This window comes from Erpetoichthys calabaricus, chromosome 1 (assembly GCF_900747795.2).
Source record: "Erpetoichthys calabaricus chromosome 1, fErpCal1.3, whole genome shotgun sequence".
NCBI classification, from domain to species: Eukaryota; Metazoa; Chordata; class Cladistia; order Polypteriformes; family Polypteridae; genus Erpetoichthys; species Erpetoichthys calabaricus.
This window is the reverse complement of record NC_041394.2, coordinates 61544552-61616640: the sequence shown is the minus strand read 5'-3', so window position 1 is coordinate 61616640 and position 72089 is coordinate 61544552. Positions and strand designations below refer to the sequence as shown.

Here is a 72089-nt window from a genome sequence, read left to right as displayed (position 1 = left end):
ATAAAGTATCTATCTATCTATCTATCTATCTATCTATCTATCTATCTATCTATCTATCTATCCATCCATCCATCCATCCATCCATCCATCCATCCATCCATCCATCTATCTATCTATCTAATAGTTGAAAAATTACTTAGAGATATCGTAATGTAAACTGTCCTGTCATTTTCTAATCTCCTTAATCCAGCCCCATGCAGTAACTAACCCTGGACAGCGTGCCAGTCCATTGCAGGGTGAAAACACACACACACACATTCACACACACACTCAACAGGGTGTGGAATACGGTTAGAAAATTTAAACTCTAACTGCTACAACTGCACCACTGTGCCGCCCTCAACATAAAATAAATGTTAGAAATCCAATAATGAAATGAACAACATGATGTGAGGCTCCAGTATCTAAAACACTGACGTAAACCCCATGAGATCTAAAATGTATTTACACAGTAAATATGTCTCTGCTTTGGTTTTCTGTTTTATGATACAAGGGAAGCTGTTCCACTGTTGTCATTGAAGATTGTTTAATTATTTAGGTTCCTTGTTTCTCTGTTTCAGTACAATAATCATTGGAGATAACATTCCTACCATTTTTTCACTTCAAGGAGATGTCATCAGTATGTGTCTTGTGTTAGAACTCAGTGGGCCGATCAAAGGTTGCTGTTTAAATTCTGCCTGAATAATTATGAAAAGACAAGCAATTCATAAAAAGTGGGAATAGGTATAAATGATGATATATTAACCCATCCTCAGAGGGCATTTTGCATCCTCTGCAGTGTCTGTCAATAAATTAGCTGCTTGGCAAAGAACTAAACTATTGAAACACAAATAAGGCAGCAGCCTTTTAGAGCATTGTGAAAAACACATAATTTAGAGCTCTGAAATGAGCTTAGAAAAATTGGAAACCACAGATCTTGGTAAGGAAAAGTGGAAGAAAAAACATTATTATATTATAAGGATATTATTTCATTTAACTACTAAGCTTCTGATGGCACATAAAACCTGAAATCATAGTAGTTATGAAAGCATTCGGAAAGATATACTACTATAGTAATAAAAATTAGTAAAAAAAAATAGTCATATTACTTATTGCTGAAAATCTGTCTAATTATCTTATTTCTGTAAACACCTATGACAGGACAATGACTTCTGTCCCTCAAACATTCAATAAAATAATGAAACATTCTTTAATTTCCATCCATCCAGTATCCAACCCGCTATATCCTAACTACAGGGTCACAGGGGTCTGATGGAGCCAATCCCAGCCAACACAGGGCGCAAGGCAGGAAACAAACCCCGGGCAGGGCGCCAGCGCACCGCAGGGGGCATGCGCACACACACTAGGGACAATTTAGAATTGCCAATGCATCTAACCTGCATGTCTTTAGACTGTGGGAGGAAACCAGAGTACCCAGAGGAAACCCACACAGACATGGGGAGAACATGCAAACTCCACGCAGGGAGGACCCGGGAAGCGAACCCAGGTCTCCTAACTGTGAGGCAGCAGTGCTACCCACTGCGCCACCATGCCACCCCATTCTTTAATTTACTTAATCCAAATCAGAGTAACAGTAGGCCACACTGGACGCAAGGCAGAAAAGTTTTAGTTCTGAGCTCTTCCCTTGTGATTACCAATATTGTAACCTTGACCTGTAAACACTTGTACCAAAATAGTCCCCCAGATTGATGTTTTCTTGATTATATTGACTGCTTTTGTAAGTCGTTTTAGATAAAAGCATCTGCTAAGCAAATAAATGTACAGTGCATCTGGAAAGTATTCACAGTGCATCACTTTTTCCACATTTTGTTATGTTACAGCCTTATTCCAAAATGGATTAAATTCATTTTTTTCCTCAGAATTCTACACACAACACCCCATAATGACAACATGAAAAAAGTTTACTTGAGGTTTTTGCAAATTTATTAAAAATAAAAAAAACTGAGAAATCACATGTACATAAGTATTCACAGCCTTTGCTCAATGCTTTGTCGATGCACCTTTGGCAGCAATTACAGCCTCAAGTCTTTTTGAATATGATGCCACAAGCTTGGCACACCTATCCTTGGCCAGTTTCGCCCATTCCTCTTTGCAGCACCTCTCAACCTCCATCAGGTTGGATGGGAAGCGTCGGTGTACAGCCATTTTAAGATCTCTTCAGTGATGTTCAATCAGATTCAAGTCTGGGCTGTGGCTGGGCCACTCAAGGACATTCACAGAGTTGTCCTGAAGCCACTCCTTTGATATCTTGGCTGTGTGCTTAGGGTCGTTGTCCTGCTGAAAGATGAACTGTCGCCCCAGTCTGAGGTCAAGAGCACTCTGGAGCAGGTTTTCATCCAGGATGTCTCTGTACATTGCTGCAGTCATCTTTCCCTTTATCCTGACTAGTCTCCCAGTCCCTGCCGCTGAAAAACATCCCCACAGCATGATGCTGCCACCACCATGCTTCACTGTAGGGATGGTTTTGGCCTGGTGATGAGCGGTGTCTGGTTTCCTCCAAACGTGATGCCTGGCATTCACACCAAAGAGTTCAATCTTTGTCTCATCAGACCAGAGAATTTTCTTTCTCATGGTCTGAGAGTCCTTCAGGTGCCTTTTGGCAAACTCCAGGTGGGCTGCCATGTGCCTTTTACTAAGGAGTGGCTTCCGTCTGGCCACTCTACCATATAGGCCTGATTGGTGGATCGCTGCAGAGATGGTTGTCGTTCTGGAAGGTTCGCCTCTCTCCACAGAGGACCTGTGGAGCTCTAACAGAGTGACCATCGGGTTCTTGGTCACCTCCCTGACTAAGGCCCTTCTCCCCCGATCGCTCAGTTTAGATGGCCGGCCAGCTCTAGGAAGAGTCCTGGTGGTTTCGAACTTCTTCCACTTACGGATGATGGAGGCCACTGTGCTCATTGGGACCTTCAAAGCAGCACAAATTTTTCTGTAACCTTCCCCAGATTTGTGCCTCGAGACAATCCTGTCTCGGAGGTCTACAGACAATTCCTTTGACTTCATGCTTGGTTTGTGATCTGACATGAACTGTCTACTGTGGGACCTTATATAGACAGGTGTGTGCCTTTCCAAATCATGTCCAATCAACTGAATTTACCACAGGTGGACTCCAATGAAGCTGCAGAAACATCTCAAGGATGATCAAGGGAAATAGGATGCACCTGAGCCTAATTTTGAGCTTCATGGCAAAGGCTGTGAATACTTATGTACATGTGCTTTCTCAATTTTTTTATTTTTAATAAATTTGCAAAAATCTCAAGTAAACTTTTTTCACGTTGTCATTATGGGGTGTTGTGTGTAGAATTCTGAGGAAAAAAATGAATGTAATCCATTTTGGAATAAGGCTGTAACATAACAAAATGTGGAAAAAGTGATGGCCTGTCAATACTTTCCGGATGCACTGTACCTGTAAGTGTAAAAATCCTGAACAGGGTACCAGTCCACCTCAGGGCTCACTCACACACAAACTCACACTCACACACGGTAGCCTAACCTGTATATCTTTGGGGATGTGTGAGGAAAACTCACCCAGACACAGGAAGAACAAATGGGTGCAGAATCCAGAATGCTGGATGCATAAAGCAGGAGCACTAGCAACTCCACAGTACCAAGCCATCCAAAAGAAATATAAGAACTTCAAAAAAGCTGCCAAATTTCTCAAGGAGCACAGTGACTAATGCTGCTGCCTCACATCTCCTTTAGCTTGGATTTGAATGCTGGCCACTCATTGTGTGGCGTATGTACTTCTGGTACTCCAGTTTTATTCCTTCATTTTAGGCAAATTACAAACCCTAAATTGGACCTTTATGATTGAGAGGGGGTGCTTATGTGCGTGAACATACTCTTAGTCCACTGGCAAAACAGAGACAATCTATACATGCAGGGGTTTCCTGCTGGCACCTAATGTACTGAAGAAATTTCTGCTCCAATATCCAACATTTCAATGGGTTTCTTCCCTTTCCATTTAGAATTGGCAATATTTGATTCTCTTTGCCATCTTACAGGAACGTTTGTATGTGAACCACTTTCTGAATTATGAGACATAATACTAATTACTCTAGTAGGATTGGACCAGCCACCCCCCATCATGATATCTTGGTATGGTAACTTTAAATATTAACTTGTTAAAGCAGTTTATTAAGAAAAAAAAACATAATAAATGGTTCATCTGATTTATGTGCATTTTTGCTTCATGCTCATACTGATGTTTTATTCTTATGTCACTGTGTTTTCAGACAGGACTATTCAGGAGTTTCGCCAGGCAGGGTCACATTTCTTCGACGCCTGCCGGCAGCTACTTCTCATCACATTCCCTCTTTGCTGGATGTTATTCCAACTGTGCAATTCCGCTTTACACGTCTTCAAAGTGCCTTATCACATCTTCCTCTTCTGCTGTCATCTGTTTTTAGCTTTAATTCACTACCAGGAAGCAAGGGATTTACAAAGAATCGGCGAGTACCATTCCTGTGAAGAGCATTTTCATGAAGCACAGCAACATCCATTTGAGGGAGTACGTCAGCTTTGCATTGCCGGATTTTACTTGCCCAGGGCTGTGTACCACCTTCTTGATGGGTTAGACTGGATGTGTGAAGCTTTTTCGCAGCTTCTGAAAGCATCCCTTTCAGCCTTCTTGACTATTCAGCACATTCTCAGAACTATAATCTGTGCTTTAAAAGATTTATTATGGCATTTCCAAAAGTTGATTTTATTACTGGACAAAGAGGCGGGAAGAAGCTGTGAAGACAACTGGCAAAAATCAACAAGACAGGCTAAACCGGAATGGAAAATGTTCACCAAAAAGTGACAATTTTGAAATTATTATGCATGCATATACAGTACAGTATTCTGTGGAATGTTTCTCATAAATGTACGTGGGAATCTGGAACTAATACAACGTCATATAGTTGAAGAGGAAACCTTGACGAATTCCAACAAGTATTTGGATGACATTTCAGATGTCATCTGTTTCAACATGACTGAAGGACTGAACGGTCTCCTTATATTTGTACAGGTTCTTATACTCTCGTAGATACATTTCAGAAACAATGCCAATAAATAAACGTATCATTGCCATTTTTTACATTTATAAGAATTGCTTATTTGCTGTACATTTTCAATGTTTTAGTGTTGATCTAAGAATGCAATTAAATGCATGTATGATTTCTGAATTTAAACAATACTAACATCTTAGCAAAGACTTTCGGAAGAGTACTGTATGTGGCGCTTTAGGTTTGGGTGTTAGCCCTCTGGTCAAGAGGGTTAGCAGAAATGGGGTCCTTTTTAGGACAGAACCAACTGCAGGGGTGGTTCTACTAATAGACCGTACACACATGTAAGATGTGACTACAGTCAGACACTTGTGTGGACAAGGTTAGTCTGCTAGTGGGCAACAGAGCCATACAGTATACTAAGAAGGGCAGAGAGACCCTGGTACTGGGTTGTCAATAGTTTACAATAAGAAGCATAATTTTAAAAGTTTCACTACAGTACTTTGTATTTTAATAGACAGACAGTGGGTATCTTTCTTTTAAATGGACAACGAAGAACCTAAACTCAGCAGAAGGCAGTGCCTTTTAGAGGACTGAGCAAGATTGGCGGGCTGGTTCCATATCCATATTACTAACCGAGAATAAACCGGATATGGACGCAGGTACACAGCGATGGGACCATGAGACGTACTGCGCAGGCGCGCGTCTCATAAACCGCAAGCGAAGTCTTATCCACCGCGAACGAAGGAGTCACGGCCCAAGAACGAAAGAGCTCAACTAGCGTGAATGAGAAATGAAGCAACAACACGCCCATAGCTAACGACTAACGACACAGCCACACACAAAAGAGGATTCTGCGCTGCACCCCAGAGTCAACTGGAGGCCCCACAGGTCCATAAAGATAGAACGGAAGGCGCAGGCGTCACCGCCATAATGTGAGTGGCACTACTGCGGAGTGAAGTTAAGAATAATGTGCTGCTTGGGATTGTACAAACTGCTGAACGCTTTACACCAAATACAAACACAATACAGCTCAACGATACAAACACGAGCCCGCCTGGATAAGATCAATGAACGCAGGTGCCTACAACGCGCGTCTGACACTGTGGAAGCAAAGCAGGCACGGGTTCAAAACGAATGACCTCAACTGACGTATATACAAACACGAGCCCGCCTGGATAAAATCAATGAACGCGAGCACCTACAACGCGCGTCTGAAATGCCGTGGACAAAGTGGGCACGGCTCCAAAACGAACGAGCTCAGTACGGAAGGCGCGGGAAAGTACGAAAGGCGCAGGCGTCCAAAACGTGCTTCTGAATAGGACATGAAGCAACAACGCGCCACGAACTCTCTGTATTAAACGTACGGCATCCTCACACATCCAAACCATATAGCATATGTGAATCACATTACAGTGATGCATTATTAACGGTACAACCACAGAAAACGCTCCTTATTAACAGTAAGTGCAATTATCCATATTACTAACGGTAGACAACAGATAACTAATGGAGTCACGGTCACGGCTCCAAAACGATTCAGCTCAACTAACTGAGTTACAAAAGCGAGCCCGCAGGGATAAAAACAATAGACGTAGGCGCCTACAACGCACGTCTGAAACCACGGAAGCAAAACTGTCTCGGCTCCAAAACCAAACAGCTCCACGTGAACAAATACAATGTACATAGACGCCTACAACGCGCGTCAGAAACTGCGGAAGCAAAGCAGGCATGGGTTCAAAACGAAAGACCACAACTGACGGAGATACAAACACGAGCCCGCCTGGATATAATCAATGAACGCAGGCGCCTTCAGCGCGCGTCTGAAATGTCACAAGCAATGCAGGCACATATCGCATACATTCATCAATGTATTTCGGGTTACGCCGACAATAATCTCTTTCAAATCTATTTCGGGTTACCCAAGACCAGGGGTTGGCGAGCGAAGCGAGCAGGGGGCAGAGCCCCCTAGTGCTTTTCCATTACAACAATAATTTTCCTCATGGGGAAATTTGGCTTTTTACAGAAGCTCATTAAATAAAGCAATAAATAAACAGATGAATAAATAAATACTTTTTGTTTCTGCTTGTGCTGTGTCCTGCCCTCAGGCGCAGCTTCACCCACTTCAGTTACAGGGAAATGCAAAAGAATCAAACCCTCAGAATGCCAAATACTCTTCTATACAGCATTCTAATGCAAAAGAAACACACCCTCAGAATGGCAGTTGTCGTTTCAGCAGCTGCTATGCCATGTAAAGTAGATGAGTGGCACTGGTGTTAAAGATTCGTAATAATGTGTCATGAGTGCTTTACGTGGTATAGCAGCTGCTGAAGTGACAACTGCCATTCTGAGGGTGTGTTTCTTTTGCATTAGAATTTTGTTTTAAAATGGGTAAAAGACCACCCCTCCTCTTTATAAATCTAGTACAGGACTGTAGGAATGTGTAATTCAGGAAGAAATTCTAAATTTATCTCCAGTCAATTGCAGAGCATATTCACACAAGGACATAGACAGCTGTGGGTTAGTAAGCCTGTCTGAACAGCATCACAGACAAGAAAAGAACTAACTCTAGTTAATTCTAAATCTAGTCCTATCCTTTGTATAGTACACTTGCAACCACATCTGCCTAAATAAGAACCATCCAATAAATTTGACCTCAGGGATCTCGCAGTTAGGAGACCTTGTGCCCTGTGTTGGCTGGGATTGGCTCCAGCAGACCCCCGCGACCCTGTAGTTAGGATATAGCAGGTTGGATAATGGATGGATGGATATGGGAGGAAACTGGAATACCTGAAGAAAACATGCAGTTATGTGCAGAGAACATGCAAATGCCACACAAACAGTGATCAGATATGAATAAAAAGTCAAGTCTACGTAGCTCTGGGGCAACAGCATTAATCACTGCATCACTGTGCTGCCCACTGTTTACAAGATATACATTTTTCTTTGTAAATTTCATATACCCATTTCATAACCTGCTAAACCATTTCGGCATTACAGGAAACTAGTGTCTATCCAGGCAGCACTAAGCAAAGGTGGGAGCAACCCAACGCAGCGCATCAGTCCACCCACCACCAGTCCCATTCACACACATACCTCCAAGGGCCAATTTTGGGTCACTGATTTTTCTAATATGCATGCCTTTGGGATATGAGAGAAAACTAGAGTGCTCAGGAATAAAAAAAAAAATTCTGACATTGTAAGGACGTGCAAACACAGCCCAAGGTCAAAATTCAAAGCATTGGAGCCATGAGGCAATAGTACTAACCACTGCACCACCATGCCACTTTGTGTGTAAATCATTGGCTACTTATTAACTTTGTTGTTTATCAGACAATACATGCTCACACTGTTTTAGTAAATCAATATAACCAAAAAGAATATACATTAGATCCATTCATCCATCTATTATCCAACCCGCTGAATCTGAACACAGGGGTCTGCTGGAGCCAATCCCAGCCAACACAGGGCACAAGGGGGGAACCAATCCCAGGAAGGGTGCCAACCCACCGCAGGACACACACAAACACACCCACACACCAAGCACACACTAGGGCCAATTTAGAAATATACATTAGATAACATTAGTAAAGACATATTAAATGTGGTTCAGGTATTTTGGTGTCTCTTCCAGTTTCAGTCATGCTCACATGTTATACAGAGAGAAATGCCACGTTCAGTTATTAATTAAGCAGAAGGCTTTGCATTTTACCTTTAGCTTCCTATCATATATCTTGTGAATTCAGAATTCAACAATCAGTTCTTCAAACACTCATATAACATCTTACATGTAAAATGGTAACAGTTAAAGAAATATTTCTAAAGCATAACACCATATACAATTTCTAGAATGAAAATTGTGATATACACTAGCAAGAAACAGTATTTGAACCCTTTGGAAATAAATCAATGAATGTATAAATGAAATATGGTCTGACCTTTATTTAAGTTGCAATATTGAATTAATATAAACATTGCATTGTTTTGTGTGTGTGTTGAATACATCTTTCAAACATTCACAAAAAAAAAACATTCATGGTGGAAAAAGAATGTGCATCATTAGGCTAAAGACTTCAACAAAACCAACTGAAGACAGGAGTTAGAAAACCTGGGTTCCAGTCAAGAAAATGAGACTGAAGTTGTGGTTTAGAGCTACTTTAACCTGTAAAAAAGACTCAAACATTTTGATATTCTCAAGAAGCATCTGATTTAAAGCATGCCTTGCAAAAAAAAGAGAACTCAGGAGATCTATGATTAAGAATTGTTGATTTGCATGGAAAAGGTTACAAAGTAATTTGTAAGAGTTTAGATATTCCTCAGTCCACAGTAGGACAAATTGCATATAAATGGAGACAATTTAGTACTGTGTCTTTTATACCTAGAAGTGGGCACCCAGCCAAGATGGCTTCAAAGGCACAATGCAGAATGCTGAATGAGGTAAAAAACAAACAAACAAAAAACTAGAGTAACAGATAAAGACTTGAAGGAATCATTGAAACAGATTAGCATCACTGCTCATGAGTCTATCATACCCAAAACAATGAACAGGCATGGTGTCCAAGGCAGGACATCACTGAAGAAAACACAGCAGCACATATGGAGTGAAAAGGGCATGAAAACATCATCCTAATGGTGCAGTAAGGTGTTCATCATAACTTGGGCTACTTTGATACCTTAGGACTTGGACAGCCTGCCATCAGTGAAGGAAAAATGAACCTCCAAGATGATCAAGGTATTCTGCAGCATAATGTTAGAATGGCTGTCTCCCAGCTGAAGATCAGTAAAACATAGGTAATGTAGAAGGACAATGACCATAACCATTGAAGTAAATCTACTACAAAATAGCTCCAACATAAGAAATCTACCTATTGGAGTGGCCCAGTCAGAGCTCAAACCTTAACCCAGAAGAGGAGGAGGAGGCTGGGAGCATGCGCTGATTGCCACACCAACCACATGACAAACCACTCAGATTGGGACCCGAGTGCAGCCACATAACAGGTAACACCTCAGCACCACACTGAAACAGTTTGAGGTTTTCTTTTTATAGTGGTTGGAGTGCCAGTCCTACCCAGAAGAGATGCTGGGAAATTAAATCAGGAGAGCAATTCATACCAGATATCCTAAGAATATGGCTGAGCTGAAGCAGTTCTGTAGGGAAGAATGTTCCAAAATTGTCCTGAACGTTGTGCAGGTCTGATCCAGAGCTTCCAGAAGAGCTTGATTGAGAATACTGCCACCGAAGGAGGTGCAACCAATTATTAAATCCAAGGGTTCAAAAACTTTTTCTACATTCATATCCACAGCGTAAATGTTGATGGGGAGGTTCAATAAAGACATGAAAGGTAGAACTTTACTTGTCTCCAGGGAGAAATCTGGCTTTTAACAGAAGCTGTTTAAATAAATACATGCATAAATACATAGATAAGTAAGTAAATAAATAAATAGGTTCAGAAAAAGAAAAATAGTGAGATTATAATTATTTTGTGTTATTAGCTTAAACATGCAGTGTTTGTCTATACTTGTGACTTAAATGAAGATCAGATCATATTTTACTGATCAATTAATACAAACAAACTACTAACTCCAAAGGGCTCAATACTGTACATCTTTAGCTCCTGTAAATACAATCACGAAACAAATGCCAGTTGCATTAAACAAAGTCTTCCACTAGAGGGGAGTATTTAACTGTGAGATGAAGTAATGTATAAGGTTTTTAATTTGAACAGAAATTGCTGGAGTCACAGCCTAGTTTTTAGAAGTAACACTGCATATAGCATACCATACAATTCTCAAATCTTAATCCCGCTAGGGATGATACTGTTAGCACTTGGCACAGGACACAAAGCAGCTATGGACATGATGCCTGCAGTTTTAGGAAGGAGGCATACAAAAAATGTACATGTAATGTGCAGGAGCCCCAGGTACCACACCTGCTAACCATTGTGACATACATGTAAAAATGCCTTGAGGTCCAAGGTGAAGTGCAATATACAAGGAAAATAATGGATCTCATCTAAACCTGCCAATGTTGCTATTCATTCCATTGCTTTAAGCAAATTCCATTAATAGTGACTCTTATCCATATTACTAACCGAGAATGGTAAACCGGATATGGATGCAGGGACCTGCCCGTGGACGCAGGAGACATAGTGCGCAGGCGCCATACAAAGCCCCCCTCCCCAGAGTGAAACGGGAGAGACTACGAACCATCTGACATGCTGCAAGCAGGATAAAGCAAGGTCAGAAATAAAAGACAGAGTAGGAAACAAAGTAACACGTCATAAAGAGGTTAAAGAACGGGGCCAAACACATGGAGAGCAGGTTACAGATGATGAAAACTGGAATGCAACAGCTTCAAAAAAACCTAGGCACGAAACACATGCACAGTGAGATACAGAATATAAAGGCGACAGTTAAATGTCCACACCACACAGCGGAGGCAGACCCGGAAGGTGCAGGAGTCTACATCACGCGTCGGAAGGCGCTGGAAATTACGAAAGGCAAAGGTGCCTACACAGCATGGTAAAACCCGACATAATACGGAAGGCGCAGGCGTTGCCGCCATATTGTGAGTGGCACTACTGCGTAGTGAAGGCGCAGGCATCACCGCCATATTGTGTGTGGCACTACTGCGGAGTGAAGTTAGGAATAATGTGCTGCTTGGGATCATAAAAAAACGCCGAATGCGACCCACCGTCTGAAACTGCGGAGGCAAAGCAGGCACGGGTTCAAACCGAACGAGCTCGACTGACGGATATACGCCTACAACGCGCATCTCAAACCGCAGAAGCAGGGCAAGCACGGGTTCAAAACAACGCAAGCTCCTACAACGCGCGTCTGAAACTACGGCTGCCCAGCGGGCACGGGTTCAAAACGCCGGGGGTAGACGAGCGAAGCGAGCAGGGGGCGAAGCCCCCTTGTAGAACTCATAAAAGCCCATGTACAATTGTGCTGCAGTTCATAAAAACGAGAGTTTAATATGTATGAATAAGTTAAAGGAAGTCTAAAATATTTTGTTGTCTGTAAAAAAGGGCTTTGAAGAATTTTGGATTCAATGTACACTTTTCTGGATTTAGAACCTCATGCTGATAAAGAAAACATGATAAATGTCCATCCATCCATCCATCCATTTTCCAACCCGCTGAATCCGAACACAGGATCACGGGGTCTGCTGGAGCCAATCTCAGCCAACACAGGGCACAAGGCAGGAAACAATCCCAGGCAGGGTGCCAACCCAGCACAAGACACACACACACACACACCAAGCACACACTAGGGCCAATTTAGAATCGCCAATCCACCTAACCTGCATGTCTTTGGACTGTGGGAGGAAACCGGAGCACCCAGAGGAAACCCATGCAGACACGGGGAGAACATGCAAATTCCACGCAGGGAGGACCCAGGAAGCAAACCCAGGTCTCCTAACTGCGAGGCAGCAGCACTACCCACTGCGCCACCCATGACAAATGTCTCCCTATTATAATAAAAAAAATATTGGGAAGAGAGACAAGACGTGACTTTCTCAGAGAGACACTTTCACATCCCGTAAGATGAGACTTTGTGCCAAGAGATTTAACCACGACCAGAGCTGAAAATAAAAGACAAAGAGTAGCTGACAAAGTAGAACGTCGTAAAGAATTCAAAAACGTTGGCGCAATACACATGCAGAGCAGGTTACAGATAATGGAAGTACGAAAATTCAAAAGTCTCAAAAAAATGATAGTAAAGATGGCATTAGCCGCAAACAAGCGGAAATTATTACTCGGTGAAATAACAGAACAGCGAAAAGGGATCAAAAATTTTGTTCGGATTTAAACTTTAAGTCGGAGACTTGTAGATCATCTAATTTGTGTTGCCATCAGGAAAAAGTAGTTTTTTTTCCCAATGAAGAGGTGTATCTGTGAGAATTAAGAGATTTGTTGTTTAGTGAAAATGAAGTCCCGCGAGAGAAAATTTCAAGCCCCGCGAGACAAGACTTTATTCAAAGAGATCTGGCCAACTCTAAAACATTTACAACCATGCACACAGTTCAATCATTTCTCATTTGTGTGAATGCTATTGTCAGACACAGTTCGTGTAGAGAGAAAGAAACGATATTCACTCACGGGCAGTTATGCGTTGCGTTGTCATGATGTAATTCCAAACACAGAATCAAAATTCAATGCGATATTGACGAAAAGGTAAAAGCGAAAAGAGATCAAATATATGGACATAGGTGATATGACAGAAGTATGTAGATATTGTTTGGCTTTAAACTTTAAGTCAGAGACTTGTAGATCATTTAATTCATGTTGCCATCAGGGAAAAGTAGTGTTTCTTCCCAATGATGAGGCCTATCCGTGAGAATGAAAAGTTTTGTTGTTTGGTGAAAGTGAAGTCCACATATGCAAGTGGCAGAGACGTGAAGTTGCTGGCGTGTAGTGCAGGCAGGGGGGTTGGTGAGCGAAGCGAACAGGGGGCAAAGCCCCCTAGTTTAATTAAAAACATAAACAGGAGAGTTTCACTAATATACTGAAAAGAATCAAGCCAATAAGCACCTGATAGGATTTTAAAAAAGATTAGAAATATAGTATAATTCTGTAGTGCCGACACCGGGTGCCAAATGGGTCTTCACTGTTGATAGAAAGTGTTGCTGCACAAGTTGGAATTCTATTTGGGTCTTTAGCAGGCTTGTAATCGTTATAGGTCCCCCCGTAGATGTCTCTGAAGCTGTTCATTTCTGTGATGCAATGCCTGCTCATTCTGGAGGTGAGTCATCCCCAGGCTGATGCAACTTGTTCAGCGTCATTGCAAAGCCCTCCCTTCGAATTCACAATTTCCAACTGCTTGCAATGGCACAAACTCTTTGAAACAGTAAGGTAGCCTTTATTTCTGAAGTGGTCATGCAGTTGTTGACAAAGACACATAAGTGGGGGTCTTGAGTACTTTGTTGTCAGATGGCACAGCAGGAATGTTGACTGCTGCACTGTAATGAGTGTTTAATCCTGAACCTTTGTGTAAGGATCTGTCCATTTTACATGAGTAGGCAAACCTCCTTTTCTGGACCTGCGGATGTATCTCTTGGCTGTCTTCCTTCACTGGGCTGATGTTGCAAACAGTGCTTCAATTAAAGAGCTTTGACAACAACAATGTATTCCTTGTATAACCTAAAATCATACAAGAAATGCCTCAATGGGCTTTAACATGCCCTGCTTTTGACAACCTCCACCTTTGACTCCCTTAGAGCAGTGGTCCCCAACCTTTTTGACAGCAAGGGCCACTTTATTAGATGCAAATTTTTCCACGGACCAGTCGGGGGGGTTGGTTGGGGGGGGGGGGGGGGTGCAGTTTTATACACAGTTTACATAACATTTCTATTATTATTAAAGTTATTAAGCAGTTTGCATACGTTTGCAATCTGAGATTATTCTTCTTTTTTTGCATATAACAAAGACATATGCTTTACATTTGCCAATCCAACAGATTGCACATCACAAACATTAACACTGCAATCTTTTCTTCGTGTCTGCTGTTTCTATAGGAGGGTGACAATGAGTTAAATTCCAATGGATGTTTTTCAAATGTTGACAAGCAATAAGCAAAAGGTATCACTGAAAACCACAGACAACAAAAACAGCAAAAAAAAAAAAACAGTACGAGGAAAGTTCGAAGAAAGAGATTTTTTTACAATGTTTCTGTTTGGGGATCGTTGTGCAAACATGCACAACTGAACTGCGACCACAGATATAACTACTCTGTGGATGATTCGTTCAAGCATTTCAAGGTCACTTCGTTGTAATGAAAGCATCTGTTGAATGTACTTCGTAGTAACATGATTTCTATAGACTCATGTCATATGGGGAAACTGTCGGGACCATAAAAATACTTTGTTGTAATACTCTCTCATCTCGGTCTCTCTCCTCTCTCTGCACCACTGCAAAGCCCTGCCTGCCAAGCGTTCTGAAAAGTCTGAGTGAGTCGCCGTTGCCGGCAGTTCTCTCGCGGCCCGGCTGTCAGACGGGGGGCGGACCGGGGGTTGGGGATCCCTGCCTTAGAAGACTAAGAAAAAAACTCCCAAAAAATCTTGTAGGGGAAAAAAAAATGGAAGAGATCTTGGGAAAGACAATTCAGAGAGAGAGACCCCTTCCAGCTAGGGTTGGAAATGTAATGGGTGTCAAAAAATTGAGTAAATACAACACACAACAGAATACAAGTAAACCTCTTCACAGAGCTTGATGGCCTTTGAGACTCTCCCTCAATGGCTACTCTGTCATGCCTCTACGATCTGCCTCATTCTTTACCTGCGCAGTTTTACTACCAGTCCTGCTTCACACTGCTTACCTGAGCTCAGTGGCAAATCAATCTGTTACATGTTTCCTCAGCTCCATAAACCTGAAGCTCTGCTGGTGGCCGCACACCCAGGCCAGTGGAACTTAGCAGATGGAGACGCAGTGGTGGAGCTGCAGAGGTAGCAGTTTCTTAGCTGTGTTCATTTCTGTATTGACACTGCAAACTGCATTCCAGATCCTAGATCTCAGCCCCAAGATTCTCCAACAACTCCACATGAAGATCTCCACATCATTCAGCAAGTATGCTAAGTTGGACTGAAGGCCTTTTTTTCATCCTGTTGCTGACACCAATTTATTGCTAAGTGCCACAGGATTCTCACTCTTCTGGGCAGCTTGCTAACTTTAAAATTAGGGTTATAACTTTAAAATGGCCGTTCACTCTTGCCACACTAATTGGAATTCATATGCGGCTTTGGTAGGGTTTCTGATTTTTTAGGCTTGCGTTGAAGCTGCTCTTTTACGTGATGGAATGCCAGCTCATACTGCTTGTGACTCATCCCTAGACTTATGCAATTTCACAGTGCCACTATAATACAGTATAATTTACATATATAAAAAAGTAAGGTTGACAGACTGATTCACTCACCCACTCATTCAATCAAAAACACGATTTCCCATTTATTTAAAAGGCTGAAATTCACCAAGATTGTACATCTAGGACAATAGATATCCACTATGAAAGGTCATTTCAATAATTTAATACTTAGTGATAAAACGAAATATCCCAAAATCTTTTACTTTGACTGATTTGATTGAAATTTGGAAATTTTATAGAAAAAATAAAATTAGCCAACCTGTGTTTTTGTCAACACTTATCAATAATAATACTGTCATGAAAAGACTATACTAATGCAGAGTCCTTTCTTAGCTAGTGCTGAGAAGGAACTGTAAATAAAAATGGGATTGGTCTCTTTATGCACTAGCAGAACCGAAGTGAAAAGACAAAAGGTGTCGAAGCTCAAAGACGTAGTTAGCAAGAATGCTATAAAGCTCCAGTGTGTGCCAGGCAGTGTGCCATAAGAGTAGGTGTTGCTTCATTAGAAGCAAAAAAGGAGGGAGGAAGAAGTAGAGGATGAAGTGGTGTCTTTGGGCACATGTAGTACGCCCTATTCTGTCAGTTTATTTTTACTCCTCACAATGCAGTTTAAAATACATAAAAATCTTAAGTTGTTTGTCATCCATGGTTTGTTGAGTGCACTTATATATAATTACATCAAAGAACAGGGCAGGGAGACTTTTTCTCCTTAGTGGTAAAATATATGTGATATTGTGGACAACCTGGGTGCCCCCATGGAGGAGAGACTGTACCCACTTCAAGTCCTGGGTACAACACAATCCAGGTGTGACAGCATGCCTTGGTCAGTTTAAACACTTACACAACTCAGTAAAGGGATACCCCTTGAACACAACATACAGTGGGTGGACCTTGTACATAGTTCATGATCATGATCATGTGGAGTTTGACATTTAGGTCTGAGGGCCAGACGAAACATAAGAAATAATCATATTTTTTTAGATTCTCAACTCTACTGCTTCACATTTAAATCATATCCCATGTCAAATATGGTTAATTGTTTGTGATATGAATTTAAGATATGAAGCATGTTGCACTTACATTAAACCTGTTTAAAAATTAGAAATTATGAAAATACACAAGTACTGTTATTGATATTTAAATGACAGAAAAGTTGCTTTTTAAGTTTGTTTGCCTATGTATTGTAACTGTGGCAAAATAATCCATCCATCCATCCATCCATTGTCTCCCGCTTATCCGAGGTCGGGTCGCGGGGGCAGAAGCTTGAGCAGAGATGCCCAGACTTCCCTCTCCCCGGCCACTTCTTCTAGCTCTTCCGGGAGAATCCCAAGGCGTTCCCAGGCCAGTCGAGAGACATAGTCCCTCCAGCGTGTCCTGGGTCTTCCCCGGGGCCTCCTCCCGGTTGGACGTGCCCGGAACACCTCACCAGGGAGGCGTCCAGGAGGCATCCTGATCAGATGCCCGAGCCACCTCATCTGACTCCTCTCGATGCGGAGGAGCAGCGGCTCTACTCTGAGCCCCTCCCGGATGACTGAGCTTCTCACCCTATCTTTAAGGGAAAGCCCAGACACCCTGCGGAGGAAACTCATTTCAGCCGCTTGTATTCGCGATCTCGTTCTTTCGGTCACTACCCATAGCTCATGACCATAGGTGAGGGTAGGAACATAGATCGACTGGTAAATTGAGAGCTTTGCCTTGCGGCTCAGCTCCTTTTTCACCACGACAGACCGATGCAACGCCCGCATTACTGTGGATGCCGCACTGATCCGCCTGTCGATCTCACGCTCCATTCTTCCCTCACTCGTGAACAAGACCCCGAGATACTTGAACTCCTCCACTTGGGGCAGGATCTCGTTACCAACCCTGAGAGGGCACTCCACCCTTTTCCGGTTGAGGACCATGGTCTCGGATTTGGAGGTGCCGATTCTCATCCCAGCCGCTTCACACTCGGCTGCGAACCGATCCAGAGAGAGCTGAAGATCACGGCCTGATGAAGCAAACAGGACAACATCATCTGCAAAAAGCAGTGACCCAATCCTGAGCCCACCAAACCGGACCCCCTCAACACCCTGGCTGCGCCTAGAAATTCTGTCCATAAAAGTTATGAACAGAATCGGTGACAAAGGGCAGCCCTGGCGGAGTCCAACTCTCACTGGAAACGGGTTCGGCTTACTGCCGGCAATGCGGACCAAGCTCTGGCACTGATCGTACAGGGACTGAACAGCCCTTATCAGGGGGGCCGGTACCCCCATACTCTCGGAGTACCCCCCACAGGATTCCCCGAGGGACACGGTCGAATGCCTTTTCTAAGTCCACAAAACACATGTAGACTGGTTGGGCAAACTCCCATGCACCCTCCAGGACCCTGCTAAGGGTATAGAGCTGGTCCACTGTTCCGCGACCAGGACGAAAACCACACTGTTCCTCCTGAATCCGAGGCTCGACTATCCGACGGACCCTCCTCTCCAGGACCCCTGAATAGACTTTTCCAGGGAGGCTGAGGAGTGTGATCCCTCTGTAGTTGGAACACACCCTCCGATCCCCCTTCTTAAAGAGGGGGACCACCACCCCCGGTCTGCCAATCCAGAGGCACTGTCCCTGATGTCCATGCGATGTTGCAGAGGCGTGTCAGCCAAGACAGTCCTACAACATCCAGAGCCTTGAGGAACTCCGGGCGTATCTCATCCACCCCCGGGGCCCTGCCACCAAGGAGTTTTTTGACCACCTCGGTGACCTCAGTCCCAGAGATGGGGGAGCCCACCTCTGAGTCCCCAGGCTCTGCTTCCTCATTGGAAGGCATGTTAATGGGATTGAGGAGGTCTTCGAAGTATTCCCCCCACCGACCCACAACGTCCCGAGTCGAGGTCAGCAGCGCACCATCCCCACCATATACAGTGTTGACACTGCACTGCTTCCTGTGGCAAAATAAGCACCGTCTTATTTTAACAACTTAGAAATTGTATATATAGTGCAAGATTCAGGTGCATTCAGGGATTAATTGATTTTAACGTTCAGTCGTTTCCTGTTATTTATTTGCTTCAACAAGGAGACATATCACTTTTTTTGCTTTTCAAATATTGTGTAACAGGGGGTGAGTCTGATGTTTGATGGAGCTTTAATCAAATCACCACTCCAATTTTTGGACAAGGCAGGCTTAAGCGCTGGGCACACACACACTACCCCTTCTACTGCTCACGTTGACTACTTAGGAGCTGCTTTGCTGACATTCAAAATATACAAGTTGAAATAATCTATCTCAAGCTAAATCAGAAACAGTCTGTTTTTAAGGAAAGGCGACATATAAGAATGAGTTACTTTGAGGAGGACCGATTGTACTATTCATTGATCCATCCATCCTCCTAACCCACTGGAGTGTACCCCAGCAAGCAAGTAACAACAAGTGGAGGCAGGAACAATCCCTGGACAGGGTGCCAGTCCACTTTAAGTTAAACACAAACACACAATGACATCATGGCAGATTTAGCATTATCACTTCACCTAATCTGTGTATTTGTGGCCTGTGAAAGGAATCCCATGCAGGACTACATTCAAACTCCACACAGAGGGCACCCAGAGTGTGACCCCACAACTCCTTACTACGAAGGTCCTTATTACATTGATTATTAACATGTTTAACTCTGGCCTTAAGAAATGAGGGGAAAACCCTCAATTTGAAACTTATTTTTGTAACATAGTACATCCGTTGCTGGCCACCCTTTAAAATCTGCTCATGATGAAGACATATTATTTCTTCTCTTTTAAATGCTTTTAACGTTCAGTTCATTACATGTGCCAAGTACGTAGATGTGCAGACTGCAAACATCAATCGTGTAATTGAGTAAGTTAAAGTAAATCACGATTCAGTGTTAGAATTTTATTGTCTGGCTGTGACTTTCAGTATAAAGCCATACAAATAAAATAAAAAAAACAAATAATATTACAGAACTACTACTACCTACTAATTACTGCACCTCTTTGAATTCAAACGAATACAGTTTACTATAAAACTGTGTTTTGCAATAACCATCAACAAAACCCAAGGTCGGCAAATTGGAAAAGCAAGAATTGATCTACAGGTAACAAACCTGCCACGGCATATTACACAGCCTTCCTTCACTTTAAAGAACAGCGGTCTTAAAAAAAGAAAAAAAGATTGGAATTCCAGATATCACAATTGAAACTGAAATGGATACATCACTTAACTCAACTTCTCTTGGCCTCATTTTTATCTTTTTCTAAGCTGCTGTTTATTTATTATTAGCACTGCTCCTCCATGCATTTTCAGATCCCGATGTGAAATGTCCATGTAATTATTCGGTAACATATTTGAAAATAACAATATATTTGCTTTAAACTATAACAAACTATAACCATTAAAGGTAAATAAGCTAAAAACTTTATCTTAAGAGAAGCCTTAAATAAAACCCACTTCTGCATTTCCCAGCACTAATAGGAAGTTGTCATAAAGCGGTTGCTATGTGGTTGCTATGGGGATGGGAGGGACTTCCTGTAAAGGGATCCGGAAGTTAAGTTGGACTGGAACGGCTAAAAAAAAAAAAAGCGATATATGTGTTTAAGCACATCATTGGGGAGGGAAAAGAGGCAAACGATTATAAAGGGCCCCCAAACCCTCCCTTTATCAGCAAGGGACATAAGGGGAGGGGGTTGAAGAGTCATACCGCGGGTGAAATATGAAAACCGTTTTCAAGAAAAGATAATTAGAACGGAGAGAAAGCCCAAAAGAAAATATTTTTCTCCCTTCAGTTTCGTCACTGGCAGGAGAGGCGTTTTCTCAGGTAGGAAACCCATTCGGCATTTTCTTATTTTGGTATTAGCTTGAGGAATATCAACAAGCCGATTCTCCCATGCTTTAATAACAGTAGTTTCGGGTATGAGTTCACACTCCGTTCGTTTCCACTTTTGGGTCATTTTCGTCTTCGATCGGTAACTGGTTTTTCATTCTTCCTATCTGTCTGCTGCTGTATGTTTTCTTGTCTTCACTCGTTCAACAGCTTGCCTGATTAAAATGCGAGTTTAACCTATTTCATTCATCTGTTCATAGCAACGTGTGGCGTGACTCTGTGGTGCTTGGTACGATCAGCACTGGCGCAGTCGGTGTCTTGCTGAACTCTTATCAGCGTGTTCCGATTGTAAGCGAAGACAGCACGGAGTGACAGCCCTCGCCGGCAGGAGACGATTTTTCACTTTATGCTTGTAGTCTGCCTTGATGCCTGGTCACTTTTGGTAGCACGTCTGTCCTTTACCTGCCTTGTGCTGGTGCACGTTTATGTACCTCATGGATTTTTTATTAATCGAGGTAAATCAATCAATCGGCGGGCTGTTTGTAGTTTATTTGAACACCTGTTACCCAATATATGTTGTTAAGGAAAGAAAGGGATCTGTTCAAAGGTGTGATGTTTTTGTATTACTATTTAAAAGCAGTATGTGGGTATTAAAATTAAAATATGGTTGGATACGTGATTTCTATTATTAGACAGAAATATCTAAAGCAGCTTAGCACGCAAACACTGTAGGCTGTGCAGTTGTCTGCTTAGCCCACAATCCATTTCTGTGGTCTCCCCCGTTAATTACCTGGTATGTACAGTAGTTTAATTTGATCACCTTAGACGGAAAAAATCTTTTTTCACTGTGGAGAACAGCCGGTATTTTGAAGGCACAGGTTTAATGTTCTGTCTGCTTTGTAGAATAGCTGCTTCTACTTAACTTTAGCTCTTGGTATTATCAGAAATATCTTTTATTATCATACTGTAACCACAAGCAACATACTTCTTAATATTTTCTTTCTTTCTTAGTTTCTTTACAATGTCAGTAATTTTCTTGTTTTGAACTAGTATGACAGAGTATTGTACTGCTGCCTCATTCGATGGCTTTGGATTCTTAGTCCATCTTTACGGACTGTAAGCATTCTTGGTGTTCTGTCGCCTCTCACTTTTTTCACAACTTAAAGACCCTCATTTTAGTTTATTTGGCAATTATCAACTTGTTTATTATCAGTTAGTGACTGAGTGTATGTCTCTGTGCTTTAGCTTTCAAGGAAGTGGGCAGACTCCACATTCACAGCTATCTTTTACTCTGCACCTCAAGATGATCTGACTGGATTTGACTTGTCTTAGGGGTTAATGGTTATAAAAGGTGTCATTTTTCTTGGCTTTTCTCTACTTCTCTTAGGAAAAATACTTTTGTAAATAAATGATAGTCTTGAGTATTTAAACCAGATTTGTAGAGCCCTCACGTGCGCTTGTTCAGTGTAACATGGCAAACTGACTAAAAAGACAAACCAAACATCTGAAGTACTGCAGCTTAATTTACACATTCACAGCATTTTAATTCACCCCAGTCAGCACACAGGTCAATAATATATTCTAGTAGTGTCCCAAATGAGTTGAGTATAGTCGAAAGGTTCCAAATTAGTCAAACAAATTAAGTTTTGGGTAAATATCTGGTTCATAGAATAAGACTTCTTATTTGTATGTTATTGTTGGAGAACAAAATAAAAATATATGATGACTTCTTCAATTTTATCTGCTGGTACAAATGAAATCAGGATGTTCTTGTTTATCCAGCAGGCAATGTCTGAACAATACGAAGCACTTGTTCAATCCATAGAGATATTTTTTCCCTAACATTTTTCTCCCAATACAAGGGTGGATGGACATCAGAGAAGTACTGTATTTCTTGTAGAGTGTAACTGCTAATTTGTTTGCTTAATGTATTCAAATTATACTACACAGGAGACCAAGGAAGTACACAATCTAGTTTTTTAGAGCTAAAGGGTAACTGGTTGGAAATTGTTTCTTGTTTGTTCAAGTAAAACGTTTTACCTGTTTAGAATATTTGTAAATCATTGTGAAATATATCAACTTGTGTATCAATATATCAGTTATTATTTTAATAAACAAGTGAATATTCTACTTATTATTGCAGTTGAAAAACCTTTCAAATAGTGACATTTTGAGACAACATACTGTATGTTTAACTTGTGTAAGTAAACCTTAGTCATTAAGTGCCCCTTTATTTCTAGTAGGTACTCTGTAATAGTAAAAATGATTAGCTTAACAATTAGATAGATAGATAGATAGATACTTTATTAATCCCAAGGAGAAATTCACATACTCCAGCAGCAGCATACTGATAAAGAACAATATCAAATTAAAGAGTGATAACAATGCAGGTATACAGACAGACAATAACTTTGTATAATTTTAACGTTTACCCCCCCGGGTGGAATTGAAGAGTCACATAGTGTGGGGGAGGAACGATCTCCTCAGTCTGTCAGTGGAGCAGGACAGTGACAGCAGTCTGTCGCTGAAGCTGCTCCTCTGTCTGGAGATGATCCTGTTCAGTGGATGCAGTGGATTCTCCATGATTGACAGGAGTCTGCTCAGTGCCCGTCGCTTTGCCATGGATGTCAAACTGTCCAGCTCCATGCCTACAATAGAGCCTGCCTTCCTCACCATCAGTTTACAGTCGATTACATATTTCTAAGGGTTAGAAAGTGAACTGTTTTTGGGATTGTTGCTTAGCAGGTATGTATGTAAAACAATGCAAATTAAGGTGCTTGTTTGACCTTTTATGCTCCACATCATACTGGTTTATTTTCATATTTTAAAATATGTGAATTTCTTCAAACAGCTGGAGTGGAATGGGACATATTTGTCTCAAAAAACCCGTGATGTACTAACCTTTGGCATTTGGATTGCGCACCACTGTTGGTGCTGCAAACCTCAGGCATTTGCATTGGGCTCTTCTGTTGGTTCAGGTGGACATAGTAATTTTTGGTATGTAATGTATCTGATACTTTGACCTTTGTGCATTCTTTGCACATCCATTTTGTGCAGTGATTGGATTTCTTTATTATGTTTTATTGTTATAGCCACAAAATGTTCCAGTAGATGGGCAGCAGCAGATAAATGTTTAATGTGGCAAGGGTAAGGCTCCATTTCATGTTGTTCTAGATTTCATTACATCTGCTGCTGATTAACCTTGGTCAGAATTTGTCCACTTAACCAGCAGAATTGTTTGCTTAAGTTGGCTAGATGCTCTTTTACTCTTATTCAGAGATGAATATTTACTGATGAAAGGTATTTTTCCAGGAACTTGGCACTGTATTAGAAAAGCTTTATTGAGCTTAGGCTTTGGGTTAACTATTTTATGAATATTTTAATGTGTTTTTTTCCCCCAAGTCTTATTTTCCTTATTAGAACTTGCCTAGTTATGAATGTCTAAAGTGTAATTACACACTAATATTTTTTTCCAGTGGTTCATCAAACTTAGTGTCTGAACTTTATCATAAATTTGATTGTTTTTACCTGAAGCCCTGTAACCTTGTATTCTGACTTTACTAAGAGTCTATAATATACTGATTATCAATTTAAAAGGAAGTTGTTAGAAATCAAAATATCAGAAAAGCTAATTTACCATGCAGCTTGTGATTTGCGACCAGGCCATGGACATGTTTGAACAGTTTACTGAGTTGTGCTCTGTGATTCAGTCACACACAATAGATAACCTAAAAAATTACCTGTGAGCATAAAAGCATAAGGCTGTGCAAGATTCTGAGATTACGGAAACGTAATTGAAGAAAATAATTTGGTGACTTGTATCTGTTCCTAATGACTTAAGTTTATTGTGCCAAATTTTGTTGTATCACCTGATCTTGTAAATACTTTATGGAATTCAGGTTGTGTATTTGCGTTTTGTTACTTGACTACTTAACAAGCTTTTCACATGCAGTTTTTGGATAAATCATGAATAATTCATCTTTAAATTTGTTAAAGATGAGTTATAATATTGAAGTTGTTTTTGTTCTTCCCTTACTTCATCTATTCATTTTTCTGAAACTGATTCTTCTTTTACTGGACCATGAGGTGGCTGACCCATTTGAAGCACCATTGTAGAGGATGCCTGGTGATCACTGGGACATTCATTCTCCCATCAACCTTGCATGCACAGTTTTTCTTTTTCAGGACTGTTGCAGGTCTGTTCAATGCCCCACACATATTGTTGCATTATATAAGGTAAATGGTACACTTTTCATGTTTTAACGATCATTTGGATATCGAGATGAGCTTTATTGACCGCAAACTAACAAGAAAAATGCATAATCCTGTAAATTACTCTCATTTTATCATGTTAGCAGAAAAGAATTTTACTTTTAAGTTAAGTTTATTTCAATATAAGACCCTAAATGGTCAGTCAGTTATTTTCCAACCTGCTATATCCTAACACAGGGTCACGGGGGCCCTCTGGAGCCAGTCCCAGCCAACACAAGACAGGTACAAATCCTGGGCAGGGTGCCAGCCCACCGCAGGGCACACGCACACACTAGGGACAATTTAGGATCGCCAATGCACCTAACCTGGAAACCTGAGCACCCGGAGGAAACCCACGCAGGCACGGGGAGAACATGCAAACTGCACTCAGGGAGGACTCGGAAAGCGAACCCGGGTCACCTAACTGCGAGGCAGCAGCACTACCACTGCGCCACCATGCCGACCATAAAAAAGATACATCTTTAATATAAAATATTCCTGGTATTACCAGGGTGCATTTGAAATTTTATTTATTTTGTTAGCCAAAGGTTCAAAAAGATTTAGGAGATTTTGTAATTGAAAACATGTTTTCCGAATTACCCAGGAGAAATTGTTTTTGTTTTTAACATATCCATTTTTATGTGTAAATTATTAGGATATGTAAATTATTTTTTTCCCACTCTTCAGTAGCCTACATAATTGTCCATCTGTCTCTCTCTCTTGTTTGTTTCACTTCAGGCATTTCAGCTGCTCTAGTTGCTGCTATAGCATTCCTTGTTGTTCTCCATGTCTGTTCCAGCTAACCTATATTGGAGCCATGTTCCTTGTAATTATTACCTTTTACTTCTACTGGGCTTTAAATTTCCACATTAAAGACCTGCAATAAACAGTTCTTCTAGTAAATGTTTTTTGTTCATAGTTTCTATGTAGATATACTGTATATACAGTGCAGAAAAAATGTAACTCAAAAAATTAAACTTCCCAGGCATACACATTCCAGCTGAAGTCAAATAAAATATTTTACATGTTCAACTTGATTCATATTCCTAAATTAGATCAGTATAAGGCTGGCAAGACACTAGGCAGCTTTTAGTTGTAAAGCTTGTGAATTTCAACAGCTGCAGTTTCTGAATCTCTTTAGTTTGAGGATGTCGGATAACAAGGCCAGCAATCGCAGGGTACAATTGATTACATAATTGTCTCGTTACTTATTTGGCACAATTTCAAATTTCTAAAATATTGTGTGACCTCTGCATTCTGACAGGCAATTAATGCAGTGCATGGTAACACTGGTGCCTTTACGAATGCTTTCTAGGCATGACTGGTTCAGTTACAATCTTTCACCTGTTATGGTGATGGTGTGTTTGTTTGTTTTGTTGTTTCTCTGATGTCTTGTGTTTGTAATACCAAACCTCATCTGTTTACATGCTCCAAAACACTTTTTTTTTTTACTTGTGGTTGCTTTATACTTCTAGGTGAGCACCTTTCGGCTGTTAACTCAGTCTGTCATGCGCGAGGCGCGCACACACACACACACACACACACACAGCACGCTCTTATGACATGTCAGGCTGAGTTGCGGACTGGCATGTCTGCGTCAGTGAATGCTGAAGTGTCAAACTACACGACTGTCAATCACGGAAACACATGACTGTCCCCAGACTGAGAGAATGTAAATGAAGTCTATCACTGAAAATTACTGGACTGGTCATGTAGTGAAACTGCGTTGCCAGTTTTTGCTTATTGATGCAGGATTGTAGATTAATACATACAATAATGGACATCATGTTGGCGCAGTGGTAGCACTGGAGCCTCGCAGTATGGAGACCTGGGTTTGCATCCTGGGTGTTCCCTTGTGTGCTCTAGTTTCCCTGCCCTAAATAAACAGTTTCTTCTAAAGAAGAGATATACTGCATTGTTCATCTGAGGTAGTAGTGTGCTAACAGACAAAGAACACTGTACTCTGTTTCCAGCAATTTATCCATTAGCAGTGTTCAAGTGACTTTGTCTGTCTGTCTTCAAATAAAGACTTTTTATCTTCAAACTTGCAGTTATTTGCATATTTAATAGTTAAACCCAGGTTACTGCCAAAGACAGTCATTTTATTTAAAAGGTGAACCGTTCTTTAGATAAAAAAGCAATATTTTCATCTATAACATAGAGACCAAGTCTTAAGTGTGTAAAGTTATTAAATATATAATGATATGACAAATATTAAAAGTATGACTGCAATTTAGTAAACAATATATCTGAGAGTTAGTTTATAGCTGAAGTTTTAATCATGAAGAAAATTGTAAAGTACTCCCTTATTAAGTTAAAAGCATTTGTGCATTTAAATATTGGTGATTTTAGTTATCTTCCTGGTAGACTCCTTTGTAGTTTTTCACAGCTCTCTAGATAATAAAGAGTTCAAATAGTCCTTTAAAGACACTTCATGTACTTTAGGTAAGTTGCATTTACATACTTGCACTGCATTAGAATCATTGCTTATTTACTGATGTCCAGTTGGTATATCTGTTATTTGTTTCTTAATGCTAAAGTAGTTTATGAAACACTTTTAAAATATCCTGAGTGAGTCTAAAGTACAAATTATACAAAACAAAGGTTTTAAATATTACCACGAAATTGCTTAGTTACAAACTGAAATGGTAGGAAAGCCCAGTGTTTTGAAGTCTGAGATTGCTCTGTTGTCTGAGCCCCTAAACCAGTATCAGTCTATCTTAGTTATTCTTGAAACATTGATTAGGGCACAGCAACTTACCTGTGCCAGTCTTCAGCAAAGGCCACTGTCTCTAGATTGTAAACCACAGCTTGTTCTTTATGCACAGCTTTGTTTTTCAAGCTAGAATTTAGAAATTCGTCATGCATTTTCTACTTGCCATATTTCATATTTTTGACATAACTTTTTGTGGCCTTGCATCTCTGAGGGACAGCCAGTGGTTGCAAAGTGTCACTGTGGGTGGCAAGAAATACTGTACTGTGATCTGTAGAAAGAGAAAAGGCACTATGGATGATGTAATGTTTGTCATGCTTGTCTTTTCACCAGCATATCTGGGTTTGATTACTGCTGATTCAACATTTTATTTATCAAAGGTTTCTCTCGCCATTTTTGTCATTGCTTTCAAGATATAGTGTCTCTGAGGTTTATTGCAGTTTATGGTTGTAAGGCAGTTCTCTGTTGTATTTGAAGTTGCAGAAGTCCGTTTTTTTTTTGTTTTGTTTTGGTTTTTTTCCCACTTATAACTTTCAAAGTTAAATTTCCCCCAACTCCCCTCCTGCCACCTTCATTTGGATCAAATGTGTGTAAGCCTATAGTTGATCCAAATCTCCTAAAGTGGGATCAGCGGTCTAAATTGAATTACATGTTTTCCACTTTAAATTTTCAGCTGGCAAACAGGGTTACAGCTTAAAAATAGCAAGTGATATGAAATACTGAGAAACAGTGCCACACAGGTGGTGAGATGGTTATCACACATGCCTTTCAAACAAAAATATGTGTTTGATTCCTAACCATTTAAGAAAAAGTTCAATATAATCAAGCATTTCCTTCACTGTGTTTGTCATGTTCAAAAGCCATATTGTTTGAGTTATTTGCTGCAATTTTGAGGTTCTTTGTACCAGGACCAAAAAGCAAGAATATTATGTACCGAGAAGCTTCACAATTCTAGCAATAGTTACAGTATGTACTAAATGCCACAAGTTTAAGGTAATACATTTTGGTATTATGTAACTTTGCATTAACTTTTTATCCTTCCATCTTTTCACTTACACCTAGGCAACTCATCTAAACAAACACAATTGAGTTTAATATAATAACATTAATTTCTGCATGTTTTAATACGAAGGATATAGCCCAAAGTGCTTTACAAGATGTCAGAATTAGTAACAAAAAAGAAAACTAAAATTAGATGATGATAATGTGTAAACGGTATACAAAAATAAGTAATACACACTTAAGATTATCACATAATTGGGACAAAGTGGAGTTCTTTAAATATAGAACTGTTTGTTGTAATCAAAGTTTTTAATGTCCAATTTTTGAAAATTGTATTTCTCACAGTGTCATATATGGGTGAACAAAAACAGTGCTGCTCCATATTAATAAAAAGAGAGCTGCACTTTTTGACTCATTTGCTGTCCTTTATTCAGTGTTTTGAGTGGGGACAGATTCATATATTTGTAATCATGAATGCAGTAAATTAATAGACTGAACTTTTTACCTGTGGACATTGTTACAGGTACTCATGATATTCTGTATACATTTGTCTAATGTAGAGTAACTGCTTGTGCAGTACAGTTGGTAACAGGATAATTTCTGGCCTTAAAATTCTTGGTTGGGTGCAGGATTCGGTCTGTTAAAGTAGTATAATTTTTATTGTGCCTAGCATTAGAATTGGGGCTTGAAATTCAACCTTTGCAGTGTTCTCACCAAAACCCTGCCCCAATGATATTTGGATGGAATATGCCTATACTATTCAATCTATAGCTAATATCTACTATTGTAGGTTGAGCTATATAATGTAAAAAAGAACCAGATGTATTGGGTGAGGTTCTTATTCAAGCAGTGTTTTAACTGCCATTGAAGTTATTGTGCAGGCCACCAAGTAATCCAGAGGCACTCGTTCCCAAGATGCAGAAAAGGTATTGCGGCATGAAATCTTGAAATTAGTTTTTTTTTTTTTTTTTTTTTGGATTCCAAAATGTCCCTCTCCATGCAATACGTGCACAGTGCAATACATGAATTAGAATCTGTGTGAAAACTTGGTTATAATCTTGTAATTAGCCACACTGTCTGATTTGCTAAAGATTAGGACTAGCAGCTGCGGAGTGGTGAGATTTTAGCAGCTGTAGTTCTCAAATGTGATGTGCCCTTTGTCTAAAACTCATTTCAACTTTTTTCAGATGTAAAGCTGACGCTGCCTTTTAGACAGTAGCTTGATATCCTCCCTCCTCACCCCCAAAATGAATGCAGTTCCTCAGTTCTCTCCTACTTTTAATAATTTAACTTCTAATGCAAACCAAACAATTATGTTAACTCCTATTTATTATTTAAGAAAATGCTTACCAGATGGCTTTCAGTTTTAAAATGTATATGCCCACAAAGCGCTTTTGTGTGTGTGTGTGTGTGTGTGTGTGTGTGTGTATAATTTATAAACATACACACACCTTTTTTTTGGTTGTAAAGAGACCATCTTCTTAGTTAATAATTTATTGCTATTTTGTTTATTGGAGTCCACAAGCAGTAAATATTTCAAAACAATCGTGATACAATAAAATAATCAAATAACAAATAAGGTTGTTGTCTTCTCACAAGCCAGATATCATAATTCTTTTTGATCCTATAAAAATATGAAATAGCCAGAGTCCTTGGGTAAATGTCCTGCTTGAGTTCTATAAGATTCAGAAAGTGAGTTTAAGACTTCTCTACGGTCATTTGTTACAGCCAATAGTCTCAGTCAGGGCCTACATTTCTAATATGAAAACCTCAATTTCACCATAAATTAGGGGTATGTGTGTATATTAAAATGTGTGTACAGTATATATAGGACAGTCTGGTAAAAAAAGAGACTAATACAGTACGTTCCTTCACCCCAGATGTTATAAGATGGTTCTGTGTTAGAATTGTTGAGTCAATGAAAATGGGTAACATTTGGATAGAACAGAAAGTTCACTTTAAGGTAACAACCCTGAAGATTTATTAATCAGTGGAAACTCCTCCTTTATTTGTAGTATTTAATGTGTTGGGTTTTTGGAAATATGTGCCCAATCTGGTCTGTATGTTTTGTCAACACTGGTACTTTTTAAATTTCGTGACATGGCCTGTTTGAAAGCACATCATTAGATGCTTCAGGTACACAAAAGGATAAATTCATGATTTGGGATTGTGATTCCTTCTGTGTACTTGCAAAGGATGTCTGACATGTGATAAGACAATATATATATATTTTTTTTTCTTGGGAGTTTTTAATACTTTTAACTATTTCATTGTTTCTTTAAATATTTTTTTCCAGTTCTGTTTACCCAGTTTGATTCTGAGTTTTTCACTGTATATATAATTTCTGTTTGGTTATCCTTGGTGTTAGTAGTTGCTTTGAATAAAAACCCTTTTTCAATGCATCAGCTTTTAGTGTGTCTTGGACATGATTTGACTGTATGTACTTGTGATGTAAATGCAATGGATAAACTTAGTGTTGATGGAACTTCATGATAGTTTTGAATTTTAAATTTTGTTTTCTTCAGATGGCACATTGCAAATGCAACCATTAACACTGTTCGAGACAAGTTTTTGCTTATTTAAATTACATGATCTCAATTGTATAGATCTGCAAATCATTTTAACATCGTCTTGTTTCTTTGCAAAAAAATGACAGAAGATCTCTGTGCAAGTCTTTCTGTAGCTATAAGTTTTAATTTCTTGATGAAAATGATTCTTAATATTTAATGGCAGGAGTGTGGTAATAGCTAGGTGAAGGCAATTCTTGATTGATTTTTTATTAGGACTTTTTTCTCATATATAATACACTGTCTGTCTAGTAGTGTTTGCAAATACATGGCAGGGTGGTTTTCTAGACTTTTTTTGATATTTGAAGAGTTAATTTTAAAAAACATTACCTATCCTTGCTTATTATCAGTGGTAAATGAAAATTATTGGGCGGAGATCAAAATTGGGTGGTTATTGTGAAATGAGCAATCCGGTTGTAATTGGTCAATCAGTCTGACTATTGTGGTTGAAAATTTAACATCTTATTAAAGAGAAACATCCCCTAACAGGACAATTCAGTAATCAGGCAAGAGAAAAGCTGTTCACTATATCTTTTAATTACTCCTCATCAAAATGCCTTGGAGGGAGCATTCTTCAAAAGCAGTCTGTTACAGCATGGTCAGAGAAAACAAAGAATAGAGGTTAATTTTATAAACCACTAAATTTACTTGGTGTCAAATCATTGCATACATCTTACTCTTTTTGGTTCATTGGTTTGCACCCAATTGATTTATATAAAATAAGTCTTTTATATTATATTTATTTATAGTTGTTCTTATACCTTTTGAATTGCGCCACCACCCTTGAAATTTCTGTACATATAATAATTGTCCATTCTCATTTATAGGACATTTGCTGATTATTCTTAGTCATCTCTTAGTCATCTTTTAGTACATTTTGTATATTACATCAGTCTGTCTTCTGGTACATTTATTTACTTGACCATCTCAGTATTTTGCCTAACACAGTTCTTATATTTCAGTGTACATTTTGTTGTTCACTTGATCTTCATCTGGTTTCCTGGTGTGCCTGAACAGGTTTCTGACATTTATTACGCCTTTATGCTATTTCTTTAAGATAAATGCTGTGTTACCCTAAAATTATTCTTCCACACTATTTTTGACAGAGATTTTAGGACAAACTTCCTGCACTGTGTATGCACACGACTTAATATACTGCTTAATAATATTTATATATAGAGGAACTGTAGCAAAAACTTGTGGTATGACTAATTCAGTAAGTCAAAGGTGCATCACTTTTCAGGACACACCAACATTAAACACTGGCCTACACCACATAAACTGGTGGAATTTGCATTAGACCGTAGTCATGTCCCTAGGATGATCAAAGACCTCAAAGATTATTATGGCAATTTTTAGATGGGTGTCACCTCCAGAACTACCACATCAGATTGCCATCAGTTAGAAAAGGGCATCATCACTGGTTGTACTATTTCAGCAATCCTGTTCACCATGAATATGGTAGTGAAACCAGTGGAGGTAGAATGCAGAGTATCCCAGACCAATTCTGGTGTGTAGCAAACTCATACAAGAGCCTTCATGGACAACTTCACAGTTGCAACAACTTCAGTCCCGGGCTGCAGGTAGATCCTGAAGGGCCTTGAAAAACTTTGTCATGAGCTTTAAGCCAACCAAGTCCTGTTCCCTCACTTTAAAGAAGGGCAGAGTTACAGATAACTTCCACTTTGTTTTAGATGGCATTACAATTCCATCAATTACTGAGAAGCCAGTCAAGAGCCTGGGAAAAGTCTTTGACTGTAGTCTGAAAGATGCAATGGCCATCAAGACAACCAGTAGGGAGCGTAAGGCCTGGCTATCAAAGGTGGACAACTGGGAGCTGCCTGGTAGATCTAAAGTCTGTATATATCAGTAGGGCATCATGCCCCAAATCTTGCGGACTCTGTTGGTATATGAGGTGCCAATTACAACAATCGAAACTTTGGAGAGGAATATCCGCAGCTTCCTGCATAGGTGATTAGGGGTGCCACGGAGGTCTGAGCAGTGCAGCCATGTACAGGAAGAATTGCATGCTGCAGCTGCCATTCAGTAGCATCTCTGAGGAATTCATAGTCTCTCTCACAAGGGAAGCAGTGCAGTACAAGAACTCCAGAGATCCCATGGTTTCAAAAGCAGGCATAGAGGTTTGGACCGGCAGGAAATGGAAGGTCCACAAAGAACTAAAGTGGTGTGAAAAACTATTTGCCCCCTTCCTGATTTCTTATTCTTTTGCATGTTTGTCACACAAAATGTTTCTGATCATCAAACACATTTAACCATTAGTCAAATATAACACAAGTAAACACAAAATGCAGTTTTTAAATGATGGTTTTTATTATTTAGGGAGAAAAAAAATCCAAACCTACATGGCCCTGTGTGAAAAAGTAATTGCCCCCTTGTTAAAAAATAACCTAACTGTGGTGTATCACACCTGAGTTCAATTTCCGTAGCCACCCCCAGGCCTGATTACTGCCACACCTGTTTCAATCAAGAAATCACTTAAATAGGAGCTGCCTGACACAGAGAAGTAGACCAAAAGCACCTCAAAAGCTAGACATCATGCCAAGATCCAAAGAAATTCAGGAACAAATGAGAACAGCAGTAATTGAGATCTATCAGTCTGGTAAAGGTTATAAAGCCATTTCTAAAGCTTTGGGACTCCAGCGAACCACAGTGAGAGCCATTATCCAGAAATGGCAAAAACATGGAACAGTGGTGAACCTTCCCAGGAGTGGCCGGCCGACCAAAATTACCCCAAGAGCGCAGAGACGACTCATCCGAGAGGTCACAAAAGACCCCAGGACAACGTCTAAAGAACTGCAGGCCTCACTTACCTCAATTAAGGTCAGTGTTCACGACTCCACCATAAGAAAGAGACTGGGCAAAAACGGCCTGCATGGCAGATTTCCAAGACGCAAACCACTGTTAAGCAAAAAGAACATTAGGGCTCGTCTCAATTTTGCTAAGAAACATCTCAATGATTGCCAAGACTTTTGGGAAAATACCTTGTGGACTGATGAGTCAAAAGTTGAACTTTTTGGAAGGCAAATGTCCCGTTACATCTGGCGTAAAAGGAACACAGCATTTCAGAAAAAGAACATCATACCAACAGTAAAATATGGTGGTGGTAGTGTGATGGTCTGGGGTTGTTTTGCTGCTTCAGGACCTGGAAGGCTTGCTGTGATAGATGGAACCATGAATTCTACTGTCTACCAAAAAATCCTGAAGGAGAATGTCCGGCCATCTGTTCGTCAACTCAAGCTGAAGCGATCTTGGGTGCTGCAACAGGACAATGACCCAAAACACACCAGCAAATCCACCTCTGAATGGCTGAAGAAAAACAAAATGAAGACTTTGGAGTGGCCTAGTCAAAGTCCTGACCTGAATCCAATTGAGATGCTATGGCATGACCTTAAAAAGGCGGTTCATGCTAGAAAACCCTCAAATAAAGCTGAATTACAACAATTTTGCAAAGATGAGTGGGCCAAAATTCCTCCAGAGCGCTGTAAAAGACTCATTGCAAGTTATCGCAAACGCTTGATTGCAGTTATTGCTGCTAAGGGTGGCCCAACCAGTTATTAGGTTCAGGGGGCAATTACTTTTTCACACAGGGCCATGTAGGTTTGGATTTTTTTTTTCTCCCTAAATAATAAAAACCACCATTTAAAAACTGCATTTTGTGTTTACTTGTGTTATATTTGACTAATGGTTAAATGTGTTTGATGATCAGAAACATTTTGTGTGACAAACATGCAAAAGAATAAGAAATCAGGAAGGGGGCAAATAGTTTTTCACACCACTGTAGAATTGGTAGAGTCTAGGCTGAGGCATAGGGCACCGCTGGGAACATTGGCAGCTGGGCGGTTCCCCAAGGCCTCCTTATGAGAAGACCCCGGATAAAGAAAGGCAGCAACTCATCCAGGAGGAAGTGAGAGCAGACGTGGAGGAGAAACACATGAGTAGAATGATAGGGATGCGACAGCAGGTTGCCTTGACTAGGTGGGAAGAGTGCACTACAGTGAAAGTTTGCCTGGTCAGACATCTGGCACTGTATGATGTCTTATCAAGTCCAACAAAGCTTCACACCTGGGGCAAGAGTAAGACACTAACTTTCTGTACTGACTCCCTTCCTGAGCATTAGAACAAATTCTCAGCAGCTGCCTAAAAGCTCTGGGAGACTGTCATTATCATTGGTGACATGACTAGGTGTTAAAAGCAGTGGCAAATAAGGTTTCCTCAGTCATCTTTGCCACCAAGCATCATTGCCCGCTTTAACAGGAACATCATTTTTGTGAAGGCAGATGAACAGCCCAATTTACATTGCAATTTCACAGGCAGGCCTACTTCACACTGAACAAGACTGGCAGATAATGGTAGACAACTTTAGCTCCCAGTGCAGACCACAATAACATTGCAACGATCAGACATATTTCTACTGTCAGAAGCCACAAAACAACTAGTAACTGTAGAACTCGCTGTTCCCTGGGAGGATCACATGGAGTTATACAAGAGGAAGTATGCAAAGTATAAGGACCCTCTGGAGCAGTGCCAGTGACAAGGATGGTGAGTTTATTGCCTACCAGTAGAACTGGGTTGTAGGAGCTTCACCGGCCGCTCATTCTGTAGAACCTTCACTCTGCTAGGTGTGACAGTAGTCGAAAAAAGAAGAGCAATCGGAGCCATCCCAGAAAACGCAGAAAGAACCTCAAGATGGCTCTGGGTAAAGAGGTGCAATCCGTGGAGTATAGCTACTGGCATGCATGTCGGGGACTGACCATCCTCCGGATGGGTCGCCTGGGTAAGGATGTCTGATGATACAAGACCCAGAACATCCTAGTATACATCACTGAGGATATGTCCAGGTGCATCCATAGTATTTAGACATCATACAATACCTATGCATATGTTATGAAGTCACTATGTAGGCACCCTTTAAATAAAGCGTTACTGAAATCTATCCCATTATATTAAAGTTCTCCATGCATGGTCAAGTAATGTTGTGTTTTTTTTTTTTTTGTTTTTTTTTTATATAAAGTCACCACTTCAAATATGTTGGTCAAGATAAAATCAAATCAGTATCTACTTGGTGCAGCAGTGCCAATACCCAGCCCTACTTCATAGTACACAGAAACAAATGGGGCAGTCAAAAAAAAAAAGTGAACAGGATGTTACAACCAGGTGGAGTAGCACATAGCCTATATTATGGAGTCTTCCAGAAACATTCTTTGATTGACTTGAATTCCCTCCCTCCATTTGTGCGAACCAGTGAGGACTCACTAAAACACTTGGAAGTCTGAGAGAGAAGCTTTTCTTTAGTGACATGTTGTAAATGTCACTCTGCTAACTGTTTCACAGAAACAATTAGGAGGAAATGCTGATATGGGTCATGGAGTGAAAACTTCAAAAATGATTATTTTAAGCTGTTGATAAATGATGCAGTAATATGGAGTCTGAATCTTTGGTCTGTTTATATATCAGAGAATAAAATAGACATATATAATATATTGTTTTTAATTAATAAGGCTTTTTTTTTTTTTTTTTTTTTTTTAATGACTTGTGTCGAATTTGTCAAAAACACTGCTGGCTGGCTTCCACAATACCACCCAACCAATACACAATACAGTTTGGTTTGCTAAAATGCATTTGCTATAATAGGTCTTCACTAGTACCTGTTGATTTGTGGACTAAAAAATCAGTTTGTATTAGGGCTGCACGATTAATCTTTTTTTTCTCATGATAACGATATTTGTGACCCATGATCAGTTAATAAATACCGTCGCGATTTTACAGTATAAAGACCAAACTGTTTTTTATGGGCTGAGTTTACGGATTAGACTGCGTCACTATGACGTTACTGCGTCTAGATTGCAAGCGCTTTCTGAAGCAGTAGAAGTCAATAGCAGCAATAACAGTCAGTCAGAATAAACATATGATGGCGGAGCAACGTGCAGAAGTGCGATCGTTAGTTCCTAAAAAGGGGTCATACTCAGTTGTCTGGAACTATTTCGATTTCGAGGAATGTGATGTTGATCAGGTACGAGTCTTGTGCAAACTTTGCTCCTGTTCCGTCCAAACGTCCCAAGGTAACACAACAAACCTCATCAACCACCTTAAAAGCCACCACAAAGTACACTATCAAGAATTTTAACGACTGAAGGCACAAACAGCAACAACAAAAAATTACCAGCCATCCACAACACAGACAACAATATCAGGGACATTGTTCAACGCAATACCATATCTGCCTAGCTCGCAAAGACAATGGGGAAATAACAGAGGCGATCACGTACCATATAGCCAAGGATATGTGTCCAATAACCACCGTGAGCAGTGAGGGGTTTAACAAAATGATCGCAACACTTGATAAAAGATATAGCATTCCCTCACGCTACCATTTTTCCAATGTTGCGCTGCCCTCGCTGTATGCGAAATGCCGAAAAGAAATAGAAAGAGAAATTCTCAGGCTCAGCCTTGAATATTTTGCTGCCACGACCGACTTATGGTCAAGCAGAACTGCGGAACCGTGTTTGAGCTTGACAGTTCATTTTATTGACAGCGAGTTTGAGATGAAAAGCAAGCTTTTGCAAACTTCGTTTTTCCCACAAGACCATACAGCGGAGTTTATTGCAGTGGGCCTCAAAGAAGCGATGTCCGCTTGGGGCTTGGTGGAAGAAAGACTTGTGTGCATCACAACGGACAACGCAGCTAATATGATTAGGGCAGCATCTGTGAATAACTGGCCGAGGCTACACTGCTTTGGTCACAGACTTCATTTACCAAAGGAATAATCGTCATTATTAATCGTGATAAAAATTTTGAGCAAAATAATCGTGATAATCATTTTTTCTGTTATCGTGCAGCCCTAGTTTGTATAATGGTCTAATCATACTCCTAGTTCAATTTAATGGTGAAAGATCTTGGAATGGGAATCTAAAAACCCATTTAGGTCTCTTAGTAGGCAGTTTCTTTAAAAAAAGAACGCATGCCAATGTTGGCAAACCTGCTGCCTTTGCAAAATTTTATGATTGGGTTATTTGACAAAATCAAATCTAGCAGCTTGTCGTCATCATCTTGGTCAGTACTTTGCCCTATACCACATTATACTAAGCTGGTAATGATATTTTATGTCCAGTTGAATATTCATTCTTTCATTTATTTGCCAAAAACTATATTCTGATACAAGGTTATGAGGTTCAATGTCCATCCCAGAATTGGTTTTGCTAAAATCAGAACCATAAACCAGATGGAGCTCCAGAACACATTTTCTAACACACAGCTATTTGTTACGTGCCATTTTGAAGTGGTTTGATATCACAGTGTGCATCCTTGGCATTTAGAACAATAAACAAATATTTAGAAGAGGAAGGTTGCAAGTTGTGGGGCATCTGTTGGTGACGAAAGATTTACTAATCTTGACTTTCCTGATGATTCTGCGATCTTTGCAGAGGAAATGGAGGCACTGATTGGGGCTTTCAAGAGACTGAGCAAAGAGTCTGAGTGTTTGGGCCTGCGAGTGTCCTGGATAAAAGATCCTGGCCTTTAAGGACTTCTTGGGCACAACCATCAGCAGTGTGCCAGTCTGCGGAGGGAATATCGACCTTGTTGAGAGGTTTGCTTGCCTCGGCAGCAGCAACCAGATGAATTGTGAGAGCACTGGGGGGCATGGGGGATGGGGTCATGAGGTCACTGGAGAGGAGTGTGTGGCACTCCTGATATCTCTGCAAAAAGATGAAGGTCTAAGTCTTTAGAGTGCTTCTGGTGCTTCCTGTTTTACTATATGGTTGTAAGACATGGACGCTATCCAGTGACCTGAAACAAAGTCTGGACTCCTTTGGTAGTTTGTCCCTTCAGAGAATCCTTGGGTACTGCTGGTTTGTCTTTGTGCTGAATGAGTGGTTGCTCACGGACTCCCAAATGAGGCACATTATCTGCATTGTGAGGGAACGTTGGTTACAGGACCACAGCCATGTGGCACGATTCCCTGAGGGTGATCTAGCCCGCAAAATCTTTGTTATTGAAGACCCAAGTGACTGGACCAGGCCAAGGGGATGCCCACATAACACCTGGCTATGGCATAGAGATGGTTATTTCCAGAGGGTGGGGACTGGACTGCATGTCTGCCTGGGGGTTTGCCAATTGGGATCCCGAGCTGTTTCGTTGTGTGGTAACATACTTTACAGTGTATGCTCCCTGACCTGAAGTTTGCGGGAGAGATTTTAAACCATCTTCTATGAACCATATTAAAGTTGTAGTAATCGCTTTAAAAATGGGAAAAAATTCTTTGAGTTGCAATATTAAAACGCCATTCTTGTGTACCACAGGTCGTCCACATTGCATCGTCTAAGTGTTACACACATTGTTATGAAGATGGCTATTGGAGTTTTCTCCATCCCATTTAATTGACAAAGGGTGCAGCCATAGCAGTGTCTGGAAATACTTCGGCATATTGCAAGGGTGTTTTTACATTTTTTGTGCAGTTGTATGTAATGTTTTTGTTAAAGTACCTGAAAATGCATAAAACCAGTGTCTGACTGGCTGTTAGAAATTCTGGTGAGTTACGGTCATTTTCCTTGCTGACCAAGGCAATAACGAGTGCAAGATCAACAGCCTTAACATCTGAAATACCCCAGCAAGAGTGTTTTTTGATTGTGTTTAATACTACCTTGTTAGAGGGAGAGATCTCGGGGCTTTATAGTTGATAGAGCCCTACTAGAACAGTTGCAAAGAGAAGCTGCTACTTGGCATAATGTAGAATTTCACTTTGACTGAAACCTAATACAATACAATACATTTTATTTTATGTATAGCCCAAAATCACACAGGAAGTGCCGCAATGGGCTTTAACAGGCCCTGCCTCTTGACAGCCCCCCAGCCTTGACTCTCTAAGAAGACAAGGAAAAACTCCCAAAAAAAAACCTAGTAGGGAAAAAATGGAAGAAACCTTGGGAAAGGCAGTTCAAAGAGAGACCCCTTTCCAGGTAGGTTGGGTGTGCAGTGGGTGTCAAAAGAAGGGGGTAAACCTAATATCAAATCCCCTACTTGGCCAAAGGCTACACCTCTGTGAAGTCACATATACCAATGAGAAGCAGTCATTGCCCCTGTGCAAGCATAAAATAAAGGTAATGATTATTGTGGTGTAGTCATGGGAGAAAAAACAGAACACTGAATAACAAAATAACCAGTAGTCTATTCATCCGACTGTAAACATGGGCATTAATTAAAGTACAAGTAAATAATTTGTTATAGGCTTCAAATCCAGCTAACCACCTGAACTCTTAAGCCGCTTAGTCAAATTGAATCATTGAAGGTTAGAACTTACTCTAACAGTGCTGGGCATCCACTGTTGGTTTCTGCCTAGTGACCAAACTTGCAGATACGTAATCAAAGTTGCTGAATAACCTAACACACGTTTGGGATGTGGAAGGAAAACTAAAGCACCAGGACTTCACAGATGATGACCTGGTATTTATTTAAACCCTACATCCTGGAACTATGAAGCAGTAGCGCTTAGCACCATGCTTCTATAAAGCCAAAAGTGAAATTAAATTAAAAACAGAATTTTGTACATGTCCTAGCATTAAACATATATAGGCACAAGGTACTCATACTTCACAAGAAGTCAAAATCTTCCTGATTTAGTACAATTTATTAATCTGTATGAATTCCAAAATCCAAAAATCTTAATATCCTCTTCATATCAGGTGCCCACTCTCTATCCCAAATCTTGTGTGTGTTTTTGTTTTTTTATTTATTTATTTATTTATTTCTCCTTTGGCTGCTCCAGTGTTTACTTGTACATACTATTGACCTGTGTGTTAAAGAATAAATCTGATACTTTTCAAGTCCGTTATTTCTTCACAGTCATGGTATATATTAATTTGCAACTTGAAATTCTGTTCTAAAGTGAGGCATTCTTTGTGAATTTTAAAAAATACCTAGCCTTTTCTTGCATTTTAAAATGGAGGTGAATGGGGTCAGCATCCAAATGTGAAAACAAAAATCTTAATGCTTACAGAGTACATCCATTTTAAAACAATGGCTTCAGTCTGTCATTTTCCAACCCGCTTCGGTTTAAGGAAATATGCCTTTCATGTTTCTGAAACATACTTAGGGCAAAAATGTAAACTGGAACTGATTTTTACATTTTATCACAGATTTTTGGTATTATTATTTATGAGGTAAGGATATGTTTCCTGTTCTTGTATCTATTGGCAGTGGCCATCATGGGTGTAGTTTTGATATTTACTTTGGATACACCCTCAAATTGACAGGTTTCCATTGTTTCAAACTACATATTATACTACTTTCAACTCTGCAGTTGTGCTTCTTCAACAGTTATATTCTGCCATGGCTTGTAAGAAATGATGATCTAAGCAAACTCTGCTAAGTATCTGATACCAGTCAGTGTATGTGTCCGCCATGATTCACACATATAGAGTCGTGTAGAAAAACACACTGAAAACTGTTGACTTTTTCAACATACTTGCATAGGCAAACATTAGATCTTCATGCAAATGGTACCTTAAGATAAAGGGTGATATACTTGTCAATTTTGTGTGTCATTTGTTCAAGGTGTGTTCATTTCTATAATATAAATTAACAAAAATTCAGATTCGTCACATGGGAAAGGTACACCCCTTCATTTAACACTACTTCAAATACATAAAATTAAAATAGAATTTTCCAGATTAGGTGCCAAAGATTAGAACCTCCACTATGAGTATGAGAGTGAAACTGGTCTTATTTTAAACCACAGATATCTAGGGTTGTGTCTTCTTTGCTGTTGACATGTGTGATGTCCTGCCAAGATCAAAAGAGCTCTCCTGAGGCCCCCAAAAAGAAGGCTATGGATGTCTATGTCTATTGCCAGATGATTTAAAATCATTCTTTTGAAGAAACAACTTTTACTTAAAAGTATACTAAACCTGTTGAGTGTGTTAATTTAATGTTCTCTACAGTGCACTGGTGCCCCTTTTAGGGCTATTCCTTATTTCTGCTATTGTTGCTGGGAATGGCTCCAGCTCCCTCGATGTTTAGTTGGGCTTGATTACCAAGATGCATCACTAATACTCCACCGATAGAGTCTAAGCGGGTCATGATACCAGACTTTTGTATACAACATCAACATATCATCATGGACAACCTTACCATATACACATTCTAATTTTAGTCTCTTACAACTTCTCCCATGTAACTAACAAAACATGTTTAAAATACTAAAAATTAAAAATTCAGACATTATTGGTACTGTTGAATTTCTGAATTTCAAAATAAATCAAAATGTTTTAATTAAAACTATTTAAAGCAGCTTTTGTAACAACAAGCTTTAAAAATCTGATTTGTCGGAGAATCACATTGTTACGTTTGTAACATTTTCTATTGTAAGTTTTACATTTACATCATTAGCTGGTTAAAAAAAACTTGCTAGGCTGTCATTTAACAGATGACTTGAATTGATTCAAATGTCATCAACTACTGCTGCTTTAATTATCCAAATCTGTCCCTTGTTTAGGTTTGTCCCAACTTCGATGTTTCTCGTATGAAATAAGACTTGTCAGTTTTATATTAATGTATTATTCAAGAAGGCCATAAAATATACAGTAAGAAATAGAATAACATACAATAAAACCCAATCCAAACCAGCAGTAAATTGAAACCAATGACTATGAGGAAGGTACCATCAATGTCACGGAATTTGTGTCTTCAGTTTAGTTTTTAGGGTTGGTAGCGAGATTCTGCCCCAAGTGGAGGAGTTCAAGTATCTCGGGGTCTTGTTCACGAGTGAGGGAAGAATGGAGCGTGAGATCGACAGGCGGATCAGTGCGGCATCCGCAGTAATGCGGGTGCTGCATCGGTCTGTCGTGGTGAAAAAGGAGCTGAGCCGCAAGGCGAAGCTCTCAATTTACCAGTCGATCTATGTTCCTACCCTCACCTATGGTCATGAGCTATGGGTAGTGACCGAAAGAACGAGATCGCGAATACAAGCGGCTGAAATGAGTTTCCTCCGCAGGGTGTCTGGGCTCTCCCTTAAAGATAGGGTGAGAAGCTCAGTCATCCGGGAGGGGCTCAGAGTAGAGCCGCTGCTCCTCCGCATCGAGAGGAGTCAGATGAGGTGGCTCGGGCATCTAATCAGGATGCCTCCTGGACGCCTCCCTGGTGAGGTGTTCCAGGCACGTCTAACCGGGAGGAGGCCCCGGGGAAGACCCAGGACACGTTGGAGGGACTATGTCTCTCGACTGGCCTGGGAATGCCTTGGGATTCTCCCGGAAGAGCTAGAAGTGGCCAGGGAGAGGGAAGTCTGGGCATCTCTGCTCAAGCTGCTGCCCCCGCGACCCGACCTCGGATAAGCGGGAGACAATGGATGGATGGAGTTTAGTTTTAAACAGTTCAGTTGAGGGTGACTTCTTAACTGAGGGCTGAATATTTTTTCCAAAAAACTCAGTTTTCTAAAAAGCACACAAACTAATGGTTTCACACATAATGAACATAAATCTCTGTTGTTGAGTGCTGTGGCTGCTGTCAGTGCCTGTTCAGCATCTCTGAAGCAGCTACTAATGGGGGTGGCTTGATGGTCAGCAGGAATACGTGGTGGGCCGGCCGCTTGGTTGTCTTCGCATGGCAGTTGCAGTGCGACGCAATCTGTTTTATTTCTCTTGTCCTCGTAAATGGCAGTCCTACCAGGTGAACATTGCTGTAGGAACATCAACTGCATGAATGTATTCAGTACTGCAATCAGGTGGCGGCCGGTCAGCTAATGCTGGTACCTCACTTTAGTTTTTGATCTCCATCTCCAGATCACTTGCATCAAAATCGAAGTCTGACAAGTCCGAGTCCGATTCAGCGAAAATACGCAAAACGCCATCCACGGAGTATTTTGCTTTGATTATTCACTTTGGTCTCTCACCAGATGGTGATGCCATCTTCGAGATTGTTTGCTCTTTGCTACTTATGCATGCAAAAGAAATCAAGGTAAACTCAATGAAGCTAACTTTCCTTCTAGCAAAGAGAGTCAAACTAAAATATCAGTTTACAGCTGATTACCATTCTCTACTCTTGAATTTCGACAAAAGGCAACATCCGCCCTGAAAGAGTTAATGTAATTAGTTAATGAAAATTTAAGCCCTGTAAATTGCGAGGTTGGTTTTGGACTTGTTTTCCAGCACATCCCAGAGATTCTCGATCAGCTTGAGATCGGGGAATTTGGAGGCTAAGTCAACATCTTGAACCTTTGTCATGTCCCTCAAACCATTCCTGAACAATTTGCAGTGCGGCAAGGAACGTTATCCTGCTGGAGAGGCCACTGCCATCAGGGAATACAGTTGCCATGATGGGGTATACGTGGTCTGAAACAATCTTTTTAAGTAGGTGTACCATTCACATGAATGCCAGAACTCCAGGTTTCCCAGCAGAACATTGCCCAGAGCATCACACTGCCTCCACTGTCTTGCCTTCTTCCCATAATGCATCCTGATTCCATCTCTTTCCAAGGTAAACAGTGCATACACACTGGGCTGTCCACAGGGTCTAAAAGAAAATACAATACATAAGAATAGAACTCATTCTTCCTTTGCTACGTGGTCTAGTTCTGACACTCACATGTCTATTGTAGGTGCTTTCGGTGGTGGACGTGTCTGTGGCTACTCAGCCCCATAATGCAGCAGGCTGCAATGCACCGTGTGTTCTTTCACCCTTTTCTCATGGCCAGCATTAAATTCTCAGCAGTTTGTGTTTGTTAGTAGGATTGGACTTGATGGGCTAGCTTTTGCTCACCATGTTTATCAATGAGCCATGAGCACTCATGACCCTGTTGCCAGTTCACCGATTTATCCTTCCTCTGACCACTGTTGGTGGTTACTAACCACTGCATAGTAGAAACGCCCCACAAGACCAGCTGTTTTGGACATCCCACTCATCTAACCATCACAATTTTTTTTTTTTGTCTCTGAGATCCTTATGCTTGTCCATTTTAACTTCTTTCAATACCTCACCTTCAGGAACTGACTATTGACTTGCTGCCTAATATCCCACCTCTTGACGGGTGCCTTTGTGAATAAGATGATCTCATTACATCAGCTCTCGGTGGTTTTAATGTTGTGGCTGATCAGTGTATGTACTTTAGTTTGAAAGTGTCTGCTGTGCAGTATAGAAGATACCGTTGGCAATGCTGTATTAGTGCAGTGACGAGCATGAGCCTTACACATTAATATCAGAAGTATGACACTTTTTTATATATAAGTTTTTATTGTAACACTACATACAGTATGCTAAACATCGTAATTAATGGTTAGCTAACTTACTCCGTTCTTTAAGCAGTCATTATGCTTGAAACATCTGTACAGTAATGAACCTAATGGCTAGGCCATGGAAATTCAAAACTTTGTGCATGTATGTCATGCTTTAGACATGTGTTGTCATTGTACAGATAGTAGTCCTGCTGCTGTGGGGCAAAGCTAAAGCCTCCACAATTTATCATGTCCTAAACAACTCTGGGCTGGTAGCAGTGTCTTTAGTTTCCCTATACTTGGTCATTTTGTCACTTGATGTTTTTGTTGTGGCTCATGTATTTAAAGTTAAAGTTGTTGGTAAAGCATGTCCTCAATAATGCCAGAAGAAAGCTAAATGTGGGGATGGTCAGACATTTTTACATAGCCCAACTTACTAAACATTCTCAGCCATTTGTCAGCCACCAGAACATGTTTAAATGAATCCTATTATTTTCATTCTACTGATGTAGTTTGTGTGAAAGGCCCATCCATCCAGATATTTTCTAATGAATTTGTCCAAATGGGAAGTTCATTATGAAAGCAAAGGCGGCATGGTGGCACAGTGGTAGCGCTGCTGCCTCACAGTTAGGAGACCAGGGTTCGCTTCCCGGGTCCTCCCTGTGTGGAGTTTACATGTTGTCCCCTTGTCTGCGTGGGTTTCCTCCCATAGTCCAAAGACATGCTGGTTAGGTGCATTGGCGATCCTAAATTGTCCCTACTGTGTACTTGGTGTGTGTGTGTGTGTGTGCCCTGTGGTGGGCTGGCGCTCTGCCCGGAGTTTGTTTCCTGCCTTGCGCCCTGTGTTGGCTGGGGTTGGCTCCAGCAGACCCCCTGACCCTGTAGTTAGAATATAGCGGGTTGGATAATGGATGGATTATGAAAGCAATTGGAAAAATTAGCAGTGTGTATAAAGGACCAAGAAGTGTCTGTCAGACTTAACTTAAAACTTTCCATAATGCATACAATGAACATTGGGACGATCAGCTGTCTGTTGTATCCTCTTTAATGCTGATGTTTAGTTTTGTATACAGAAAAAATGCAATTTATAACACAGTACTTTGGTTTCTACCCAATATGAAACAGCCTTTTTCTCAAAAAAGTAAAGAAAATCACAAACCAATATCCTAATTTGGAAAATGGCAAATACATGGTTAAATGTAGTAGGAGGTACTCTGGATGAACTTTGAACTTCTTGTCATGCTAACCTACAGTGCAGTGACACGTTTCCTGGATTTGTGTGTAAGTATGTGTATGCGCTGCTTGCACACGCTGCCAGGGAGGAAGGGAGGGAGGGAGAATGTGTGTGTGTGTGTGTGTGTGTCTGTAATTTAGTGAGCCAGTTAAGCGAAAAGTGCTTGTCAGGGATCCAGCTCACTTCAGAACAGAAGTTCTCCACTCTGCCGACTTAAGGAACAGATTTTGAACAATGGAACTCATGGTTTACAATCTGTTTTAAACCTGAACTGAAACATTATTCTACATGATAAGGTATTGTACTATATAGTGAACTCCAAAAGTCACTTTTAACCTTTTTTATAAGCCTTTCTGTTTCTTGTGCTCTCCCTCTGTATCACACCATTTAACATAGTTTAGCTCTCTTGATGGCAGACGAACTAGAAATAATAGCAAGCATTAATCTTGTGTCTATTTTACCTTCGTGTAAATCATTTTTTATTACATTCATTAAGTAACAAAATGTTTTTTTGGGGGAGGGGGGGTTAACTGCTTAAATTTTAATTGTTAGCTCATTAGTATTGGATTTGTGATCCCCATTAACGAGTGCTGGTTGGCTATAATTTAATTTCAGAAAAGGCTTAAATTATTGAAGGAAAGTTGATGTGTTCAACTTCCCATCCCACCCTCCTTGACTGAAAAAAAGTTAAATATTTCTAGGTATTTAATTGTGTTCTGATTTTTTTTGTGTGTGTGTTTGTGTGTGTGTGTGTGTGTGAGTGAGAGAGAGAGTGGTCCCGGGATAGGCACTGGACTCCTTACAACCTTAGACTCTCTATGTGAGTTTAAAAAAAAAAAAAAAAAAAAAAAAAATGGGTGGATGAACTTTTTTTTTTTCCCTTTTTTTGTACATATGTATCGTGTATCCTATTTTCAAAAAAACAAAACTGTCATGTCTGTGAATTCAAGCCAATGTGTGTGGGGTGTTTTTTAAACATAGTTTAGATTCCTCTGAATAAGTATTTAAAAGTCTAAACAGGTTGCTAGGTGGTTTTCGTTTCTGTTGCAGTTGGATGCAAAACCAGTCCGGCAACCTCCGTGTAATGTGCAAAGCCTTTTCAGATGTGAAAGCACACTGGGTTTTTTTTTTTCCTGGTCCATAACCAAACTTAGACTTTATGAAATACTCTTTTAGTATTCTCACTTTTCTCTTCATTTTTTACATTTTGATCATTTTTGTGTGTTTTGCTGCAGAAGAAAAAATAGAACACAGACGTAAATTAAACTCTGCGTAATTGGAGAAACAAAATTGGGCAATGTCACTGCTGAGAAACACTTAAAGCGAATATGAAAAAGGTAGAAACAGTGCTTTGGCAAACTTGGATATATGATTAGCAATGTACAAGACTGTTTACTACCGATGATATAATGGCACAGTGATTAGCACTGATGCCGCACAGCTCAAGGGGACCGGGTTATTGTCTGTGTGTGAAATTTTCATGTTCTCCCTGTGTCTGAATTGGATTTTCTCTTCTCTAGGTGACCGAGGTTTTCTCCCATATTGCAAACAATATGAAAATGAGGTTGACTATTGTGTATCTGTTGGCAGGGCATAAGTGAGGGTGATTGAGGTAGGGCTGTTTTCCCCATCATCCACAGTTAGATTAAATGGAGTCAGGGATGGATGGATAGAGGTCTATTTGCCTGACTTGCTAGAAACTTTAAAGCCAAAAAATAATAGTGCGTGAATTCATTAGTATACTATGATTCCATTACAGTATTAAGATTTTTAGTTGCATTCTTCCAATTTCAACAATGATTGCCAAAGATCAAAATAAGTTAATCTGTAGTTTACAAATCACAGCAGCTAGCATGTGTGCACAAACCACTTTTTTTATTAGCGTTAGGTTAATAGGTCTTCAAGCTTTTTGTTTAAAATGCTCTGTAGCAAATTGTCACTTGAGTGCGAGTGTCCAGGTTAGCTCCGCACCTTCCAAGCTGGGTTTTAGGGTGAGCAGTGGGATTCAGCAATGGCTTACAACATCCATTAACATATTTAGTTTGATATAATTTATGTCTCAAAATAAATATATGGATTTCATTTAAAGTAGAATGTTTTGCAAAAGTGTTAGAACTACTAGTTTACTCTTATTGTGTTTTTTGCACATTTTGACATTTGTTGTAGCCCAGCCATGGGAATTTATCTAGTGACACTAATTCAGCTTTCTCAGAGTTGTTTTACTTACCTACATTAAGTCTTGGAGAACAAAATGAAAAGGATTAATTGTCTTTATCTCATTTTTCCTTGGTAAATGTGCCGTAAATGTCACAGAAAGTGAAGGAAAGGCAAACTATGTCAAACATTCACTTTTTTAAGCCCACTTTTTACTAGAATTTCAAGCGCATTTTGGATGTTTAAAATAATAAACCTAAAGAAAAATGTTCAATGGGAAGAAATATATATAGTGGAATATATATATTACACTAAATGCAGAGAAAGGTCATCTCCAAAGCAAAGCATGCACAGTGCTGTAATTGAAAGTAAAATTGAATTTGATTGCCCTTTTTCCCTTTTAAAACTATGACAGAAATGTATACATTTGAGGAACTCTGATTAAAGAAAAATAATAGTGTGCATTTTATAATTTCATTAGTGTATTTTATGCACATCTTTGTTCTTAAAGCCATAGAACAAAAATTGAGCTTTAAATTACAAACTTGAAATTTGAATTTCTCACCATAAGGCAGGTTTTTGAGGTGTACTTTCGGCAGGAGGCTGCATGGAGCTGGAATGAGTGGCACGAAATTGTACTGTGTGATCTAATGACAGAGTGTCACTCATTCATCTGTGGTAAGTTAGTAGTTAGTAGGCTTACCTTTCAAGCAGAGAATTTAGGACCAGGTAATCCCCTTAATTTCTTTTTGACGTTTGGGGTCACAGGCATAATCTGTCATTAAAACCTGCCTGTGTTATGTTTCTGTCATATTTAAATTTGTACTCTCCTAACTATTTCAAATGATTTGGGATCACCAATTATATTTAGTCTAAATTCTAGCTTTTTCCTACCTTTTAAAGTAAACTTTGGTAATAATACCTGGGCAAATCCAGAACACTTGGCTACACTTTAAAATTTCATAGAGAATTCCGTCACCATGCTACAGTTACTAAAGGTAAGTACAGATTCAGGAATTTGTGGTTAAGCTGATTGCATTTTCTTCTACAAAGTAATGTCACCTAAGATGCAACAATCGTTGGAAATCTTCAAAAACATTGCTTTAAACACAATAGTAGCTTGACAGTCTGAATCAGAGGGTCAGGGGAAGAAAATGTCAGCTGCAACAGCTTACCAGTCTGAAACCTGATCAGTGAACAACAAGGCTGCATGTAAACTAGAACAAAAGGCAGTTTAGTAGCAAAGAACATTTGATCTTCATGATACAGCCTTTCATTGCAACAATAACACTGACACTTCACAAGAAAGATGTTGAACTTGGATCATTTGTCACAAAACGTGTCAAGATACTCAATGATGAGCCACCTGGTCCTTGTAATGGTATTTTCCTTTTTAAGTTGACGCTCCACCTGGACCTCTGTATACCTTCAGAAGTGATATAGAGAAGTCCAGACAGTTTCTCTCAAGCATAAAGTACAACTTTGCTTTTTAATAACTTCTGTTGTTGCCTCTAAAGAAGACTGCTAACCACGATTATGACAACCTTCAAAATTAAAGGCCATGTCTGTCACAAAATTGGTTAACTATCTGTACAAATGTATTTATCTAAATTTGTTCAGTGTGCTTTTTTTTTTTTTAATATGGATGATCAACAATTGGATCACTGGTATTAAATGATACCTGATGTTTCCAATGGAAAATTTTTACAAAAAGTTTACAAAATTTTTCATAAGCACAATGTTTTAGTAGGGCAGCACGGTGGCGCAGTGGGTAGCGCTGCTGCCTCGCAGTAAGGAGACCTGGGTTCGCTTCCTGGGTCCTCCCTGCATGGAGTTTGCATGTTCTCCCCGTGTTTGCGTGGGTTTCCTCCCACAGTCCAAAGACATGCAGGTTAGATGCATTGGCGATTCTAAATTGTCCCTAGTATGTGTGTGTGTGTGAGAGAGAGTGCACCCTGCCCAGGGTTTGTCTCCTGCCTTGCACCCTGTGTCGGCTGGGATTGGCTCCAGCAGAACCCTGTGACCTTGTAGTTAGGATATAGCGGGTTGGATAATGGATGGATGGATGGACAATGTTTTAGTCAGTTTTTACATCACTGATGAAAAAAACAGTATTGGGATCCCACAAATTCATCATTAGGGCAGGCAATGTATTTATTACAAAAATTCCAGTCATTCCCTTCAGTGCCTCCATTTAGTTTTAAGCGCCTACAGTTCCACTGCAGACTTAGTTGTGTCTTGCCTAACAAAGGTCACTCATTACTGAAGACTGTTGGTTTGGACCTTGAGTCATTGTGTTTCACACATGAGTAGCTTAAAAGAAGAACATCTTAAAAAAACAAAGTTGTGTTAAAAGAGGCTTTATAGTGTTAACAGTAGTCATGTGATAAATACAAAAATGTGTGTTTTTTTTAAATTTTATTATAAACCTTTACACTTTTTTGTGAAGGTTGCATCTAATCTTAAAACAATGCACTAGTAAAAGTGTTATCTTCATTATATTGCAAAATCAAATCTGTTACAAAGAACATTTACACCAAAAAATACTTCTCCCAGTTAACATAAACCAGGCTTTTGTACTCCCTGTTTCTCTTATCTTACCCTCTCTAGTGTGGTGTGCAAATGAGTTAGGATTTCAACCCAATAAATACCACAAAGTTTTTAAGTTGACCTTTATGCTTTTATAGATTCTTTCACTTACACATAGAGGGAGGCAGAGTGAGCACATCTCTAACAATTACATTAAGTAAAATTCATCATTATGGTTACAGTCCTTCTCCTCCCTTTTTTGGCTTACTCTGATGTAGCTTTATTAAATTAATGCATTACTGGTTAATTGTTATACACATTTGATCTTTATTTTGCTATGATGTGTGTGTTTAAAAATTTTTTTGAAATGGTGCTTATAACCGCACCTTGATTGACAGATTTCCAGGTTTATCAATATCTACGAGACAGTTTGTTTGTGTGCTTCATTGATTTTTGTTTGCAAGTTACCATTTTTGTTCAATGCAGCATTGTTTTTTGGGTCACATGTGGTTTATATTATGTGTAGGTGGGGCTTTTCCTAAAAACTTGCATCCCTTGAATTCTTTTACTTTTAGTAGTAATGCTGTGATTCATGGTCAATGTGTCTAAGTGGTTAGAAGGCCGTATGCTTCCAGTTTGTACCTTCTTCTACATTGGTGAGAGTTGTATTGTTAAATGTGAGAAGTCTGAATATTTTCACAGTCTCTGCCTGGGTTTCCTCCTACAGTACAAAGACTTGCAGGTTAGGTGAACTGGCCTTTCTACATTGGCCTTATTGTGTGTGTGTGTGTGTGTGTGTGTCCTGTGGTGGGCTGGTCCACTGTCCAGATATTCCTGCCTTGTGCTCTCAATTGCTGGAGCAGACTCCAGCTGCCTCATATCCCTGCTCTGGATACATGGGATAGAATGGTGCTTGGATGGATGATTGTTCAAGTGTTCCTGTCACTCTCTTACCTCCTCATAGGGTAAGGGTAATACTCCAGCCAACCCAGATACCCAAACCCTACAGTGGATCCTGATTTTATACCTGTGTCAGTTCCCCTGGCAGCTTCTTGGTATGGTAGGGAGGCATCTTTGATAGATGTCCAGAGCATGTTTACTGACTCCTCATGGTCAAGACCAACTGCTGTTTTTCTAAACTGAAGTTCCTTAACATATCTTCCTTCCATTTTAATTGTGTCTGTAGTGTGTGTGTGTGTGTGTGTGTGTGTTTTTTTTAATTAATTTAAAAATTTTTAATTTTGGTCACAAATAAGTAAATATTCAAATATATATTTAAACTTAGGTTAATGATTCTGGTTATTAAACTTGTATGTTTGTACAGGATTTCACATCACAGCATTTAGAATTCAAAGTCTGTCAGCACTTGTGGACTCACCTGGAAAAGGGGGGTCATCCCAGTATCAAGCCAGGGACTGCAAAATCTACTTCTGTCATATTTTTTTCTTTCTCTTTCTCCTTTTATAGATAGAGTAATATTTTAATAAAGGTGGCCTGAATATTTTTATTACCTCATTGTTTTAGGCATTATGCGTTAAACTGGCAGCCAGAGACTAATTGTGGGACACAGACTGTTGGCTCTTTAAAGTAGCAATTTTTAAAATTTTGTTTTTTGTTTTGTTTTTGTTTTTTTTTATAAATTATGAGTTATTTTCCATTTGCTTTGATGAGAAGATCTTAGCATTGAACAACAGTCACGGCTCTCTAGTTTAAGAGTGAATGGGACAGAGTTGGATACAAAATGATACTTTCAGGGCACCAGAAAAGAATTTAGAAAAAACTGCCTTAAGTACACTTATGGAATTAAAAAAAAACAAAAAAAAAAACCTTTGTGTAGGAGTGTAGCTGTACGTATTACTAATAAAGATCATAAGCTAACCATTCAAAATTAGGAAATGGCTGATTGTGGAAATGAAGTGCAAAAAGAGTTCTCCAAAATACTGCAGCTTTGCAAAGCACATCTGGAGTAACTTGATGCCAAAATTAATGAGGGTAAAATAAATGACCATACCTTTTACAATCGAATGTGAGCTTTTGCCTTTGAATAAGACCTTTTTAAAATTAATTTGCATTGTATATTAAAAGCGACGTTCACTCTGAAAGCCTTAGTGTGCATTGGCTTAAACAAGGAATAGGAAGTGACCTTTTTGCTAGGCATTTATTTTGCATCTTATGTTTACACACAGAAACAGGAATGGTCAGTCAGTCAGTCATTGTCCAACCCGCTATATCCTAACACAGGGTCATGGGGGTCTGCTGGAGCCAATCTCAGCCGACACAGGGCGCAAGGCAGGAACTAATCCTGGGCAGGGAGCGCGTGCATACACACACACACACACACACACACACCAGGGACAATTTAAAATCACCAATTCACCTAACCTGCATGTCTTTGGACTGTGGGAGGAAACCAGAGCACCCGGAGGAAACCCACGCAGACACGGGGAGAACATGCAAACTCCACGCAGGGAGGACCTGGGAAGTGAACCCAGGTCTCCTTACTGCGAGACAGCAGCGCTACCACTGCAAACAGAAATGGTGAATATTAAAAACAGATTGTTTTGTCTGGGCTGACAACGAGTTGAAATAATTGTTTACAGTAATACAGATATAAGGCCAGCAAAGCAGCTAAGTATACAGACTGGGTGTCCGGTGAGTGCAAGTACAGCGACATTTTCCAGTGCAGCAAGGAGCTCTTTCAATCACTTTCCAATCTGAGTATGATTTAAAGTCTGTGATTTCAAAACTCTGTTTTCATCCATCCCCACTGCAACACTGAACCAGCAATTTTCTGAAAAATATTCATCTGTGGAAAGCTTTTTTAGAATTCTGTTTTTGCTGGTTGAAAACTCCAGGGTAGTGTTGACGAAAGACGAAAACAGATGAATGTCTGCGTTTTTAAATGAAAATTAAGTAGTGTGGACCTAGTCTATGACTTCAGCTCTACTCTCTGGTACAATGCCAGCAGTATTTAGTACACTGTATTAACTCCCAAGAGGAAATTGTCTTTTTGCATGACCTTTGGTGGACAGAGTACAGGGACAGCCATTGTACAGTGCTCCTGGAGTAATTTTCAGCAATACTACTAATCAACAAAGCTATTGGTCAGTCTCGGTCTCCCTCACAATTGTGTTCACCATTTTTATACCTTTGTTGAAATTCAGCTTTCTCTAAAAAGCATAAATTGTATGGATGATGTAACAGACAGAGCAAAATATTAGAAGGTGCCAAGACTTTCAAGTTCAGGTTAGTGTCTGCACTGACTACCAGACGGAAACCAGTTTTGAGCAGCGCTATTGTGATTCCTAGTGTGAGTGTAGTTCCTTTTTGGATTACTCAGCATTTCGTTTGTTTTAGGAATGTAGGCCTTCCTGTCTGTATAATCAGGTTTCCTGCTTTGGATTACAGTGCATTCTTAGACCTGCTTTAACCGCTCAGTGTTTGCATTGAGCTATTAATGGAGAGCACAACGCTGCCTGTGTGTCACTTGTCTGTAACAACAGGTGGTCTTTTGTTATCGGGTTTAGATTGATTTTATAACTTGTATAACTATGTTAATGTTAATAAAAATGAAAGTCGGACTTACCCATGGCCTACCAAGGTTTTTACCATATACAGTAATCCCTCACTTATCGCGGGAGATAGGTTCCAAGGCCAACCGCGATAACTGAATTTCCGCGAAGTAGGGACACCATATTTATTTAATTAATGTGTATTTGGACGTTTTTAAACCCTCCCTGTATTGTTTACAACCCACCCTTTACTCTATTAATAACAGGGACAACTGCTAAGCAATATGAAATCGGTAGATACGTTTACACTTACTGTATAACGAAGTACACGTAGCTATATATGACGTGATGAATATGCTGCGCAGTAAAAATGATGACGATGAAGGTAATAATCCCCTGAATGCAGTAGCAAGAGCACATTAATGCTGAATGAGTGAGATGAGACTTCCTGGTTAATGCACCACTCCGTCGCTGAGCCAATCAGCAGCACACAGGAACTTAACTCCGTGCTCTGATTGGGTAGCTTCTCAGCCATCCGCCAATAGCATCTCTTGTATGAAGTCAACTGGGCAAACCAACTGAGGAAGCAAATACCAGAAGTAAAAAGACCCATTGTCCGCAGAAACCCACGAAGCAGCGAAAAATCCGTGTTATATATTTAGATATGCTTACATATAAAATCCGCAAAGTCGTGAATCCGCGAAAAGTGAACCGCGAAGTAGTGAGGGATTACTGTATACAGTCTTTGAGGATTGGCTTATAGGAGTGAAGATTCCTTCTTTTAAAATATATTTGTATATTTATTCTGGTCCTTTTTTCCCACAACTGATTTGTTTTTGTTTTGGAAATTTTTCTGGTGTCCCATAGTGATGCAAAGGAGATGCTTCTAATGACAGTTGAGACACCAGTGATTATGTATGGCTTTATTACATTTAGGTAATCCAAAAAAAAAAAAAAACCAAGAGAGTGTCCCCTCAGGTACTCCATTATAACAGGTACACTTCTTCTTTCCTCCTGCAAGGACACAGGTGTCGGGTTTTTCCCCTCTCCCATTCGGACTACTTGGATTATTTTTGATTTTCTGCCCCCTGGTCTGTACAACATTAGTCTGTAATGTAGCGAGTTGTTGGTATGACGTCACACACACACACACACACACACAGGAGGTCTAATGGACTCTGCAATTAAGGCACATTGCCAGAGTGCCATTGTAATAATTGCCTTCCTGTTTGTGGTGGGATAATGTTAGATTATCTGGAGATTTGCCTTTTTCAGAGCTAATAACGAAGGTTGTAGTTTCATTAGGATCAAGTTTATTTGTACAATTTAAAGCCTCCTGCTGATTACTACAAAATAACAGCTTTTTTTTTTTTTTTTAATTTCAAAAAGGGTTTGTTTTGCAGATGGGTATCTATTTTATATTCCAATGTAGGGTCCTGTCACCACTGGGGACAAGGTACAAACAATCAATCTGGAATACTCGGATTCCCAATTTGGTAACAGTTGCTTATTGGCTTACTCGGCAGTTCATTTGTTTTAGGACTAGTGTCCTTTGTTAGTTGGATAGTATAATTTCCTGTTTTGAATTTCAATGATTTTTTAGGCTTCCTCTCCACGTTATCCCTTAAGTTATTAAAAAAGAAAAAAAAGAGCACTGTTCATGTGACACTTTTTCCATTTAACATGGTTCTTTTTAATAAAGGGGTTAGAAACAAATATTTATCTCCAACACTGGTCTCGTAAAACTGTATTTGATACCAGGTTGACACAAACCTCGGGTGGGTTACTGATCTGTTGCTGAGCCACACACCCACACTTTCACTGTGCCAGTGCAACGTCGCCTGCTTGTGTAACCTTCATATCTTTTAGATGTGGGTGGAAATCAGAGTCCCACTTGAGTTTAGAGGTTGCAGTGCTAACCATTGTGCTGCATTAGGTAAGTCATGATTTACAATTTGGTTAGAACCGTAGACATGAACCAGCAAAGTTTATGATTTTTATATTCCACCTACATTTTGTGAAAGAACAGTCCACATATGAAAGAGATGTAAAAAATTGTAATGCACTCAATGACAAGCTGTTCTGTACTTTTGGCTTTCAAAGATGTGTGGATAATTTTCAAAATATTTTAAAGAAGATATGTACTTTTGGCTTTCAAAGATGTGTGGATAATTTTCAAAATATTTTAAAGAAGATATGAATGTTAAATGAGCTTTGGAAAGTTCAGATATGTAAACGGGTGGATAATTTTTTGTTATACTTTACAGGTAATGGATATGGGTGAAAATCACTAGTACACTTTTCTTTTGGGAGTCTGTATATATTTGGTTTTTTCTTACTTCTATCCTTTTTATTTCAGATTAAGCACATGCTCCCAGCTTTATCCATCCATCCATTTTCCAACCGGCTGAATCCGAACACAGGGTCACGGGGTTCTGCTGGAGCCAATGCCAGCTAACACAGGGCACAAGGCAGGAACCAATCCTGGGCAGGGTGCCAGCCACTCCCAGCTTTATACATAATGATAAACACACACATTTTTTGTGGTGAATTGGAATATATGTGTATTGAAAATGTGTCTCTTTCTAACATAGTCGTACAAAATAAACTAGAGAAGAAACAATCGGCTCAAATCGAGGCTACAGTAGTGGGCTCAAGTCACCTGTGACCCTGTACAAATATGCTGGCTCAGTAAAGTGATGGATATTTTACAATATGCTTGTTTTTCTATGTTATGTTTTTCTAACTATAGCACTTACTGTTTCTTTGTGCTTTCTCTCTGATATAAAGAAGGGCATAATATAAAAAGAATTATTCAGATATGCTTGTTGTAATGTAAAACAAACAAGGTGTCATGACAACTTTTAGTATACCTTCTGTATTTCATATTTAGGAAAAATGACTAAACTGCCTACTTCTAATAACTATATGCACATAAGTATTCTGTTTTTGTGGTATATTCCACTTTTCTAGAAACCTATGATGCTTCATAGTTTGAAGTTCTTTTGTTATTTTTCCATTAACTCGCCTATTTCTGTGGAGTTCATTTATATTCTTTTTTTGTTATTTTTTTATTTATTTTTTTTAGGATAAGGTTAAGGGAGCGTAGTAGATAGAAGGCCAAACAGTACAGAATGATGAAATGCTTGACACCAGAAATGTAAAAAATGTGTTTCCTAAATTTTATTGGCAAGCATTTGTGTGTGTGTGTTACATGGGGCTAATAGAAATCTCACACTACTGCTCTTTTCTATTTACAGACTAAGAGAAGAATTTAAACAATGAGGATCAATTAAAGGGAAAATGAGTCCCTGATTTTGAAACTGGATTGAAATAAACTGCAGCCACAGGGGTCCCTCGGGACTGGGATTTAAAACCACTGGCCTAGTTAGTGCAGGGATGATAGGGTCAGAACAAAAGAGACTTTTCAAATGGCACAACCGGTCCAGAGGTGCTTTTGTGAACAAGCGTGTTTTGAAGAGGGTTTTGAATATCGGTAGGTTCAGAGCAGGTTGAATGGTCATGGGAAACTTGTTTCAGAGCAGAACTATCCAATTCATACACCACAAACACTGTTTACACGGCAGTCCTTAAAAGCAGTCATTACATTCCTTTCCTAACAGTACTGCATATGCACAAGCCTCGTCTTCTACTACCCTAAGGTGTGATTTTTAAAGAGTGGTTTGGAGAGATTGTTTTTATTTTTGTTTTATTTTTATTAAACTTGCATAAACACAAGAAGAGGCTTGAAATATATGACCCATCTGTACACAACATCTTGGAGCAAGTAAGGAAGTAGATAAAGTAAGGAAATGCAGACACATACCAACTAAATGACAACTCACGTGTATATTGTCCATTCTCAATTGTAGTTCCGTTTTAGGAGGGCGTATTCTCAAACTTATATAAGCTACCTGTTGTCACTTCTAAGGATTAGAAATCAAAGCACACACTCACTCGTATGTTATCTAAATCTCGTGCCGTACAGCTTGTTTATATCTTTACATGTGCCAGGTAGTCGTGTCTACCTGCTCTGATGTTGGCGCCAGACCCTCGGAGTGCAGAGGAGCGGTGATTCAGTGTAGTGTGGAGAGTGGCATAGAACTTCTTAAATGCAGTTGGCGGTGGCTGGATGTGTCCAGCGTCAGGCTGCTTTACCAGCCTATGAATGACTGAAGCATCGTGGTTACACACATGTAAGGTTTATTCAGGCATAGTCTATGTATGGTTGTTCCAGGGTGGCAATCTAGCACAGGGTTTTTTTTGTTTCCCCCCAACCCCATTGTTTCTTGTTGTGCACATATTTTCATATTAGAATCCATGCAGAGGTTTATAAATGAGACCCCTGGTGAACTGGTAATTCTCAATAGACTCTGTGTTCATGAGTTAAGTTTTACTGCAGCCTGAGTTGATGTCTCCTTTCCCCTCATATGCTAACTATAGGTTGTACTTTATTTCCAGGGGGACAATCGGCTTTTTACAGGAGCTCAGTAAGTACATAAGTACAGGGGGTCCTCGGGTTACGACACACGACAGAACAGTGATGTACAGTAATCCCTCCTCCATCGCGGGGGTTGCGTTCCAGAACCCCCTGTGAAAGGTGAAAATCCGCGAAGTAGAAACCATATGTTTATATGGTTATTTTTATATTGTCATGCTTGGGTCACAGATTTGCACAGAAACACAGGAAGTTGTAGAGAGACAGGAACGTTATTCAAACACTGCAAACAAACATTTGTCTCTTTTTCAAAAGTTTAAACTGTGCTCCATGACAAGACAGAGATGACAGTTCCGTCTCACAATTAAAAGAATGCAAACATATCTTCCTCTTCAAAGGAGTGCGCGTCCGGAGCAGAGAATGTCAGAGAGAGAGAGAAAAGCAAACAAATCAATAGGGCTGTTTGGCTTTTAAGTATGCAAAGCACCGTGGCACAAAGCAGTTGCAAGGAAGGCAGCAGCTCACACCCCCTCCGTCAGGAGCAGAGAATGTCAGAGAGAGAGAGACAGATAAAAACAAACAATCAAAAATCAATACGCGCCCTTCGAGCTTTTAAGTATGCGAAGCACCGTGCAGCATGTCGCTTCAGGAAGCAGCAGCACAGAAGGGAGCAACATGAAGATAATCTTTCAGCATTTTTAGACGAGCGTCCGTATCGTCTAGGTGTGCGAACAGCCCCCCTGCTCAATCCCCCTACGTCAGGATCAGACTCAGAGAATGTCAGTGCAAGAGAGAGAGAGAAAAGTAAGTTGGGTAGCTTCTCAGCCATCTGCCAATAGCGTCCCTTGTATGAAATCAACTGGGCAAACCAACTGAGGACGCATGTACCAGAAATTAAAAGACCCATTGTCCGCAGAAATCCGCAAACCAGCAAAAAATCCGCGATTATATATTTAAATATGCTTACATATAAAATCCGCGATAGAGTGAAGCCGCGAAAGGCGAAGCGCGATATAGCGAGGGATCACTGTAACCCAAATTTTGGTGTATGTCGAAACGCACCCTAGCCTAAGTCACTTATCTATCCTAACACATTTGCAAAATCATAATCTAGAGCATAAAAACACAACTAAAAAGAGAACATATACTGTACTGTACACTGTACTGTAGTAACAGAAAAAATGAGTGTAAAAAAATTCCTTACCTTTATTCCTTCTGATCTCTTTACAATGTCTAATTTCACTTCCATCGTGATGGCTTTCCATTTCTTCGAAGCACTGCCATCTGAAGACTCTGACTTTCGTTTAGGAGCCATGATAAGGGCCAAAAAATTTGCCAAACAAAGCAACACAAATGGAACACTTCCTCCGCGCGCAAACCAAACTAGTTTGCCAACTCCCTGACTCATACGTCGTGTTACTGTGTATTCTTCTGCTGTGTGCAACCAAACTAGTTCGCCCACGTAGTCTGTAAGTACGATGCTAACGACGTAAGTTTTTATGGGAGTGAGCGTTGTAAACTCGAAACATCGTATGTCGAGACGTTGTAACCCGAGGACCCCCTGTATTGTAATATGACAGACAACAACAGCCCCTCTCAGATATTCACCAGAATGAATTAAAAGAAAACTTCTGACTTGGTCAAAGATCAGTCCCTGTGAGACATTGAATAAAAGATAAATCTATTAAAAAAATAGCTGCTAAATTTCTGAATGTGGACAACAGAGTCCGACATAACTGCAGTGTTTCTTCTGGTTGCACCTATAGATGATTGTTAAAGTTTTTTGCTCTCTGTTTCAGTCCATTGAAGGGTGTGTGTTTTTGTTTTTTCTGTTTTAGATTAATGGCAGTGGATTGATGTTAATGAAGCCCCCCCATCTCCCTTCCAAAACCCTGTCCCCTCCAAGATAAGAGATCCTGTAGGAGGAGGAGGAGCAGGAGGTGTTTGAGGAGGATGGTCCGAAGGGGAAGCCTAATACTTTGTGGAGCTGCACTCTTTGTGGCTTGGAACGCCTTGCTCTTCCTCTTCCTCTGGGGAAGGCCCACCTTCACCGGCCCTTCAAATGGAGTTGGAGTTGAACCAGGAGGCAACCGAGAATGGGTTGGTGGAGTTGACCTGACCCAGGATGTTGTGCGACTGGCTGAAGAGGTAGAAACGGAGCTGGAAAAGCAGAAGCTTCTTTTGCAGCAAATCCAGGGTCACAGAGCACTGTGGGACAAGCGAAAGCAGATAAAACAAATAAAAAATAGCGATGTGAATCCATTTCCAAAACGGGATGCCAAATCCGCAATGGTCAATGACCCAAAAATTCCCGAAGTAAAGGACATTGTTATTCCTATTTTAGTCATCGCTTGTGACCGGCCTACAGTTAAGCGATGTCTTGACAAGCTCTTGTATTACCGACCTTCCAAAGAGCTATTTCCCATCATAGTGAGCCAGGACTGTGGCCACAAGGAAACCTCCAAGGCAATTGATTCCTATGGTGATCAAGTGATGCACATTCACCAACCTGACCTTGGAGACCTTGCAGTACGACCAGACCATAGAAAGTTCCAAGGCTACTACAAGATTGCTCGACATTATCGCTGGGCACTCAATCAAATCTTCCACACATTTAAATACCAAGCTGCAGTGATTGTTGAGGATGATCTGGAGGTAAGTGCACTTTGCAGGGCTTAACACTAACTTTTAAAAACTATAGAGGTTGCTGAAACTGAACATGTGTTTGCCATTTAACAGCCGGTATTTGGAATAATTAAGATGCTGTGCAATTATGTGTCGGCGTGCTGCCACTGTACAGCATTTCACTCTGAAGTGACTTGACATGTCAGAATTCCGGCTCTGTGCACACCCATTTCTCGTCTTATGTGGTTTGCTCAAACCTAGCCTGTGAGGATTGGAGAGGTCTAATTCAATTTATTGAGCAAATGCTGAAAGATATTTTCACAGCAAACACACTCCTTATATAGCAGTGGAAGTTTAAAGTGCAACACGGTTATTTTCAAAAGACATACGGCAAGATGCTGCGGAATGAATCCTTCATTTATTTAAAGTGTGCGGAATGCGATTCCATTCCACGGTCTGTTTTATAATCTTACTTTCATTTAATACTATGCATCAGCAAAATAAAATGAGCTGCTTAAGCAGGCCTAAACTACCAGAGTTGGCTTCAATATGCAATCCTCGTACCCAACAAAGAAAGTTTTACTACTTTTGGCATAAATCTCCAGAGCACAACAGCACATGGAGCACCGTAGGGATTCCTTTCAGGTTGCAATGAATTAGTAGTTATTACAATTTTTTAACAAAGTGTAAGATTGTATATTTTAATAGGTTCCTTATACATAGAGGGTGAGTCAAAATTATGTTAACATTTGAATGGCGGAAACAATTTATTCACAAAACATACTTCATATGTGCAAGAAGATTTACTGGAATGTCTCAACCTTTTCGCCATCGTGTTCAACACCATATGTGGCACATAAACTGAATACCAAGCAGTACCAACAGTGTTAACATCATTCTGACTCGGCCTGTATATACACGTTCAGTATAGCAAATGTCATCTCTGCTCACCTTGTGCTGTACATCCCCTTTTAAATATTCAGCCGCATACCTCTTTGTAAAATAACTGGCCCCTCTTATAAAATTGAATTAACAAGGAATCAAAAAAGTTAAAAATGTGTTAAAAGAATGCTGTTTTTATTCCTTTGTAATTAAAAGATGTAATCTTAAATGTCATCTTCTCACATTTCTAGCATCAAGTGCCTCTGTTTTAGTTCCATCTTGGCTGACTTTTCCCAGCATGTGTTGTAGTTAGCGTCTTTCATCTTCACACACCTCTCTGTATTTCGACACAGAAAACTTTTATAACCGCTGCAGGTTCTGTTCTGCTTTTCAGCCCTTTTACATTCGTCTCTTGCTAAGGTAAAGGAGACTGGCTCACTAGCAGGCTTACATGGCTATATTATATATTATATATGAATAATATTTTCTTTCTTTGGCGTGGCTGCTTTATATAACTGTGTTTTTGACAGATCATTTCTTGTGACAAAGCAGGGCTTTCAATTTTTGTTATTTAAAAAGAAATGAAATTTGAAAAGAAATGGCATGATATACACTGCCTGGCCAAAAAAAAAGTCGCCACCAAAAAAAAAAAGGTCACACACTTAATATTTCGTTGTACTGCCTTTAGCTTTGATTACGGCACGCATTCGCTGTGGCATTGTTTCGATAAGGTTCTGCAATGTCACAAGATTAGTTCCATCCAGTGTTGCATTAATTTTTCACCAAGATCTTGCATTGATGATGATAGAGTCTGACCGCTGCGCAAAGCCTTCTCCAGCACATCCCAAAGATTCTCAACTCTGGAACAGGGTAAATCTGGACTCTTCAGACCACATGACCTTCTTCCATTGCTCCAGAGTCCAATCTTTATGCTCCCTAGCAAATTGAAGCCTTTTTTTCCGGTTTGCCTTACTGATTAGTGGTTTTCTTACGGCTACACAGCTGTTCAGTCCCAATCCCTTGAGTTCCCTTCGCACTGTGCGTGTGGAAATGCGCTTACTTTCACTATTAAACATAGACCTGAGTTCTACTGTTGTTTTTCTTCGATTTGATTTCACCAAACGTTTAAGTGATCGCCGATCACGATCATTCAGGATTTTTTTCCGGCCACATTTCTTCCTTGAAGACGATGGGTCCCCACTATCCTTCTAGTTTTTAATAATGCGTTGGACAGTTCTTAACCCAATTTTAGTAGTTTCTGCAATCTCCTTAGTCTGTTTGAGAAGGGTCAAATCATTGGCATGCATCAAGCAGAGAAAACATCTAACATCTTTTCCACGACCACGAGATGTGTCTTTCGACATGGTTGATTAAGAAATGAGAAGCAACTCATTCCACCAGTTGGGGTTAAATAACTTGTTGCCAGCTGAAAGATAATCGCCCATGCAGTAATTATCCAATAGGAGGCTCGTACCTATTTGCTTAGTTAAATCCAGGTGGCGACTTTTTTTTTTTTGGCCAGGCAGTGTACTTTGACATTCTGTGTAAAATGTAAATTTACTGAGCTTTTAAAATGGCTAACTTAGACTTACTTATTACATTATTTTGTTTCATTTTGTATTATGTAATCTTGTCCGGTATTGGAGTATCTGGCACTTTTTCATGCCCATGTTTTAGGTCTCATGTCCTGATTTCTTCAGTCAAGGAAGTTCCAGGCTGCTGTCCGTACCCCTCTGTTTGCCCATTTTGCTTGTCATGTCATTTTATGTTTAAGCACATGTTCTTAGGAGTTTCCAAAAACATGGAGAACAATTCAGACGTGATTAAAGTGCCCATTGCAGACTTTCATTTAAAGGTATTTGTGCACATGTCGATCACACAATATAGAAATGGCAACACCTTTTCTATGTGATTTCCCCAGCCCCCCCATTTCAGGGCACCATAATGTTTGGGACAGTTGGCATTACAGGTGTTGTGTGTGTGTGTGTGTGATTCCATTGCTTCATAGGATCCTTCGGCTTGTTTCTACCTTTTGGGGTCTTCAGTTGCCATTGTTCAGCAGCATGAGGACAAAGGGCTGTGCCAGTGAAAGTCAAAGGTAGCCATTATGAGGCTGAAAAACAAGAATAAAACCATTAGAGACATCAGTAAAACCTTAGGATTACCAAATCAACTGCCCGGAATATCATTAAGAAGAAAGAACACACTGGTGAGCTCAGTAATCACAGAGGGACTGGTAGGCCAAGGAAGACCACCACTGCTGATGATGATGGAAGAATCCTCACTATGGTAAAGAATCAGCCCCAAACGCTTGTCCGGCAGATCAGAAACCGTCTTCAGGAGGCAGAGCTGGATGTGCCTGAGGCCACACTACAAGGCACAAACTACTAGTTGGCCACAAAAACAGGATGTCCAGATTAGAGTTTGTGGAATTCTGCATAAAGTTGTTGTGGACAAACGAGAGAAATATTAATCTGTATCAGAGTGATGGCAAGAGCAACATGTGGAGATGAAAGAACTGCCCAAGATCCAAAGTAGACCACTGAATCTGTTAAACATGGTGGTAGGAGTGTTATGGCTGCCACAGGTACTGGCACACTAATCTTCATTGATGATGGGACTGCAGACGGCTGTGACACAAAGACTTCTGAGGTGTATAGAAACATCTTATCTGCTCAGGTTCCAGTAAATCAAGGAAACAACTTTGTCCTGAACATTATGGAGGGCACAGTTATATGTATTTCCCATTTTCAGTGTCAATGGTAATTTTTTTTTTATTAAATGAAAACACTTCTTTTGGAAGAAAAACTTTTAAAAAGAAAACAGCGTTTTCATATGTATCCATTGGAGTGGACCAAGCCTAAGGTGTAACGTGTCAAGGCTTCACATACAGCCGGCTAGTCGTCAAGTCCTAAAATTAGGTACATCTAACCACTCCATGGCATGAAAATTTTAGTTATTTTATTGTAAAAGACATTCAAGACAGTAGAAAAACAAATGGACACTCCTGCTGCCTCTGTGTTGATTTAAGAAGGTAAATGGAGCCAGGTGGTGCTAACCACTTGATGAAAAGACAATCAGGACCGGCTACAAAAAACTTTAAACAAACCATTGGCAATTTGGTCTTCCTGTTGAATCAGCACAGTGGATATGGTTTTCACAAGTGGCTTCTGCAAGTTGGATTATTCTTTTGTTCAGTAAATAAAAGAAATATTGTTCTGATGATCTGGTCATACTTTTTTTTGGAGCCATTTGTGATGGACCTCTGATTCCAAAGGGTTCACAGACTTTCTCACAGCGCGATGTATGAGAACAATATTGTTTAAGATCCATCACATACTGCTCACTCAAGATAGCTAAATCCACAAGTTGGTAAGGATTATGCTTTTTATCTGCCAGCTAAGCAGGATGAAATCCTGGTGCACACAAACTACTATGGGGGAGCATCTGATAGATGGCTGGTAGATGTTGACTTGCCTGTGCAGCTTCCATGGCTCGATCTTTGATAAAGGCTCTTGTGTATTATTTTACTACTCCTTTGATAACTGCAGTGCTTGGCAGTTTTGTTTCTTCCTTCCTTGTTTTTAGAAACCCTCATTCTGAAATTAGCTCTACTTATAATTCAGTGAATTCAGTTGGACAGATTTTGTGTGTATTTAGTTTAAAATTAAAATGAGTCCGTTTTTAGACTCTGAGCACCTGGTGTTCTTCAGAACAGTGAGATTGTATGATAGTCGTCAAAGCGATGTCCTCCTTCTGAAACCACAGCATTAAAGCAGGAAATGTTGTGAAGAAGAACTTTGTTTACAGGGTCATCACTATACAGCTGTGTAAGATTCTGTTGTGAGATGGTGTGTAAAATGAAAAATACGAACACTGATAAGCTGTCCTACAGATTCTACAACAGACTTGGAGAGACTCCTAAAGGCGCTCGCTCTTAGTGCCTCTGCCATACTAACCGGGGTCAGTGGGCAGTGTGCCCGTCTAGTTCACCTGCCACTGTTCACTACCAGTTTATTCACCTGTGACCTTTTCAAACCATTTCAGCTGTTACCTCAAATATCAACACTTCCTCCTCTCTTTCAGTTTATGGAGCAGTGCAGATGAAGCCCAGTAAAACACACGTAACTGTACAAATACACAGGTGATGTACTGTTTGTGCGGCAGATTATTCGTCTTCACCAGAGTGTAACGTCTTTATTTCCTGAGAACGGCTTATCTAGGACAACTGAGTTTATCTTAATGATGTGCACTGTTGTGTCAGCACAGATTTCAGTATTAAAAACATGGCGCCGGATTATGGAGAATATCCTTGAAAAGTCAAAGCCAGGACACCTTTATTTTTTTTATCCCCCCCCCCCCCCCCCCCCCCCCCCTTATTAAATTAGTTACATCTGTTTACATCACTGAGCGCTTTTTAGAAAATGGTTTGTTTCCATCCCCCAAAGACTGATTATCAATTAAAATGTGAATATCTTGTCAATAGCTTACCCAGTCTAGCACAAGTTATCACCCAGCTCTTAGTCCACTTTAGTGCAAAACAAACCCGACACCCTGCTGCCTTAACGGTTAATCAAAAAGAGATCTCGTCTTTTTCTCTCTCGTTTAAATTGAATTCTGTTCAATGTAAGGCTGTCCAAGGGAGGTTATATTGCGGGTCTCTTATTCTTCACTTAAAAATATGCTTTTAAAAAGTTTGGGTTCCGACCCCCCCATATTAGAATATATGTCCTAATTTTTATTTTCTTTTTTTGTTTTCCTGTAGGTATCCCCAGACTTCTTTGAGTACTTCCGTTCTCTCTTTCCCCTACTGCTTGAAGATAAGTCCCTGTGGTGCATCTCTGCATGGAATGACAATGGCCGTGAACAGATGATTGATCAAAAATCTCCTGAGCTCCTGTACCGGACTGACTTTTTCCCAGGGCTGGGCTGGATGCTGCTGAAAGACCTCTGGGAAGAGTTGGAGTCTAAGTGGCCTGCCTCGTTCTGGGATGACTGGATGAGGCAGCCAGAGCAGCGGAAAGGCCGGGCCTGCGTCCGCCCAGAAGTTTCTCGCACCATGACTTTCGGTCGGAAGGGTGTGAGTCTGGGTCAGTTTTTTGACCAATACCTGCGTTTCATAAAACTCAATGACCAGTTTGTGCCTTTCACTCAACGCGATCTTGGCTACCTCAAGAAGGAGGCTTACGATCGGACGTTCACCGAGCAAGTGTATGCTGCCCCAGTAGTGACTGTGGAGGAACTGCAGGGAAACCGAGTTTCCAGCTCCGGCCCTGTTCGGATACAGTACTCCACAAGAGACAGTTTTAAAGCTTTTGCCAAAGCCCTTGGGGTCATGGATGATCTCAAGTCTGGGGTTCCTAGAGCTGGTTACATGGGGGTTGTCAGCTTCATGTATCGCAGCAGGAGGGTATACTTAGCGCCACCTCCTGGCTGGACAGGATACGATACAACTTGGAGTTAACCCCTCCGCAGCAGTCTCTCCCCTTTTTTTTTGTCAGCCCCCCTCTTCTACAGTTGTGGTAGCTTCCAATATTACATTGCCTTACTTTTTTACGTTTATTTTGTTCCCCACCACCCTTTATTGTTACCATTGTTCAGCCTTTAAGCAAAACTGAATGGAGTACGTTGTATTTTTGTTTGTTTTTTTCTCCCCCACCTATTAATTGAATATATTGATACAGGGATGATGCAGGCCATCTGGTATTTATAATGCATGCTTCTTCTTCTTTTTTTTTTTTAAAATCTAGAAATTTTAGAATTGATCACCTTAAACCACATGTAAGGAACAAAGTGTTAAATTTTGTAGGCAGCAGCTGAGGGCAGTAAAAGAGGAAAAATGGAAAGACTGATACTTGAAGATGAGCGTGTAGGCCGTAGCACACTGGCAGGTAAGAAGGAAATCCAGACTGCACAAGAGTCGTTTTGTTGGTTTGTCTTTTTCCTATTTTTAGGAAAAGTATGAATTTGTAACATAAACACACAACTACAAACACTTCAAGATATTTGCTACCGGGGTGAGTATGGATGCATGCGCACATTTGTATACATTCACACACAGGCTTTGAGTACTAAAAAGGACTGCATACGTGACATCCTTGTAACTTCTTGTCAGTGCAGATTTTTTTTTTTCTAAATTCTTTTTGAATGTTTCAGGTGCAAATTTTAATATATTTAGGTCTTTTTTCTATTTTTCAGATGTTTTCATACACTTTTTTCTGTAAGAATACAATAACTTTTTCACCAAACTGATTGCTTCTGAAAAGCTTGAAGGGGAGAAAACATCCATGGTTTTTCTTCCTGGGAATTCTTTTATATCTTCTGTATCCTAGTTGTTGTTCGTTTTTCCCTTCAAATCATTAGGCACACATGATGCAGGTTGACGGTTTCCATTCCAGATTATCATGTGCTGTTTACCCTCTAAACTACATGTGATTGTCTTCACGTTAGGACTCTTTGTCTTCACGTTAGGACTCTTTGTCTTCACGTTAGGACTCGTTGTCTTCACATTAGGACTCTTGCGCCTGTACAGTTCTACTGATCATGTCGGTTACTTCCAACACCAAGTGAACAATGAAGCCAAGCGTATCCCAGACATTATGGATCTTTCAGAGATTTTGAAATCAATTGTATTTCAGCTGTCTGCTCACTGAGCATCTCCTTTCGTAGGGGTTGGGGTGGTGGGGAGGGGGGGGGTTTGGGTTTTGCCCGAGTCTGTCAGTGTGGTTGGTTTTCTTGTCTTTTTTGTGTTACCAGCCTTGACCTACCATTGTCTGCCACAGCATGAGGGCAGCATGCTCTTCGATATCCTTGGTGTCTGTAAGAAACTGTATCCTATCTGAATCAGGCATCTCTTTCAAGCGGTCTGTGCTGCACAGCCATGTGTACAGTTGCAGGATTAAACCATTGAATAGTCGTCATTTAAAGTCAAATATTCATTAGGACAGCTGGTGTGTGTGGTGTGAGTGTCTTTGTTTTGTGTGGGAGTTCCAGCGGATTCTGGAAGATACCAGGTCAAACTTTTTTTTATTCCTCAGCCCTTGCCGTTTTCTGTCCTTGCATGTTACCCTACACCCCACAGCAGACACTGCCAGTTGAAGTGCTAAATTAAAGCCTGTCCATGTTCTGTTGGCCTCACCCCGCACTGAACTAGGCTCACAAATGTCTTTGTAAGATCAGATACTCACTGATAAAATCCTAAAATTGACTGTGACTGATGAAAAAGTGATCCTAATGTTGAAATAAACAACAAAATTAGACATTGCTTCATTTCTTCAGAGGCTGAGATAGGATTGTTTGCCTTTTTGAAGATCCCGGTATAGGACATGCTATTGTGTGTACTTGTAATCGATCCTCTGCAGAAGGCTGCACTTGAGGGCAAGTCCCATCTCTTGGGTTCCTGGAATGCTGCTGATGTTTTACAGCACAGACATGGCAGATGGTTGGCTTAAATTTCAAGTGTTCCACTTGTTAAGTACAGCTAGAGTTCGAGTCTTTCTCTGATATTGGTTAGGTGATAAATAAATCGAGATGTTTCCCAATCTCTCTTACTTTGCTTTACTTTGGATCTCAACACTCAATACAGATTAATTTCTGGATATAATTCTGGTTTACTTACCTGCCTCCAAGCTTCCATTGTCAATGTGTCGGACTCCAGGACTAAAACAGACGTGGGCTTGTCACCTTTAGCTGGCTAACAGGCACACGGGTATCACTTCATGCAGTATGCACAGGAAGTTCCTCAAGTCCATCATGGTGCTATTACGGACATTAAATAAATAATAATGTGACAGTCGTCATTGGTGAAAGATCACTAAGAAGCAGGAAGTTAGGTGGCAGCTTGAAGCAGAGGCACTTTTTTTAATTTAATTTAATTTTAGGCCAAAGAGTAAATCATGAAGAAAGCAAGACTGAAGATATGGCTGGGTAAATGTTTGTACTGACTAAATGAGTGCGCTTTTTGTCTACAAAATGTGATATATGGTGACGTGTGGGGTTTTTGTTATGGGATTTTACTTTTTGGTTTGTGTTTTTTTTTTTTTTTTTTTTTCTCTCTTTACACAAATGTTCTCGGTAAATGTCCTATTGAATTGACTACAAGATCTGTATGGTAGGCAGATAACTGTTTTCTTGTTTACTGTAGAGATCTGTTACACAAGTCTTTGAAAATATTCAAATTGATAATATACTCCAACTCCTGTCTGAAAAGCCATGCTGAGGTTGCACTTTGCTTGCAGTTTCTTAAATCTCCTTGTTTTTGAATAGAAGGTGAGGGGACAAATACTTGATTTAAACAAATGGGCCCTGGTATGTATGAGTGGAACATTTTTACCAAATGTCATTTGTGTTATGTTTGTGAGCAAGAATTAAAAAAAAAAAAAAAAAAATCAGATATCATGTTAAAGGAAAATGTAAATGTGTTCTTTTTTCTTTACATCTAATAAACTTTACGTTGGGAGCAAATTGCCTTGTCCAAATGATCAGTAATTACAACAGCTTCCCTTCGTGCAAGATGGAAAAAGGCTGTCGGCAAAGGAGCAAATGCTTCTTGTCTGAGATGTTAGACTGGTAACTTACAGTCAAATCTCTTTGGTTTACCTCTACATAAACCATCTGTGTTCCTTAATACAATTATTTTATTCCTATACATGCAAACTTATTCAGGATGGAGTATGGTTTACAAAAAAATTCTGAAAATAGCATTTATTTTCAATTTCATCAGCAAATCAAATGAAAGAAAGGCTTCTGCTAGACCATCTGGCCTTTTATTTGAACATTTTATAAGTGTTCTGGTTTCGGTAATTTGCTCCCATTCTATGGAGGAGGTCGCTCTCAATGTTTATGCATTGTTTGTTTGTTTGTTTCTATCCTTTTTATTTTATTTTTTTAATTAAGGGCTGGGCTGGGGTTTCTCATGTTTACATTCTGTGAAAAGTAGGAGGGGAGACTGAATTGGGCCTATCCTGTCCTGCAGACTTTGTATGTAAATAATAAAGTTGGGCGATTGCTTAACTGTTTTCATTTGGTATTTGTCACAAGTAGTTCACTTGGTAATATCATATTCTTGTTTGCCAGTAATATTTACTTAACCATGTTATGTGATCGTATGTATTAACTCAAGGGCTTAAGACGTGAACTGTCCCTGGATAGGACACCACCCCGTCATTGGGCCCACTCTCTCATACCTGCACAACCTGAGCGGGCCCTGGAATAACAAGCCAAAATGTTAACATTCCCAGCCAACAAGAAAAGAGAAACATACATAAATATTAAAATGTCAGCATAAAGATTGTAGGAAATGCAGGTCTAGTGT

The 72089-nt window shown here is 40.0% G+C and overlaps 2 protein-coding genes across 4 annotated transcripts in view; both read left to right on the top strand.

The window, feature by feature from the left end:
- LOC114650790 (uncharacterized) overlaps nucleotides 1-5275 on the top strand; it is a 23599-nt gene extending 18324 nt beyond the window's left edge. The window contains exon 2 of the mRNA XM_028800652.2: nucleotides 4233-5275. Within this exon, the coding sequence (XP_028656485.1) occupies nucleotides 4233-4801 (569 nt within the window). The 3' untranslated portion in view covers nucleotides 4802-5275. The remainder of the gene's footprint in view (nucleotides 1-4232) is intronic.
- Nucleotides 5276-20375: 15100 nt separating this feature from the next.
- LOC114650733 (alpha-1,3-mannosyl-glycoprotein 2-beta-N-acetylglucosaminyltransferase-like) lies at nucleotides 20376-71655 on the top strand. Of its 3 annotated transcripts, none has more exons than XM_028800557.2 (3): nucleotides 20376-20644; nucleotides 61108-61924; nucleotides 67542-71655. In XM_028800557.2, the coding sequence occupies exons 2-3, from the start codon at nucleotides 61223-61225 to the stop codon at nucleotides 68238-68240; spliced, it is 1401 nt and encodes a 466-aa protein (XP_028656390.1). In that variant the 5' UTR covers nucleotides 20376-20644; nucleotides 61108-61222; the 3' UTR covers nucleotides 68241-71655. The 3 variants fall into 3 exon arrangements, with proteins under 3 accessions (XP_028656390.1, XP_051789701.1, XP_028656383.1); XM_051933741.1 differs by lacking the exon at nucleotides 20376-20644 and adding an exon at nucleotides 21026-21165; XM_028800550.2 differs by lacking the exon at nucleotides 20376-20644 and adding an exon at nucleotides 46731-46932.
- The last annotated feature ends 434 nt before the right edge of the window (nucleotides 71656-72089 follow it).

Bases quoted from the DNA above. Each gene is read 5' to 3' on its own strand.
- LOC114650733 (XM_028800557.2), top strand. From the start codon at position 61,223: ATGGTCCGAAGGGGAAGCCTAATACTTTGTGGAGCTGCACTCTTTGTG. The intron at 61,925-67,541 runs GTAAGTGCACTT...GTTTTCCTGTAG, and splicing joins TTGTTGAGGATGATCTGGAG to GTATCCCCAGACTTCTTTGA.